At 38.6% G+C, this 60,948-nt stretch overlaps 9 protein-coding genes, 1 long non-coding RNA gene and 2 other non-coding genes across 13 annotated transcripts in view; 4 read left to right on the top strand and 8 right to left on the bottom strand.

The window, feature by feature from the left end:
* Nucleotides 1-4,447: 4,447 nt before the first annotated feature.
* Nucleotides 4,448-4,546, bottom strand: LOC148696714 (small nucleolar RNA Z195/SNORD33/SNORD32 family). Its single transcript, XR_015963234.1, has one exon. It is a non-coding gene; the product is annotated as a small nucleolar RNA Z195/SNORD33/SNORD32 family (small nucleolar RNA).
* Nucleotides 4,547-4,628: 82 nt separating this feature from the next.
* On the bottom strand, nt 4,629-4,713 carry LOC137727193 (small nucleolar RNA U31b). The gene has a single exon (XR_011067763.1). It is a non-coding gene; the product is annotated as a small nucleolar RNA U31b (small nucleolar RNA).
* A 2,680-nt stretch (nt 4,714-7,393) lies between these two features.
* On the bottom strand, nt 7,394-9,876 carry LOC137724417 (uncharacterized). The gene is made up of 4 exons (XM_068463159.2): nt 9,519-9,876; nt 9,219-9,413; nt 8,301-8,352; nt 7,394-7,791 (listed from the first exon to the last, which is right to left on the bottom strand). Exons 1-3 carry the CDS (start codon nt 9,733-9,735, stop codon nt 8,318-8,320), a joined length of 447 nt encoding a protein of 148 aa, XP_068319260.2. The 5' UTR covers nt 9,736-9,876; the 3' UTR covers nt 7,394-7,791; nt 8,301-8,317.
* Nucleotides 9,877-9,901: 25 nt separating this feature from the next.
* Nucleotides 9,902-10,507, top strand: LOC137724419 (uncharacterized). The gene is made up of 2 exons (XR_011067399.2): nt 9,902-10,052; nt 10,229-10,507. It is a non-coding gene; the product is annotated as an uncharacterized LOC137724419 (long non-coding RNA).
* Nucleotides 10,508-11,263: 756 nt separating this feature from the next.
* LOC137724415 (uncharacterized) lies at nt 11,264-15,941 on the bottom strand. The gene is made up of 2 exons (XM_068463158.2): nt 13,637-15,941; nt 11,264-13,401 (listed from the first exon to the last, which is right to left on the bottom strand). Exon 2 carries the CDS (start codon nt 13,391-13,393, stop codon nt 11,690-11,692), a length of 1,704 nt encoding a protein of 567 aa, XP_068319259.2. The 5' UTR covers nt 13,394-13,401; nt 13,637-15,941; the 3' UTR covers nt 11,264-11,689.
* LOC148696713 (pentatricopeptide repeat-containing protein DWY1, chloroplastic-like) lies at nt 14,245-14,550 on the bottom strand. The gene has a single exon (XM_088693343.1). The coding sequence runs from the start codon at nt 14,548-14,550 to the stop codon at nt 14,245-14,247; it is 306 nt and encodes a 101-aa protein (XP_088549469.1).
* On the bottom strand, nt 14,752-15,936 carry LOC137724710 (pentatricopeptide repeat-containing protein At1g11290, chloroplastic-like). The gene has a single exon (XM_088693342.1). The coding sequence runs from the start codon at nt 15,934-15,936 to the stop codon at nt 14,752-14,754; it is 1,185 nt and encodes a 394-aa protein (XP_088549468.1).
* A 6,968-nt stretch (nt 15,942-22,909) lies between the features above and the next one.
* Nucleotides 22,910-28,596, top strand: LOC137724418 (G-type lectin S-receptor-like serine/threonine-protein kinase At4g27290). The gene is made up of 7 exons (XM_088694177.1): nt 22,910-24,320; nt 24,443-24,574; nt 26,890-27,044; nt 27,123-27,333; nt 27,411-27,648; nt 27,742-27,892; nt 28,069-28,596. The coding sequence occupies exons 1-7, from the start codon at nt 22,955-22,957 to the stop codon at nt 28,363-28,365; spliced, it is 2,550 nt and encodes an 849-aa protein (XP_088550303.1). The 5' UTR covers nt 22,910-22,954; the 3' UTR covers nt 28,366-28,596.
* On the bottom strand, nt 22,965-30,606 carry LOC137724708 (pentatricopeptide repeat-containing protein At4g25270, chloroplastic-like). 2 transcript variants are annotated; one of them, XM_088694179.1, is made up of 5 exons: nt 28,193-30,606; nt 26,498-26,575; nt 25,131-25,518; nt 24,866-24,986; nt 22,965-24,339 (listed from the first exon to the last, which is right to left on the bottom strand). In XM_088694179.1, exon 1 carries the CDS (start codon nt 30,430-30,432, stop codon nt 29,608-29,610), a length of 825 nt encoding a protein of 274 aa, XP_088550305.1. In that variant the 5' UTR covers nt 30,433-30,606; the 3' UTR covers nt 22,965-24,339; nt 24,866-24,986; nt 25,131-25,518; nt 26,498-26,575; nt 28,193-29,607. The 2 variants fall into 2 exon arrangements, with proteins under 2 accessions (XP_088550305.1, XP_088550306.1); XM_088694180.1 differs by lacking the exon at nt 26,498-26,575.
* On the bottom strand, nt 28,872-29,492 carry LOC148696712 (uncharacterized). Its single transcript, XM_088693341.1, has 2 exons — nt 29,115-29,492; nt 28,872-28,901 (listed from the first exon to the last, which is right to left on the bottom strand). Exons 1-2 carry the CDS (start codon nt 29,490-29,492, stop codon nt 28,872-28,874), a joined length of 408 nt encoding a protein of 135 aa, XP_088549467.1.
* A 26,742-nt stretch (nt 30,607-57,348) lies between the features above and the next one.
* LOC137724707 (G-type lectin S-receptor-like serine/threonine-protein kinase SD1-1) lies at nt 57,349-58,982 on the top strand. Its single transcript, XM_088694181.1, has 5 exons — nt 57,349-57,487; nt 57,565-57,776; nt 57,853-58,090; nt 58,183-58,333; nt 58,511-58,982. Exons 2-5 carry the CDS (start codon nt 57,716-57,718, stop codon nt 58,805-58,807), a joined length of 747 nt encoding a protein of 248 aa, XP_088550307.1. The 5' UTR covers nt 57,349-57,487; nt 57,565-57,715; the 3' UTR covers nt 58,808-58,982.
* A 654-nt stretch (nt 58,983-59,636) lies between these two features.
* The window catches only part of LOC137726847 (G-type lectin S-receptor-like serine/threonine-protein kinase At4g27290), a 3,663-nt gene continuing 2,351 nt past the window's right edge, over nt 59,637-60,948 (top strand). Inside the window, exon 1 of the mRNA XM_088694178.1 lies at nt 59,637-60,948. This exon is cut by the window's right edge and continues 46 nt beyond it. Within this exon, the coding sequence (XP_088550304.1) occupies nt 59,686-60,948 (1,263 nt within the window). The 5' untranslated portion in view covers nt 59,637-59,685.

Below are 60,948 nucleotides of genomic sequence, written 5' to 3'. Positions count from 1 at the left end.
ACCTGGCTCAAGCCAGCCCCAGCTCTGCTTTCATAACCGTGCCTACCTGTTCCACGGCTCCCAGCAGCCATTGATTTATCACCATGGCTCATAACTTTGCCAATCTTGCACCATGGCTCCCAGCCATGCTGATCTTGCCCAGTGGCTTGCGCCAACCAAGCCTCAAAAAGGCACACAACGAAACACCTAATGATGGCGCAATAATTATGGGAGTAGCTCACTGCGCTTACACCCTTACGCGGGTTCTACAAGTAGTTCGAAGTCTCAAAAAGACTGCCAAACAAGAACTCACAGGCCGAGGATTATTTCAGTTGTCCAGCAGTCAAACTTTCCTCAGCTGCACTCACGACAACGACTTTCATGCTCTTCAGTGTTAGAAGGTAAACTAATTACTCTTCAGTGCGAGAAGGTAAACTAATTCCCTGACACCCATTTTGGTTTACTCTCTAGCGCGAGAGGATAAACTAATTGCTCTCCAGTTCAAGAGGGTAAACTAATTCCCCGACACCCATCCGGGTCTGCTTTCCAGCACAAGAGGATAAACTAATTGCTCACCAGTACTAGGGTAAACCAATTCCCCGACACCCATATGGGTCTACTTTCCAGTGCAAGAGGATAAACTAATTGCTTTCCAGTGCGAGAGAGTAAACCAATTCCCCAACACCCATATGGGTTTACTTTCTAGTGCGAGAGAATAAACTAATTGTTCTCCAGTGCGAGAGGGTAAACCAATTCCCTGACACCTATATGGGTCTGCTCTCCAATGCGATAGGTTGAACTAATTGCTCTCTAGTGCGAGAGAGTAAACTAATTGCTCTCCAATGCGAGAATCCCACACAGCTTAAAAGATCGAATACTTAAAGACAAGCTAAGCAACAAATGATCAAGGGGCAGCAACCACTTAGCACTCAATAGTTCGCTCATCCGACACTTCATCTTCAGCAGCTCCAATCTTGGCAACTCCATCTACGGCAACTGAGAAATCAAGCTCAAGCAATTTCATCATTTTTGGCAAGCAGCCCAGACGTGGCAACCCAAACCGTGGCCCATGCCACACCATTTCCTCGACCCATGCTGAGCCAGCCCTTGGTTTCAATCAAGTCGAGCAGCACAAATAGTGGCCCCTACTGCACCACCTCATTGGCCTATGCCAAGCCGACTCCTAGCCTTTGCCAGCCGACGTGCCGTACCACCCAAGAAAAAGACAAGGAGAATTAAATTTTTCTTACATCCGTGCGACGCAAAAAAGACAAAGAAATCAATGGAAGATGGTTCTTTGCACGGGCAAGCAAAGAAGAGTGCTAGGGAAGGGGGAACAAATATCCTCTAGTTTTCTCTCTTTCTTGTAAGGATAAATAATTACCCTCCGAAGTTGATTTAACCCCCTACTTAAGGTAGGTTTAAATAGGCTTTGGAGGCGATTTATTTCCCTTTCTTAAAAGAATCTAATTTCAAGTCCAAGTGGGAATCTACATCAAAGTTGGAGATCTCTACACCTGCTGCCCTTTCCTGCGAGCAACCTAGCAGGTGTGGGGGTATTGTGGAGCCAAAAATAATCAAGCAAATTATGGAGGCGACACGTGGACTTTTGGGTAAAAATGACAAAATTACCCTCGAGGCACACCAGGATTCCCACTCGCAAGCAGCGGACAATATCAGCCCTATTAAGGTCAAAGGTGATCAAAATAGGTATTTATTCAAAACCTATTTCATCAATCCTCATCAAATCATCCCCACAAGGTGACCCTCAATTATTCTTTCAAATTAGGATTGATTACCAAAATTAATTGATTAATTTTCTAATTGATTGCAAGATATTATTTTGACATAATATCTTGCAATTAGAGCCAAAAACCACCATAAGTGGCCGATCCCCATTTTCTCCATATAGGGCAGGCCACACCCCTATAAATAGCTCTCATTTCTCCAAAAAACCTAAGTTTATTCTTCTCCTAAAATTTTCTAAACACTTTCTCACTTAAATTCTAACTTCGGCATCGGAGGTTATTCAGCCAAAGCGCCCCCCCCCCCCAAAAAAAAATTCATCATGGACGCGTGAGGCTCTTAGCCTTGACCTTAGGTGTTAATTGTTTTGCAGGTGCATTTTCGTCCAAAAAGGAGAAGGCGGAAATTTGCATCCACATCGAGTACTTGTCTGAAGTGGAGAGAACCTCATCATGGGAAATCAGTTTACGGCACCTACCGAAACACCAAAGTAATCCAAGCTATCCACATTACTTTTGCAGCTTAGTATGCCTAACATCAAAGTTCTTGACCTGTCTCATACTGCTGTCAAAACCCTTCCATACTCGACCATTTTTCACTTGACAAAACTAAGCACTCCTGCGTAATTGTCGCAACTTAAAATCTCTGCCTTCTGTATCAAACTCTAAAGAAAGTTCTCGTTATGGACCTTTCGGATACCCCCATAGCTGAATTGCCTGATGGGATAAGGGAATTGGCCAACCTCAATTCTCCTAAACCCATCTAGTTTGGACAACTTCATGCCGTACTAGTGTGCTCGTTAATCCATCTAGAACAACTGTTAATGATAATTGATAAATGACTCAGGTTCTTTGTGGGGATCAATAGCAACTAGCAAGCATAAAGGAGCTTGGAGCGCTTCGGCATTTAACCATTCTCCATATCAACTTCCTAAATGCAGAAGCCTTGGACAGATATGTTAGTTCAAATCAAATTCTGTGTCGGCGAATCTTGCAAAGAAAGTTACCTGAAAACAGCATAGTGTTTGTCCCAGATGACACCTCTGGGAAGACACCTCTGAGATGCACCTAGTGAGCAATACGGATCCAACTTCGTTACAGGTTACTTGCAGTCTAAACAACTTGAAGGTCATCAATATTTCTGGCAATTTGCACGCTGTACAACCTTCCGAACCTTGAAACAATTTTAGTTGAAATACGTCAGAAGATGGAGGGGTTTATAGAGCCAGAAGAATGTGCTGATGATGCGCACGTTGCACTCCGATTGAAGCACGTAAAGATTATCCATATCTCTGACTCTCAGAATTTGGTCTGCTTATTCAAGATTGGGATGCTCTACAACTTCCCAAACCTCACAGAGATCTCCATCAAACAATGCAAGAGGATGGAAGTGGTAATAGAGTTAAAAAGAGCCCAATGTTTGTACTACTATTCATTTGCAAGTGCATTTAAAATGACTCAAAACACTTTCACACTTGAAATGTATATGTACTGGTGACATGAAGTGTAATCCTCGACTAGTCATTTGGAACTGCACTGTTGTTTTTACATGTTCAAGTTTTACAACTTCACATGCTATACAAGCCACAGTTCCAAGACAATGTGGATTAATCGAACAGGTTCATGGCGATTTTATATATCATCGACTATTAGCGTCATATTCTTGAGAATGCAGTATCTATGCCGGAGGTGGAGGCAGAACCGAGTACAGAATCTACAGATGGTATGCGTATGTGTATGTGTCTATTCTGCACTGATGCAGTGTTTATGGCCAAATGATGCGGTTTTTGGGTTTAGGGATTAGTGTTTATCTCCCTTCTGAAACAATGCAGTCTAAAACACAGCTACCGGATTACACGTAGAGTAACCATTCGTGTATTTATGTGTTAAGGATTCTAGGGACGATAATTCTCTCGTCCTCATATGTTGTTTCTGACGCTGCAGCTCGTTTTATATGTCCATGCAGGGGTGAGGAGGAACGATCCTATTTTCTTCCACCTCCAGAATGCACAAATTGCATGTTCTTAGCAGATTCTGGTATGAATTTTACGCATTTGGTTCGAGATTGTGTCATAGATTCTGCAGGTTAATCATGGGCTCCAATAGAAAACTGTTATTCGCACTCACATTTTTTAATTTTCTATGCCACATTATGTGACATGACGCGACATATTACATCTTGTTTCTTGATCTCTGACCTAAGAAAATTTTGAAGACTCAACTGAATTTGAGGTAAATTGGTCGAGGGAGCATCTTTTGACATCTGCGGATTTAACCACATTCGACATAGGTTCTGGGTTAAACATCTGAGTCGCGACAAACATACAACTGTTCTAGCCAACTTGGCTATGCGGTATTTTTGGTTTTAACAATTAAAATGTCCCGGCCATACCTTTATCAATAAATTCAATTTTTGCCAAGCAGTTTCTTGAATCCAAGACATTGCAAGGCATGCAAAACTTAAAATTAATTAAAAGAAAAGAATTGTAAGCAGGGATTAAGTAACAGAATGCTTATATTTTTAAGCAAGCAAGCTGTGTCGCAAGACCTGTTTTTGTAAAATCGGTTTTGCCCAAGTTCTTACGAAATGCCCAGCCACATTTTTTAGCCTGGACATCAGATACCAATGGGCAAAATTACATTACAATTATTTAAACAAAAACATGAGTTGATATAAAAAAAAAGAATTATTTATGGTGGAATTTGAAGGTGGAGGATTTAGGGAGAGATCAGATGGTAGTGCATGTAATTTTGATTAATAATTAGTCATCAGAATATGATTATTCAGGATGATTGAATGGATAATCATCATCACACCTCCCCCAATTTGCCTCTTCCAGACTCATTGCACCAAAAAATATTAAAAAAAATTGAAATAGATAAAAAGAAAAAGAAAAGAAGGAGGAATCAGAAAGAGAGTCAATCACCAGGAAGCATCAAATATGTTGATGCTGGTAAGACTGGGGCGACAAAGCTTCTCATCACTTTCCTCACTACTTCTTAATTAACCCTAATTTATCTGATATGCTATTGTAATTATTCTATCATTCAACCTAATCGAAAACAAAGAAAAACTCACAAAAAAACAGAGGAGAAGATGGAGAAGCATGGCGAGAGGCCGTGCTTTTATAGGCTCTCAGATTAGGGTTTTGCATTTTTGTCTAATTTTTCTTTTTTCCAGTGCGGGCTTCTTTAAGGCCCAACCGAATTTCACGTGCAGGCTTGTATCTTGGGGGAGAGCCTATTTTCAAAAGCAATTTTTTAGACTACGCAAAAAATCATTACACATTCATTTAAATCATAACGTGTATTTGTGTGAGAAAAATTAACTATGTCGCTCATCTATATATTATTATATTGCGAAAGCTTACACTTTTTGAAGGATTTCATTATGCATTTTAAGTTTTAACAAACCTTTCATCGATGGTGTTCAATTGCTGAAAAAATGTTTAGTTTAGGGTATCGAATCTGGTATGAATATTAAAGTTTGGATTGATTATTGGTCAAATTGTGGGCCTCTTCTAAAATTTTCTCTTCAACGACCTTCGCGAACTATGCTTATGTTGACTATGGTTGATTCTTGCTATGGTGGGAATTAGAAAATAGAATGTTTGATCTATGTCCTTCCTAAAGTAATTGTGGATAAAATTGTTAATATTTATGTGGATAGTATTTTGTTTTATCAAAATTTGTGTGGATAGCATTGGCGGCTGTATATGGGGACGAACTAGTGATGGTAACTTTACTAGGAAGTCTCTGTCTATGTGTTAGACTTAGGTGCTAATATGAACACTAAGTGGCGATGAAGCTTTATCTGGGAGTTGTATATTCCTCCTAAAGTGCTCTCTTTTCTTTGGCTTTTGTTGCTAGACAAATTATTGACAATAAACAACGAGTTAGACGGGGGTTGGCTACGGGTTCTTCATGCAACGTATGTGGTGGTGCGTTTAAATCAATTATTCATGTCTTTAGAGACTGTTTCTTTGTTGCTAAGGTTTGGAGAAGTTTCATGTTCCTAATCAATTTTTTATTGATACATGCACTAATAATTGGTTCCAAAATATTATTCTTGGACTATTTGAAATGGAGACTTATTTTTTTGTATAACTTGCTAGTTCATGTGTCATTGGAAAAACAATAAGTATTTTTTGAACAGGATTTTGCCTGCCCCACTAATTTAGGGGGAATTCTGGGCTAAATTTTCCCTAGAGGTTAAACTCATATTTGCCCTAAGGGTTGGAGCAAGTTAGGGTAAGTTTAAAGCCTAAAATTTGAGTTTTATTCCAAGGGTTGGAGTAGGTCTAATGATCCCAAATTAGTTATTATTGCCTACTTGAAAGATTGACTTTAGGCGAATATGATTTCCTCCATAAAGCCCCTTTGAACACATGCTTTTCTTCATTGGGAACCTCCTTTTGAAGGTTGGGTAAAGCTTAATGTTGATGGGTGTTGCAAGGGGGTGGCAATTTCATTGGTGTTGGCGGTGTCCTTAGAAACGCATCGGGGGTATGAGTCTCTAATTTTTGTGCTAATTTTAGTCGATGTGAGATTTTATGTATTGAAGTTTAGGGTGTTTTTATTAGATTGCAACTTGCATGGAATAATGAAATTAAGTAGATTATGGTGGATTCGGATTCTGCACTTGCAATACAATTGATTTTAAATGCAAAAGTAGTTAATCACACTCTAGAAAGTTTGGTATTGAATTGTCGTGCTCTTATACACCAAAGTTGGTCTTATGAAATTCGACATATTTGCAATGAAAAGAATTTTGTTGCTAATGATTTGACTCGTTTGGGTTTGTCATGCAGTTTAGGTCTAGTCTTTTTGAGCAAGCTCTTCCTTCTTGTAGCCAGTTGCTAGTTGTAGATGTAGCTGAGGTTTCGTGATTTTGTGATATGTAATCTTTCCTTTCCATTCGAGCTTTTGCCCTGTTGCTAACCCCCCCCCCCCAAAAAAAAAAAAAAAAAAAAAGGAGGAAAGAAAATCAATGATCTCCCTCTTAAGATTTTGAAGGAATTCGCTCAAAATTCAGATGGAGTAAATGACTGAAAACGCTTTGGATGAAAATACTTTTGGAACCAATCTTTAGTAAAAATGCAACTCAATCATTAAAAAAAAAAAAAAAAAATTAAAAAAAAAAAAAAATCACCAAAAAACTCTCTCAGTCATTTTAAAAACATTTTAAACATGCCACTCTTTTAAATCTTTCAGAAGTGTTAAAATTTTTGGGGTATTCATTCATTCATGTATACTTAAAAGCACATTGTGCAGGTTTCCGTTCTAATCAGTCGATTTTGGATGGGGAAGGGCCGTCCTGCATTCCCAGGACTTGGAGGGATAAAAAACTAGATCATATTGACGGATGCAAGTGCCGGCATTGTCATTGAAGCACACTTGATATCCAAAGAAGACATGGCCTTAAATGAAACCAACCAGGAGCTGCTTGCATATACGTCTCCGAATCAAATACACGATGGTTAGTTAATTGGCAATTTTCTTGTGCGTTTTCCATTAAAAAGGATGCTATATATGTTTTACCTTACGTGATTTCTTTTGGTGTTGCTTGTACTTAGTAATGTCGTTCTCTCTGTGAACGATCAACTGTATTAAAAAAATACCAGCAAGCATAATAAAAATTGTAAGTGGAAAAGTTTGCATCAAAGAACTCAAACACAACCACGAATTTTTATTCTTTTTGAAGCTAGGATTCAACAAATGAAGAAAACACATCTCATCTCTAAATCGAAATCAAAACCGAGGGGACGGAGTCAACTTAGCTAGTTTCCATTACTACGTATCCAAACTACCACCATTCAATCTATTGAAACCTAGTCACAGCCCATCATCCAAATAATCACCTTCATACCGCAGTACCGATTTCAATCTTCACTTTTGGGTACCGTGTAAGTTCTGCGAATGATAGAACATCCATGTGGCTACCGAGACTCACCTCATCCAGCTTCCTCCCAAGATAGTGAAATTATCGGTGAGTAGTCAGCGGAGGCAAAACTCTTAAGGTTGTCCCGTGCAGTCCCATTATTAAGCTTTATCTTTCTGCAGATAACTAGAAAAACCATAAAACAGTTAGTACTTCATATACTGAGTGAGATAACAATTACCATGTGTGTGCACTGCTTTCTTTATAAGTCAACAAGCCTACAAAACAACAGCAAACTAATCTTTGACTAAATTACATCAATGCTTTATTCATTTTCCATCGTGCAACTGCCTTGTGTGTTCTCGTTTTTTTAGCCGGTAAAAGATTAAGATTACTGTTGCTGATTTACGGTTTATCCCTTTGAAGTTCAAATATAACAACTACATAAAGTCATCTAAAAACTTTACAAAAACAGCAAGACTATAAGAATTGTACTCCGTTAGGTCTAATGAACTTCAAAATAACTAAAATGGTCAACTGTACGTGCCTGAATCGACGTATAAATGAATCCAGCATTACATTGTTTTAGTTTGAGCCTACTATCCCAGCAGTCAATGCAATATTGATGAATCGTGGTATGCAATCAAAGAAGTTATAGTTATCCTTTTCCAAAAAAGAGAGAAAATGTGTAGTACCTTTCGAGACACAACTATTACTGCAGTCCTGAATGTTCTGTGGCCGTCTTATCTGCACATTAAAATTCAAAATTTTCAGACACAACCATATGTAGAGCAAGGATACACAGCAAACAAATATTTATTCATTAATAGTTCAAAGTTATATATAAGGTAGTGCTATTCACTCACCCAACACCCTTGTTAAATTTTATCTATTGATCTTTTTCAATTTATTCGATCTGACCGCATATATAACATTAGATAAAAATGGGTGTGTGGATATCATCACCCATATATAACATTAGATATTCAAATTGATAGTTTCATACAAACTTATCCGTTCAAAAACCAAATATCCATAAAGGCAAACAAAAGAGTTCTGCAAACACGCATCCAAACACATAACTACTTAAACCACATTTTACAAAAAAATCAGTAATGTAAAGGTGAAAGTGTTGTTAGGCGCTTGGCAACTAGCGAGAAAACAAGAATTTAAATTTTTTGTTCTAACAAGATATGCTCCCATGTCTTGCAAATAGCTAACAGAAAATAGCACATTTATCTCAATCACCGTTAGTTGACGAACAATAAATTGAGAGAAGCATAGATTCGTACGACCTATGTTTCTTTCGTTCTTCTTGACTAGTAACTTCCATGACCTATGTCAAAATCAATTAGCTTCCATATGTTTGGAAGTTGGGGTTCCACATAAATCTTTGTATCTTCGGAGGTGTACTAATTGTAATGTGAACCTGGATTAAAAGCAATCAACTTTTTCTCATCTAACTATCCATGGAAATCTATCTTACAGTAGCTTGATCACACAAGTCACTCTTTCCACTTTCATTACCACTCGATTATCCCATCATAACAATATTGAAATGTCTCGAAAAGTGGCAAAAACAACATAAAAAGAACCTTAGCTTTAGTAAATACCATGTTGTTGCTGCTGCTGCTGCTGATGCTGATTTGGGACGCCAACAAACAGCATTCTGTCAATGTTATCAAGCCGGCGCTGTACGGACTTGAGAACCGAATTCAACGACGAAACTCTCTTCCTAACGGCGGAAATCTTCGCCGCGTGTTGCATGATGAACAGAAACGGAGCATCGTCCAACAACTTATCCAGCTCTGCCCACAAAACCAAAACAACAGTAAATATCAAAATTACAAGCAAATTTCAAAATTTCAATAGAAAAAAGAGGAATTTTTTTTTTTTTTTAACTTTTTCTTTACCGCGGGTGAGGCGATCGAGCGACTGAGAGAGGTGGTCCTGGCTGGCGAAGGTCTGCTGAGCTTTGGAATCGAAGTCTTTGATGACGGTGGTGAGCGTCGACGAAAGCGCCTTTGCCAGCGCCTCCGTCGACTGTAATCTGTTCTTCGCGTTCTCGTTCTGGTCGACAGTGACACTCTTCTCCTCTGATGACTCCAGCTCGGTTTTCTGGCTTTCCATTTTCTCAGACTCACCACCGAAAATTGACTGATTGGTTTTCTCACTCACTTTCCTATTAGTTTTCTCGGCAACCAAACAGAAAACTAAATTAAAAAATTGGGTTTATTTGGTTACCGGGCTTTTCCATTTTGGGCCTAAGATTAAACAAACTTCAAGCATTTTCTGGCCGGCCCATGTGCATATATAGAAGAAGCCGCAGAGAGATTAGGGTTCAGACTTCAGAGTCGTCAAAAACCCTGCGGTATTCTTCTGGAGACGTCGCGGCCATCGTTCTGGAGACGCAGTAGCAGCCTTTCCCATCCGACATGAGGGCCAAGGTAATTCTTCAAAACCTTCTTCTTAAATCTCTGTGCTTTAAACTTGTCAGTGGATCCTCTTTGTATTTGGGATCGAATCGAAAAACTGTTTCGAATCTGCTGCTGATGGTTGAATAAATTGTGAGCGGTGGTTGTGATTAAACCTGTGTCGCTTTTTGTGACGTCGTTGTTTGCAGTGGAAGAAGAAGCGCATGAGGAGGCTGAAGAGGAAGCGCCGAAAGATGAGGCAGAGATCCAAGTAGGCAGCTTTTGCTCCGTCGTCCTCATCGCCCCCTTCTCATGGCCTGAGCTGCCCATGTGAGGTTTTGTGGACTGGAGGTTGCTCGTGAGGGTCATAACTCTGTATTTCGGTTTTCGTAGTTTTCGGGTTATAACTATTTGGATGTTAAATTAAGTGCTTTATGACAGAGTTTATTCTGCTCCTAATCACATAATTAAGTATGGATTTGGTTAAATTACAATAGATTGTACTTGTTGTGATGTTTTCTTTAATTTGATTGTGTTGTTACGATGCAATGGGGATCTCGGATCGTGGTACATGTCAAGGTTTAGAGCTTTCGAGCATCTGGTGCACTTTGTGGCACCACATTAGGCTTTAGGTTTTTGACTAACTAGGCAAATGTGCTAGTTGAGTGTCTAGACCACATAAGCAAGATCCATAGGAAGCTTTGATTCATTGGCCAAGCCGCGGAACCAGAACACGTCCCTGTCTACCATCTGCAGATTTCTTGATCCTGGTTTCTTCACCGTGTCGGGTGTTTATGGTTTCTAGTGTCATGCTGCATAGAAAGCCTTAGCTGTTAGTATCTTTGTCTCCCAGAGGATTTCTATTGTTACGATTCACCGCTATCACCATTTCGTTGTCTGCTCCTTACTTGTCCAACTTTTCACAGCAGAAATCGATGGTTTTCTTTATCCCCTACGTTCTATTGACAAGGCCGCCAAGTATTTTTCCGAAATTGTCGATTTGTGAAAAGCTAGATCAGTGTGGTTACCTACTACAAGTTGTAGGTACCAGGCTAGGGGGGAGGGTTGGCGTTGGTCATGTATCTGATTGATCCGAGTTGATCTCAAACTTAGGTCAAGAATATCGACTGGTTGGTCGATATTGCGACCGCACTGAATTTCAACAAATGAAAACCCGATACCCAATCATCGGAAAAAACATAAACATGCTTATTTACGAAGCAAAGAAATTAAACGAGTAAAAGTTTGAAACAGATCTCTGAGTTTTGTTCTTCAAGTGGTACCAACATGGAGTTTGAAACGGATCTCAGAACAGCTGTTGGACTTAATTTACAGAACAAAACTGAAGAATGCAAGTTCTCTCCAGAGTTAAATCCTCTCATAAAATAATTAGCTTCAAGTACATAAAGTAAAGTGTCTAGATCAAAACTTCTGTCTTGAACTTGTTCAATGCTGCCCAATTCCAAAGCCTGAATATATATGTCAATGGTCATAAGGAATGCATCTCCTATCGTTTTCCTTTCTTCCCTCATCGATCGATCTACACCAAACGATTGAACAGCCTGCCGGAACTGAGTTTCCAAAACTTCTTGGCCCTAGAAACGACTTGGCCATAATCTTCTTTGCTGTTCTCTCCTGTCACAGTATTTCCGTTTTGTTTTCCCTCGTTTCTATCCCGGTAAATCCTCAAAGTCATACTGCATAACCAGTCTTTCCACTGTATTCGGACTCACTACGTGTCTCAGGTGCAACTCTTTTAAGACTCTGGCTGCCAGTTCCAGTTCTCCTTCGTGCGCAATCCCTTCCACAAGAATGGTGTAGGTCATTTCGCTAGGCATACGCCCTTTCTCGATCATCATCTCAAAAACCTGGAAGGACAAGTCTGTTCTTCGAGACTTGCAGAAACCGAGTATAAGAGCATTGAAATTGTCCGTATCAGGCCTAAGGCTGTTTTCTTCCATCACCTTGAAAATCTCCATGGCCTCATCCAGCATACCCTCCATACACAATCCTCTGATCAGAGATGAATAAGTATAAGAATCTGGAGTGAAACCGTGCTTGGTCATTTCGTACAATAACTGAAATGCTGGAAACGTGTTCCCTTTCCGACACAAGCTTGTGATTACGTTTTTGTACAACTCGTAGCTGGAGCACTTTTGTTTATTGCAGAGGCTTTGAATGATAGAGAATGCCTCTGGCACCAAACCTTCCTCACAGAGCACAGCAATGGCATTGAATGTTCCCTCATTAGGATTACACCGCCGATGAACCATTTGGTCTAGACACTTAACCGCACCATCCACTTTCCCCTCTTTGCAGAGATGAGCAATGATCGGATTGTAGCTGGCAGCGGTAGGCTTGAACCGACCTCTTTGCAATTCGTCCAAAACTTGAAGAGCATGTTCAGTTCTACCATGAAGTGCAAGTGAACCAATTAAGATGTTATACGTAACTATGGAAGGGGCTCGATCCTCTCCTTCCATCTCAGACAAAAGCACATTTGCCTCTTCCCACCTACCCTCGTGACACAAACTCCTTAGTACGATGTTATAGCTGACAACATTTGGATCGAACCCCATCGAAGGCAAACTCCTAAAGAGCCGAAATGCCTCGTCAGTCCTACCTTCCTTGCACAAACCAGTTAACAAGACATTGTAACTGACCACATTAGGCTTTCCACCTTTAGCAATTATCTCCTGCAGGAGCTTCATGGCTTCATTGACCCCTCTTTCCTTATAAGCAGCTTCAAGTAAGAAAGAGTACGTATAAACATTCGGAACCAGACCCTTCTGTATCAGTCTATCCAAAAGCTGCAAGCTCTGATTCAAGTTTCCGCGAACGCAAAGCCCTCTGACGAGCGAATTGTAGGTCACAGTATTTGTCGGATATCCATATTCCTCCATCTTCTCTACCAGCTGCATTGCATACCCAATGTTCCCTCTTTTACACAAGTAATTCACCAAGAAAGTATAAGAAGCTGCATCAGGTATAATGCCGGAAAGAACCATCATTTCGATGACTCTGACTGCCTTTCGCATCTTATTCACTTTGCAGAGGTCATACAAGAGCTGAGTTGCCTGAGCCACATCAGGCTTCTGGCCCTTCCCCACCATAGACTCAAAGTGCACAAAGGCATCAATGAGTCTGAGCTCCTTACTTCTTCTGTCATTCTTGGCATGCCTCCAGTTGGGCAAGGCGAAAACAGTGTCTTTCGGAGAAATCGTGATCTGGGAAGCCGCCAAAACTCTGGAAAATCCCTTGCTAAGGGAAAGGGGTTGAAGATTCCTGATGTGGGAGAAGAACCCACAAGTTTTTCTGGTGGTTTCTGACGATGGGTGTGCAATTGGAGACACTGAATTTACGAGAACCGCCATTGACAGAGCTAAAATATAATACAAAAGATTGAAACTTTTTGCCACAGATAACAAGGATCAAAATTCTGGGCTGGTTAAATTCTCATCAAATGAACATAAACAAATGGATGACAGAATGCTTTTTCAGGATGAACAAGGATAAGATGGACCGGATAATTTTAACACGAATCAATCAAAAAACGAGAGATGAACAAGAAATGGAGAGAGAGAGAGAGAGAGAGAGAGGAGAAATAATTAACATACATGCACTCGATGTCTTCAGCTGCTGGGTTTTTTTTCAGGAATGATTGGTTGGTCCATTTGCCATCCCACTGCTAAACAAAATGAATTTCTGTTTTTCCATTTCTAATCTGGTAACTTGTAAAATCAGACCCCAAAAATAAGAAGGTAACTGGTAGAACGAATAAAATGTCACGATAACGGTAAATCCGTTCCCGTCACTAGTATCACTGTCCGGTGTCCACTGGGACCACTACCATACTTTGTTATCCAGTACGCTGGGGGGTGGCTTACATCCACACGTATTTTGACCAGCTTGTGAAGCACGCACTGTCGTATTCATGGATGGGCTACGCTTGCATGGTCCGCAGTTTATGGGCTCCGTATTCATGGATGGGCTATCGCTATGAATGTGATAAGGCGTACTTTCACAAATTTAGACACTACTTTTTTATTCAAGATTTAGAAATATAGTCCCTCCTGACTTCCTCGAGCAGTGTTTGACGCCTCTAGAGCAATGCTCTAACCCTGCTGAGACCCCTTGATAAGTGCTCGAGGGCTTGAGTAAATACACTTCGCCACTTCATTTTCAAGCACCTTGCCACATCATTCAATAACCTGGATACCGAAAATCACCAGAAATCTCTACAAGAACAATCCCCATTTTTGAAATGGTGAAACCTCAAGGAATCTCTAACAATAATCTGCAAATCAACAATCTTGGCCTTGAACTTGATGGCATTATGGCAGTCCCCACATATCCTTAAATTCTTGAATACCCGTATTGTCGATTCGCCATTCAAATTGAGTATCCCAAAAGCAACAGCAAGTTTCTCACTGTGGTTGCAAAGGATCCCCACTTTCTCCTCTTGATCCACATCTTGCAGAACAAAATCAGTGTTGGGGACATACCCTACCAATCTCATCTTCTCACCCATGTCAATCAGAAACTTGTATATCTCCGTGCTTCACTCACCGGCAACAAACGGATAGACTATTCTTCAGCTGAACCAAAGAACAACCCGGTGTTTTTGTGATTCCTCTCTCTCATTAACTTCCTAGTTTCTGAAGCTTCTTCCCATCGCTTGGCAGTGACTAAAATGTTGGACAACAACACATAGTTGCCAGGGTTATCTGGTTCAATCTTCGAAGAGCTTGTTTGCTGCAATTTTCACAAGGCCAACATTTTTATGAACTCTGCACGCACCAAGCAATGCTCCCCAAGCACCGGGAGTAGGTTCCATTGGCATTCTTTGTACGAACTGATATCCCTCTACTAGGCGACCAACACGGCTAAGCACATCAACCAAACATGAGTAATGATCTGCATCGGGTTCTATCGAGTGATCCCTCCTCATTGAATAAAAAACCATGACGCCTTCACCAACCAGCCCGAGAATGGCTACAACCGCACAAAACACCAGTGAAAGTAACAGAATTGGGGGCTTCACCCCGGAATCTAACATTTTTCTGAATAGCAACAAGGCTTCTTCTCCATTCCCATGCATCGAGTTTGCGATGATCATAGTATTCCAAGCAACTGTATCCCTTCTTGGCATCATATCAAAGACCCTCTGAGAAAGTTCCAACTCACCACATTTCGCGTACATGAAAACCAAAGCTGTTGTGGTAGCCAAGTCCTCCATTAAACAATTCCTAAAGATGTAACTGTGCACCTCTTTGCCTGCCCTTAAGCTCTCCAAATCTTTGCAAGCTGGTAACAAACTAGTAATTGTGATCTGGTTGGGCTTAATTCCTGATTCTTTCATCTGTCCGAGCATTTTCAGCGTCTGTTCCGTCTGCCCATTATTCAAGCACCCACCAATAACAGTATTCCATGAAGCACCATCCAACTTAACAACTTCCCTTCTCATCCTATAAAATAAAGTTACACCCTTTTCGCAATCTCTGTTCGAAAAATACGCAGCTAGAAGTACATTCCAGGATACGACTTCTTGTTTAGACATCATATCAAATACCAACTGAGCTTGTTTAACGCTCAGACAACTAGCATAGATATTTACAAGGGCGCTGCTAACTGTCTCTTCCATTCCATGTCTGACCACAAACCCATGAACCAGACTTCCCAAATTCAAATCTTTCAACGCCAAGCAAGCGGGTAGGATTGAAGAAACTGTTACTACAATGGGTCTCACTCCATTCAACCCCATCTCACAAAATACCTCCAAACCTTGTCTAGGCATCTCGCAGTTAACATAACAAGAACACAAAGAGGTCCAAGACACCACATCTTTCACTGCCATGGCATCGATAACCCATCTTGCCCCATCAACATATTTACATTTTCCAAACATATCGGCCATTGCATTGCACAAAGAGACATCCGTATGAAACCCGAATCAAATTGCATCATCGTGAACTTCTTTAGCATTTCTAACATCACCAAGAGCAGCACACGCCGTAGCAACTGACAGAAGCAGAAGATTATCGGACACAATTCGCCAAGCTCTGAGCGAAGCCTAAAGATTTATGGATTCCTTGAGGAACCCATGTCGCGTGTAGCCTGATATGAGCATAGTCCACGCAAGCAGGTCTAGTTCGGGAATTTGATCGAACAGGCGGCGTGCACGTTGTAAATCACCGGAATTACAGTAGATTTCAAGAACCTAAGGCTCAGGTGAGGCGGGACGTTGGTGGGTAGCTTTGAAAGCATGTGATATTATTGTTTTAATGGCTTTTGCATCTTGTCATCTGCAGGGAGAAGCTTCGAGTTTGCAAGTGCTTTTGAAAAGCAGTTGAGAAGTACCGTTTCTTCGCGCCAGGACAGCTAATAAGCGACAATGACTCTGTCCAGGCATGAACGACCAGCTCCGTGTGTTTATTAGCTTTATTGTAGGCATGGAACGGCATTCCACCCGATTGCATTTTATTTTGTTTTGTTTGTTCTTTTTTCTTTTGTAATAGCCAAATAAAAAATAGTTTGATTTTTTTATTACGTTGTTAAAATTTCAAAGTTTAATAAATATTATAGTTTGTTTATATATTGGATAATTTTTAAATGAATAAATGATCTTAGAGTTTGTTGATTTTTAGCAAATAATAAATGCTAAGAAGACTCTCGCAAAAGTGGGACTCTCTGCTACTGCATATTTTTGTTACAATGTTTTATAATATTCGCAAAGAGTCGATGTAGAGTCCCACTTGAGAGAGTCTCCATTTTTTTAACAGATTAGACCTTTAAGTTAAATAATTTACGCTTCTAATCATTGTGCAAAATTGTAGGATAAAAAAAAAGTTAGTAATGTAGGATAAAAATTCAAATAAGAAGATTGCTAGCATTCCTTTTTAAAGATATGAACACATTTCTCTTTGAGATTTAAACACATAACCATCATATTTGATTTTCTCGCTAATACTTACCATCATATTTGAGGTAGGTTGTGGAATAATTTAATACTTAGAAGTTAAATTAGGGTTTGTGTTTCATGTTGGGGCATATGGGTGGTCGAATAAATTTCAAGTTTTGAAGTGCTAAAAAACGGGGATGGAACAATTTCTGGTTCAAGTGTCCAATTGCAGAAATTTGTGAATTTTTTTCCGTAATGTGCATGTGGAATCTAAAGCCCATTGCTCATTAATGCGAAAAAAAGCTCATTGCTCTTCCGTAATGTGCATGTATTGTACATATGATGTGCATGTAGGGTGCATATAGTGTATATGGTGGCGACGTCACAAGTGATGAAGTCTTTTTTTTTTTTTTTTTTTTTTTTAATTTTGAAAAGAGAGTTGTGAGCTTTTGGTTTTTAAGTTGGCTTAGATTTGTGAGCATATGTCATGTGCATACAGTGACCAAATCCTGAAAAATTCATCCACAAAACACCATCATTTAATGATTGGGCTTTGTTCCCACCATTAATGCAAGTCCAATGGTGGTGGTCTTAAGCCTCGATTGTTTACCGTGTTGCCAGAAAATGGCCGGAGAACTTGTGGTCTGCTTGAGTTTCTATCCCAACGATCGGGGATGAAATTCGTGACAAGGCTAGGTGTTTTGAACTCGTGAGGACAAGATGAAATTGGTGATGGCTTTTAATTTGGACGGTGTTTGTGACATCCCACATCGCCCAGGGGGGTGGATCCTGTAAGTCTTATATGTATATTCCCATCTCTACCTAGTATGAGGCCTTTTGGGAGCTCACTGGCTTCAGGTTCCGTAGGAACTCCAAAGTTAAGCGAGTAGCGCGCGAGAGCAATCACTTGATGGGTGACCCATTGGGAAGTTCTCGTATGAGTTCCCAGAAACAAAACCGTGTGGGTTGGTAGCGGGCCAAAGCGGACAATATTGTGCTACAGTGGAGACGAGCCCGGGATGTGGTGGGGGCCCGGGCGGGGATGTGACAATTTGGTATCAGAGCCAATCCCTGCCCGGAAGTGTGCCGACGAGGACGTCGGGCCCCTTAGGGGGGTGGATTGTGACATCCCACGTTGCCCAGGGGAGTGGATCCTGTAAGCCTTATATGTATATTCCCATCTCCTCCTAGCACGAGGCTTTTTGGGAGCTCACTGGCTTTAGGTTCTGTAGGAACTCCAAAGTTAAGCGAGTAGCGCGAGAGTAATCTCATGATAGGTGACCCACTAAGAAGTTCTCGTATGAGTTCTCATAAACAAAACAGTGATGGTGTGGTAGGGGCCCAAAACGGACAATATCGTACTACGGTGGAGTTGAGCCTGGGATGTGGTGGGGCCCGGGCTGGGATGTGATAGTGTTGGTCAGGATAACAGTGCACCGTGTGTGCACAATGAGAAGGGGAGAGAGAGTGCGTGATGGAGAATGTGAGAGAAGAAAGTGAGGAAGGGGGATATAGAGTAGAGAGAGAAATCAGAAAATTGGAGGAAATATATACAAGGGAAATTAAGTTATTTCAAGGTGTAGGGAAAATCCTATTTCTGTCCGATTGTTGTGCATGATGTGTGCATATTCGAAATGTTCTATTTCTATCCCAAGATTAAGAAATTGTCCTCCTTCTGGGTATTTTCCCTTTAAAATTTGACGACTAAGAATTTAACAGTCATGAGATTTTATGAGCCAATTCATTCCATAATTTTCGCTAACTGATAATAAGTAAATAGATAAATTACAAAAAACTATTTCAACTATAATTCGAAACCACAATCTCATACCTCATGTTTTAAACATTACAATCTCATACCTCAAATTATGAATTCGTTGCAATGTCAGACATCTATTCAATTTTCTGTTAATTTGACTGTTAAATAATGACATGACAGGAGTGGGGCCCCTCATTCTCTAACTAGAATAAAAAATTAATTAATTAATTAATTATTTTTAATTTTTTAATTTAACATTTAAAATTAATTAAAAAAAACTCTTCTTCCTCACTCTCTCACTCTCTCACTCTCTCTGCTCCCACCCAAGAATCCGCCGGAACCCAGCCGATGCGGAGCACAAGACGCCGTGATAGGAGCATATTCATGCGACTTAAATGGCTTGTTCTCGTTCATTTACGTTATGTTTCTTTAGTTATTTTAATCGTTTATGCTTCTTTTGTGTGTTTTCAGGATCATAAGACGTGTTTGACGAAAGGATGCATTGTGGAGTGTTTTGGGGCCTTTTGGAGCACTATTGGGCTAAGGATGGATAGCTTATGCTTGGAGCCCAAGTGTTGGATCCCAAGTGTTGGATGAAATTGAAGGCCTTGTATGCACTTGAGGACACAAAGCAATGACCCTAACCCAATTACATAACACCTTGCCGTGGGCTTAACACAAACACCATTCCTTGCCATGCAAGGGGGAGCAATTTGGGTCCATTTTATGCACTTAAACCCTAGCCCAATTACACACCATTGCAGCCAAATCCATTCTTTGCCATGCACATTCACCACCAATTCAACCACATGCACTTATTCCTCCATCATTGCACAACATTGCATTCACATGCAAACACATTCATTTCCATGCACAAAACATCCATTGTCGTGGCCTTCCTTTGAATTTCTAGCTTCCCACTTCATCATTGCACCACATTCTCTTCCATATTCCCTCTTTAATCCACATGCATTCATCATCATTCACCCTAGCTTTAATTCACATGCAAACACATTCATTTCCATGCACAAAACATCCATTGTCGTGACCTCCCTTTGCATTTCCAGCTTTTCTCCTTCTCTTTGCAGCCACACTTCCACATGCATTCCCTCTTTTCCTAGCTGTTTTTCCATCATTAATTCATCCACATGCATCTTTAATCATTCACTCACAAGCTTTAACCAACAAACAAATCAGTCAACACATGCACCCATCACCTAACACAAATTCTTTGCCGTGTACTCCCATGCAATTCCAGCATTCCACCAAGTTTTCCTAGCTGTTTTTCACATGCATCCCCTCACTCTTTAATCATTTCCAACCTAGCAACCCCTTTAATCATTCATCCTAGCTTCCATTAACATGCTCTCCCCTCCATTCTCTCTCTATAAAACCATGCAATGCATTCATACAATTGATTCCATTCACCACAGAAAATCAACCATTTCATACACATTCCAGCACCATTCAACCCCTTTGTGCCGTGTATCATCAATTCCAGCACCATTCCTTCCATTTCCACCACTCCTCATCCATTACTCCATTTCACATACACCTAAAGCCCTAAACATCTCCTTAGACCTTGTGCCACAACGAAGAGGAAGAGAAGAGTGCCTAAACGTTCATACAATTCAAGTTTGAGTTGTTGGAATGTTTAGGTGTTTCTTTGATTTCAAAGTTTAAATTCAATTCTCTTTGTTTTGTACGTATGAGGAATGGAAGAGAAGAGTGCCTAAACGTTCATACAATTCAAGTTTGAGTTGTTGGAATGTTTAGGTGTTTCTTTGATTTCAAAGTTATGAGGAACTAAACCCCCTTTAGCTAGGGGGTGATTCGAAACTATGTTTATGCTTGCAATATGAATTAATTATCTTTGGTTGGAATTTCATAAGTTGTGGATTCAATTTGTTTAACCGTTTGATTGATAACTTATTTATGTATGTTTATTGAGAGTGCACGCTTAATTTTCATGCATGAATACGACGCTAGAATATAAGTAAGTTTCACCTAATAGTTATGAACTTATATTCACAAGGAGTGGAGGTTGCTTATAAACAATCGCGTTAAATGAATTCTTGGCACTAGTTTCATGCTCATCATAGTAACGAATGCCTCGTCAACACTTATAGTTTTCATAATGCTTAATGATCTTTGATTGTATCTTTATTGTGCTTTTCACGTAAAGGACTTTTGGAGAATGTGGTGAATTGCGTTGCGCTAACCCATCCAATTCATTAACTTAAGGAGAACTTGACGGTTAATTTAAGCGGACCTAATTAACCCGGGGTGTTGAGTTCCATAACTTATCGAAAGACCAAGTGAAAATCAATCTTGTATGCAAGTGTAACATGTGTGGAGAAGAACCCCTTGGCTATTCCATCATCCATATTTTCATCACATTCATATTTACATTTTGCCCTTAATTATATTCTGTCCATTTAATTTAATATCGTCCAAACACATTTCCCCCATATTTCATTGAGTCTTAATCATTCGTATTTGTTTTATTTTTTTTGTCTTTAAGCATTTGGAGTCATAAACACTTTCAAATTCGTCAAAATCAAGTTCTAGTTTCTGTTTGAGTCAATTTGATCGTTTTAGGCAGTTTGAGGATTTCAAAGCTATTCTGAGTCATAGTAGTCTTGTTAAGAGTCTTTACATTTAGTTTTTGTGTTTTCAAGTCAATTCAAAGTAGATTAGCACCCCTAGTTAATCCCCGATTAGAACGATTCATACTTACATCATTACTACAATTGTCACAAATAGGGTTTAATTTGTGTGTGTATAAATCTCGCATCACGCCGTAGACGTTCAGAGTAAACAACATTGCCACAAAAAACAGAGAGAAATGGACGCCGTGTCCCCTGTTTTTGAAAAGCCCTATTTTCGTAAACTCGTTGACGAGCTTCCTGTAATCTTTGGAAACTTCGGAAACAAAATAGTTTTCGAGATGGAATCCGGTGAAGAACTGGTCTAGGTGCTGCCAGGCGGAGCCGGGTGGTAGGCGACGAACGCGTCCGTGACGTCTTGGCCGGCGAGGCTGAGCTACGGGAGCTACGGGAGCTCGCTGCAGGGATGGCGGTTGGCCCCATCGGAGACGTTGCAGATCTTGCCTTGTACCCAGATCCATAGATCTCCAAGTTGGTTGTGGGTGCTGAGTTTTTCCTGGGGCGTCTGTGACGTCTTGGCCAGCGAGGCTGAGCAACGGGAGCTCGCCGCCGGGATGGTGGTTGGCCCAATCGAAGACGTTGTAAATCCTGCCCTGTATCGAGACCCATAGATCTCCAGGCTTGTTTAGATGCTGAGTTTTTCTTGGGGCGTCCGTGACGTCGTGGCAGGCGAGGCTGAGCAACGAGAGTTGCAGGCTTGCAGCAGAGAGAGTGCGTGAGTGAGGAAGAAGAGAGTTTAATTAATGATTTTTTTAGAATTAATTTAATTGTTAAATAAAAAATTAATAATTATTAATTTTTTATAATTAATTTAATTGTTAAATAAAAAATAAAAAATATATTAAATTTTTATTCAAGTTGGAGATAAGTGGCCTGCTCATGACACGTCATCATTTAACAACTAAATTAACAAAAAATTTAATAAAGATCTTACATAAGTTGAGGTATTAGATTGTACTATTTAAAAGATGAGGTATAAAATTATAATTCGACCCATAATTTTTTGTAATTTACGTAAGTGAATTATTGTTTCATGACAGCTGGGAAAAAGGTATTTGTCATATGAATTTATTTGGCAATCAATTTTATAGTAAGCAGTCAACTTAGTTGAGTCTAAATTGTTAATAGTCAAAGTTGTTGGGTCAATTAAGAAAACCGAGTCTTTTAATTTACTTTGATTTTTCATTGGGCCAATGGTCCATCTTCTCTGCATAATTTTTGTATTAATATTTTTGGATAAAGTATGCAATCTCAGAACAACCATGCAAGCCTTGAGAAGCTTTTTTACGTGCTTGTTCTTCTGTTTGTCTCTTTTAAAATTTGACAACTAAAAATTTAACGATGATGCGATTTTATGAGCCGATTCATTCTATAATTTTCGCTAACCGATAATAAGTGAATTATAGTTCCATGACACTTGGGAGAGAGGCATTTGTCATATGAATTTCTTTGGCAATCCACCATTGAACAAGTGATCACTGTTATTATCAGCTGTCAACTTCGTTGGGTCTGAATTGTCAAAAGACCATAACTTTCTCTCCAAACCAAAGTTGGGTTAATTAAGAAACCCAAGTCTTTTGATTTACTTTGATTTTTCTTTGGGGCAATGGTCCATCTTCTCTGCATAATTTTTGTATTAATTACTTTGGACAAAGTGTACAATCTCAGAACAACCATGCAATCATGCAGAGCCTTGAGAAGCTTTTTTATGTGCTTGTTCTTCTTATTCTCCGTTCTAAGAATCTCAGCTGCAACTGCATCGGGTACAATCACTCCGAGTCGATATATAAGAGATGGTGAAACTCTGGTTTCAGTAGGTGGAAGCTATGAACTGGGATTCTTCAGCCCTGGTCAATCGAAAAGCCGGTACTTGGGAATATGGTACACTCTTTCTACTGATGCAGTTGTGTGGGTAGCCAACAGAGAAACACCACTTGGTGATTCTTCGGGACTTCTGAAGCTCACCGAGCAAGGAGTTCTGGTCCTCCTCAATAGCTCAAACAACATTGTGTGGTCATCGAATTCTTCAAGAATCGCGGGGAATCCAGTGTCGCAACTCTTGAATTCTGGAAATCTTGTGGTGCAAGATGAAAACGAAACTAACCCGGATAACTTCTTGTGGCAGAGTTTTGATTATCCTTGTGACACATTCCTACCGGAAATGAAGATTGGTTGGGACTTGGTTACCGGTTTAGATAGGCATCTCTCATCTTGGAAGAGCACAGAAGATCCTGCTCCAGGAGAGTTTTCGGTACGAATGGATTATCGTGGCTTACCACAACTTCTTCTTATGAAAGGAGCTAAGATACAGGCTAGAGCAGGGTCATGGAATGGCGTTTATTTGACAGGACTAGGATATGGTGTCAGAGAACCAAATCCAATATTTGCTTATGAATTTGTGTTGAACAAGGACAAGGTCTATTTTGAGTACAGCCCCCGAAGCATGTCAGTGTTCTCGAGAATTGTCTTGAACCCATTAGGGGTCGCAGAGCGGTTCACTTGGGTGTACCAAAAACAGAGTTGGGAACTTCCCGCTACATTCCTAGCAGATCGATGTGAAAGTTATGCCTTGTGTGGTCCATTTTCTAGCTGCAGTTTCAATAATAACTCTCCGATATGTGCATGCTTGAAGGGATTTGAACCAAAATATTCGGAAGATTGGTATTTGGGATATTGGTCTGATGGATGTGTTCGAAGGACTCCGTTGGCCTGCAGCGATGGAGATGGCTTCATAAAGTACAGTGGGATTAAATTGCCAGACACATCAACCTCGTGGTTTGATAAAAGCACGAGCCTTACGGAATGCAAGGGATTATGTTTGGGAAACTGCTCATGTACTGCGTGTGCAAATCTAGACATCAGGGAGGGAGGAAGTGGCTGCGTGCTTTGGTTTGATAACCTCACCGATATAAAAGAATTCACTCCCGGTGGTGGTCAAGACCTCTATATACGGGTGGCAGCTTCAGAACTAGGTACGTCTTTGACCTCTAGCTGCAGTACGCAAAGTAGGGCTTAAATAAGTCAGTGTTAAAATCACAGTTATTGCAACACTACAAGATGACATGAAAAGTTTGTTTTAATACGGATATTTCAGATCATGCAAAGAAAAAGAGCAATTTCAACAAGAGACAGCTACTAGCAATTCTCCTCAGCTCTGCAGTTTTTCTCATGGGATTGCCAGTTGGAATGATATTGTGTATACGGAAGAAGAAACTCAGAAATGAAGGTAACTATTTTCGGACACATTAAAAATGCATTAGATAAGGTAGTTAGTATTTAACTAGCGATGGTGCTCGCACGATGCTGCGGGTTTTTAAACCATATAAAACATATCAAAAGTTTCACGTATATATATGATATGCAATATTTATGCATGTGATTCATGTTTTCTTAACCATTAACAGAACAAACTAAAAAAATGAAAGTCAAAAACTACACTCAAGTATAAATAAACATGCGGTCTGCAAATTCATTTCTAAGTTCTACAACTGCCACTTATTCCAAAACAACTACTTACTCGTCCTCTCCATCCTCTTTCTCTCCCTTCATAATCCCTGTGATTGTCTTTTTGGATTTTGGCAGCTAAACATGCTCATTTTAATATTCTCTGCATCCACATCATGAGGACCTTTTTGTGCCTGAAGTTGCAGCACAATAATATGAGAAATCTTGCAATACAACACTACCAATTTTAAAGATCATAACATGCAGAGAGACAGTGACATGACAATCTTCCAAACAAACAATGGGGTTTAAGGAATGCATTTCAGAATACTACATACCCAAAATGTTGATTCCAAGTTGAGCATATAGAGAGAAGAAGCTATCCACAAAGTGTAAACCACCACGTGATATTGAAAGATGGTTTTGACGTGTTGGGTGATCCAGTAACTATTGCAAGTTCGAATCTAAGTTTAAATCCCTATCAGCACTAAAACATTATCTTTCAGCATAACTCATGACTCAAGCTAATAAATTTAACAACTACTCTCAGCTCTAAATCTTAAGAATAATCAGAAATCCAACAACCTTGAAGATATTTGACCCTCCCCAGTCCACAACATAGAATTGATGGTATCCAGACGCAGTATCAAATTTAAAATAGTATTGCACCAGTATCAAATTTCAAAAAGCCAACGGCCCAATTGTTCCCTCCAACTATCCAAATTTCTGAAATTCACAAACACAGCAAATCCATTAGCAATTTGACATGCTTAGTACAATCAAAATTCACAGGAACAAACAAAGGATTGAACAAACAAACTTTGCGAGCTAATTAAATATTCACACACACTGCACTCACACACACTGCATACACACACAAACTGATTAGACACAATGCACAACATTCACACACACAGTCACAGACACTCACACGCACACCCGCGCATACTGTGTCATATGCACACACACACATTCACACATACACTCCATGTGTATTACTTTGCACACAATATCTTTATCACACATAGACTGTCATGAAAAACCATTTTGCAGATTTGACATCCATTATAGCACAAATTAGGGTTATGTTCGTATCTCTTCAATAATAATGTATATATTTCCACTTTAGCACCATTTTGACATCCATTCTAGCGCGTTACAAAAGCTATTATCAACATTTGTGTATTAAGAGATAAGCTATATTCTTAATCTGGTATCAAAAAGGTGTTAATTTGGGCAAAAACATTTGTGTATCCTATAGTTTTTTAGCACAAATTAACTATCCATTCATTTTAGTATTTGCATTATCTACCCGAAACACAGTACCTAACCAATTTCATAATCAAATTCAGCAACGTATACATTTCCCTTGTGATTTTAGTTTACACTACTCTTAATATAACTCGATTTACCCTTCTATATTGCATTTCAAGTTATACACTATACCTGAATGAATTTTCTAGATTGCATTTTCTATATGAATTCTGTATTTAGGCAGTAAACTGTTGGATATAACCAAGGTCCTAATTCCTAATCACTTTAATTGATCAAAGTGGCCAAGCAAATCTTTTTGCAGCTTGTCTTTGAAAAAATCCTACTTGGAGTAAAAATGAACAGTAATAAGTTATAGCATAACTAGTAAATTGAATTCGACATACAAAATAACAATTTGACCACTGCACATATAACTCCATAAATTAATTACCACATCAACCTTGAGAGGTCCAACATGGCTAAAAGTCGCAAAAACTTTTCCATGTTCAGTTCTATTCACCTAAAAACACTGAAAAGCAGAGGAAAACATATAAATTCATTAAAATTAGGGTTATGTTCGTATCTCTTCAATAATAATGTATACATTTCCACTTTAGCACAATTTTGACATCCATTCTAGCACGTTACAAAAACTATTATCAAATACACTTCCAAAGCCCACACTTGTCCAAACCTACGGACAATATTACCCTCCTAACTTTTAGTAATTACCTCAGCCCAACACAGATTTGGTGGCAGCAGTATGTAGAATAGATAATTTCGATAGTGTAGCTAACAGTTCACATCATTTTATACATGCTGAAGAATCTTCCACTATTTCAGGACTCAGAAGAAAGGATTGCAGACAAGAATACGTTGGAGAAGACGGGGAAGAGATGGAGTTACCACTGTTCGACTTGACCACCATAGCTAAAGCCACTAACAACTTTTCAAGCTGCAACAAGCTGGGAGAAGGTGGCTTTGGACCCGTGTACAAGGTAACATGAATTCATGCAACGAAAATTAGCTATATTGCTATAAATTTTTTTAAGTCTTTTCGAAATGGTGGTCCACAGGGTACACTGATAGAAGGAAAAGAAATTGCAGTAAAGAGGCTTTCAAAGAATTCCGGACAAGGAATGAGAGAGTTCAGAACTGAAGTTATACTCATAGCTAGACTTCAGCATCGCAATCTTGTTAAGCTTCTTGGTTGTTGCATTCAAAAAGATGAAAAAATTCTAATATATGAATTCATGCCTAGCAAAAGCTTGGACTTTTATATTTTTGGTATGATCCTTCATTTTCAACCTTATTTACCTAGGATTCAATGTGCCATTGAAATAACAGGCTTAAAGTTTTTTCAGATCAAGAGGGACAAAAGTTGCTCGATTGGCCTAAGTGCTTCCACATTATCGGTGGAGTTGCCCGAGGGCTTCTTTATCTTCACCAAGACTCTAGATTAAGGATTATACATCGAGATTTGAAACCTAGCAATATTTTGCTAGATGATAATATGAACCCCAAGATTTCAGACTTCGGCCTGGCTAAAACATTTGGCGGTGAACAAAGTCAGGCCAACACAAATAGAGTGGTTGGAACCTAGTAAGCATGCTTAGACTTGTTTTGTGGTTTAAAATTTTCGTTGTTCTGCTTTTGAAATTCTTTCTCACTGGTCACTACATATTGATCTGGCAGTGGTTATATGTCTCCGGAATATGCAGCAGATGGAATTTTTTCGATGAAATCTGATGCGTTTAGCTTTGGAGTCATACTGCTCGAGATGTTGAGTAGGAATAAGAACAGGGGATTTTGTCATCCAGATCACGACCACAACCTTCTTGGACATGTAAGTTTAACCAACGAGGTGATGATATTTTACTTTAAAAAGAACAGCGAATTAGACGGTGCTCTTCGAAGCACGTCTTCTAATGACATGCATTTAACAGTATAGATGGTCTGCAGCAAAGCCCCTTTTACATATTAGCCCACTAACATATCATACATGTTTCAATTTGTTTTAAGGCATGGATACGATGGATTCAAGATAAACCACTAGAAGTGATCGATAAGACGTTTTGTGATTCATGCAACATATCTGAAGTGATAAGGTGTCTTCATGTGGGGCTGTTATGTGTGCAAAGAGTACCTGAGGATAGACCAAGCATGTCATCTGTGGTTCTGATGTTGAGCAGTGATGTTGCCTTGCCGACTCCAAAGCAGCCTGGTTTCTACACTGAACGAAGCGTCCCTGAATCACCATCCAGGACGCTTCTATGTTCCAAGAATACTTTCAGCATTACATTGATGGAACCTCGGTAGATCATCATTGCAGTGCTTGTTAGTCCTTCAATCTACCATCACAAAACGTGTTTGGAAGGTTGACGTGAAGCTTACAGCCTTGGCTGGGAAACAATGAGACCTGCGATTGTAACTCTGCAAGAAAAATATTTATGATTACAAGTTTATCAGTTCCTAAATCAGAATAAAGAAAGGACTTGGGGTTGTTAGGTGGTTGAAGAAAATAAGTTATTGCTAAAGTTGTGTTTACTATTTATTGATTTTATTTTATTATTTCATGATAACATAAAATTTATTGAGAAGGAAAGTAGATCCTGCACTTAGGTCTCCTTTGGGTATTTGATCAAGTCGCCGGAATTGACACTCTAAGCCTGGTTCGAGATAGGTGTTTGTCATTTAAGTTTCTTTGGAAATCCTCTATTGGTAGAAAATCTTCAGTGCAGGCATTTGGACCACGTGACCATCTTCCCGCAAACACAAACATCGCACTAAAGTGAGGCAGCCGTACTGAAGTTTCTCTCTACTGTCTATTCGAGCATTGTCAACGCCTGTTCGGTCTGCCCATTATTCAAGCACCCACCAATAAAAGCATTCCATGAAGCACCATCCAATTTAACATCTACCCTTTTCATCCTACAAATTAAAGCTACACTTTTTTTTTTTTTTTTTTTTCGGAAGCAAGAAAAAAATATAGTAAAGGAAAAACCCCCGAGGACAACCGTTCCCTACAAAATCAAACTGAAGAGCATGAAGAGCAAATGAAGGAATACGAGGTAATCCCAAAAATGACAATCAGTAATAAGAAGGCCTTGGTGAGCGAAGGCATTCACCACAAAGTTTGCCTTTCTAAAAATATGTTTCCAATCAATGCAAGCAAATTTGGTTGTCATCCACTTGATATCTTCAATAATAGGAACCAGATTCCACGGCTTTGCACCCCGGTCCAACACTGACTGAATGACCAACTTAGAGTCTCCTACCATAATCTTTGTATAGCCCTTCCTCTGAGCATAAAGAAGGCCCTCTTTGAGAGCCCTAGCCTCCACTTTAGAAATAGTGGCACCATCAATATTAAAAGCTCCACCGCCGATGAGCTGCCCAATATGATTCCTCAAGACAAATCCCGCTGCAGCCTTGTCCCCAGCCATTGAGCCGTCAAAATTTAGCTTAACATAACTCTGATCTGAAGGGTGCCATTTAATAATCGTGGAAATATCATTAGTATTTCTACTTAAACCCTTACAATTGGCTTTAAGATATTGCTCACCCATAGATATAGCCAGTAAAAGTTACACCCTTTTTGCTATCTCTGTTTGAAAAATACGCAGTTAGAGGTGCATTCAAGGACACGACATCTCGTTTAGACATCATATCATATACCAACTGAGCTTGTGTAATGCTCAGACAACTAGCATAGATATTTACAAGGGCGCTGCTAACGAAAACATTCTCTTCCATTCCATGTCTGACCACAAACCCATGAATCACTCTTCCCAAATTCAAATCTTTCAACTCCGAGCAAGCAGGTAGGATTGAAGAAACTGTTACTACATTGGGTCTCACTCTATTCAACCCCATCTCGCGAAATACCTCCAAACCTTGTCTAGGCATCCCACAGTTAACATAACAAGAACACAAAGAGGTCCAAGACACCACATCTTTCACCGCCATGGCATCGAAAACCAGTCTCGCCCCATCAACATATTTACATTTTCCAAACATAGCAACCATTGCATTGCCCAAAGAGACATCCAAATGAAACCCAAATCCAATTGCATCATCGTGAAGCTCTTTAGCATTTCTAATATCACCAAGAGCAGCACAAACCTTAGCAACTGACAAAAGCAGAAGATTATCGGGCACAACTGGCCGAGCTCTGAGCGAAGCGTAAAGATTTATGGATTCCTTGAGGAACCCATATCGCGTGTAGCCTGATATGAGCATGGTCCACGCACGCAGGTCTGGTTCGGGAATTTGATCGAACAGGCGGCGTGCACATTGCAAATCGCCGGAATTACAGTAGATTTTCAAGAGCCTAAGGCTCAGGCTCAGGTGAGGCGGGACGTTGGTGGGTAGTTTTGAAAGCATGTCATATATTGTTTAAATGGCTTTTGCATCTTGTAATATGCAGGGACAAGCTTCGAGTTTTAAGTGCTTTTGAAAAGCAGTTGAGAAGTACCGTTTCTCCGCGCCAGGACAGGTAATAAGCGACAATGACTCTAGGCATGAAACGACACGCTCCGTGTGTTTATTAGTTTTATTTCAGGCATGGAACGACATTTCACCCGATTGCATTTTATATTGATTTGTTTGTTCTTTTCCTTTTTTTGAAAGACTTTGTAATAGCCAAATAAAAAATAGTTTGCCTTTTCGTTTACGTTGTTAAAATTAAATAAATATTATTGTTCGTTTATTTATTGAATAATTGCTAAATGACTAAACAATCTTAGAGTTTGTTGAGTTTTAGCATATGAGAAATGCCAAAGATACTTATAAAAGTGGGACTCTTCATAAAATCTATACAATCTCATATTTTTTTAGATAATGTTATATAATGCTAGCATGAGAATTAAAAAGTGAGTTAAAAAATCGTTGTGCAATATTGCAAGATAAAAAGAGAGTGAATAATGCAGAATGAAAATTCAAATACAAAGATTGCCAGCATTCCTTTTTAAAGATTTGAACACGTTTCTCTTTGAGATTTAAATATGTAACCTCATCAGATAAACTGAAAACAAAATGCAATCAAATAATGATTTGCATAACCCTATGGATGGTCATTTACTTTTGACATGTGCACAAATATATTATTTATTTATTTTCTCAAATGCAGACGCATTTTTTTATTCAGATACAGACACATTTAATGAATAAACTTGGTACAAAAAGTTGGTTCCCTTCACCCAATGATTTGATTTTCTCGCTAATACTTGCCTTCGTATTTGAGGTAGGTTTTATTAGCTAATGCTTGAATTCCATATAAGATTTCACATGCTTGATGGCCATTTTGCTTCTTTTGAAGATGAAAGTTATGCTTCTGTTTATCTCTTTTAAAATTCGACGACTAAAACTTTAATAGTCATATGATTTTAGGTCGATTCATTTTATAATTTCCGCTAAGTAAGTGAATTATTGTTTCATGACAGCTGGTAGAGAGGCATTTGTCATATGAATTTCTTTGGCAATCTACCATTGGACAAGTGATCACTGTTATTATCAGCTGTCAACTTAGTTGGGTCTGAATTGTCAATAGACCATGACTTTCTCTCCAAACCAAAGTTGGGTTAATTAAGAAACCCAAGTCTTTTGATTTACTTTGATTTTTCTTTGGGTCAATGGTTCATCTTCTCTGCATAATTTTTGTATTAATTTCTTTGGACAAAGTGTACAATCTCAGAACAACCATGCAATCATGCAAAGCCTTGAGAAGCTTTTTTATGTGCTTTTTCTTCTTATTCTCCCTTCTAAGAATCTCAGCTGCAATTGTACTGGGCACAATCACTCCGAGTCGATATATAAGAGATGGCGAAACTCTGGTTTCAGTAGGTGGAAGCTATGAACTGGGATTCTTCAGCCCTAGTATGACACGCTCTGATCTCGATATTCTCCAAATACTAGGATAGACACGTGTTGGTCGACATCCGAGAATGACGAAAACCATTTATTGAGTGCAAATACTAAAAACAAGGGATAGATAAGACTTATAAATATAAAAGAATAATAAATATGCATTTAAGGAATGTGTTTAGAGCATACAACTAACTAAAACACTAAAAGAAATAATATAAAATTGAATGAAACAAAGGATGGATCCTACACCGAGAAGATCGATGCCAATACGGAAGTGCCTTGACGCTGGGATTGTATGCCTCGATTCTAAGTCCTGAAGGGGGTGCAAAACAAATATGAGTGTACCAAGTTGATATATATATATATATATATATATATATATATATATATATAATAAAACAGTTATCAACATACTAATCCCCAGGTTTTATGAAAACACATATATCATGATAAAAATAGGTTTTCTGAAACCTAGCATGCCGTGCAATGTCTCAAAACATATCGCATATATATCGTAATCACTAGTGAATGTCCAATATTCCTCCAGGCCCCATGCCAGCTCCCCGTCTCTGTGCTAATTGCCAGAGGAAAATCACCACATGCCCCATGCCAGTTCCCCATCCCTGTGCTAATAGCCAGAGTAAAACCATCTTCAGGCCCTATGCCAACACCGTAACCGTTGCTCGGGACGGAATCTATCCCTCGCCCCGTAGCGGAATAGGGTCTACTAGGTAAGTACAAAACCATTGAACATACATTTATTTGAAAAACAACTTCATAGTATAAAGTCATTCATCATCTATACTATAAAGAAGTGTTCTAAACGTGTTCTAAATATTATATTGCCATCCATTAGATATTCTATAAAGAACACGGGTTATAGGAAAAATAGTAATAATTCAAACTAGCCTCAATAAGCATGTTATCTCATAAAACGTTTCGTAAAACGTAATCATTAAATCATGCTTTTCATGTATGCATTTCTACTATTAAAACATGCATTTTTAGAAGGGGTCCACTCACAGATACTTAGCTGCCGAAGAACCACGCAAACTAGCGAACACGAAATCTTCACAAATAATTGCCCCTAAGCACATAAAGGATCCAATTAATAAAACTCTATTATAACAATTGAATTTGGGAAAACGGACGTTGAAAACGGATTCAGGACATCGAATTACCCTAAGAAGGGTCTTAGGTAAATTTCGTAATAATCAACAAGGGAATATTCTCTTCCAGATAACATTCCAGGAATATCCTTGGAAGGATCCAACCGGGTTTGGGACTTAGGGTTTGAACTTGGTTTAGGTTTAGGTTTAGGTAGGTTGGGCTTAGGATAATGGGGTAATGGGTTAAGGGTTTCTAATTTAAAATGGGTTTTAGGGCTGGGTTATACTAGGTTTGGGCTTGAAAGCCTAGCCCAAGGGTCTTTGGGCTCCAAAAAAATAAATAATTAAATGGGTTCGGGCTTTGGGGGGTCATGGGCCTAAGGCCATCTCCAACCGAATGGTCTAGAGGGCTAGAGGGCTGAAAATAGTCTGAAAACCGTCTCCAACAGAGGGTTAGGCCAAATGGCTCATGGAAGAGAAGGCCCCATGGAATTTGAAAGGGCCAAAGGGTTGGCCAGAAAAAATGGAAATCTTGTCGGTTAAAACCAACAGGAATGATTTGAATTTTTTTTTTTTACAATTTTATTATTATTTACGAAATTTTCCCTATAACTTCTATTTTTCATATTTTTTTTAATTCTGTTTTTTTCCTATTTTATTTTACAAAAAAATTTTCATATTTTTTTTAAATTCCTTTTTTTCCTATAACTTATATTTCACAAAATTTGTTTCATATTTTTTTTAATTCTATTTTTTTCCTATAACTTCCTAAGCCATTATACAACATTTAATTAAATAAAGTAACATGAAACAACATTAAATAACATTAACCAACATAAAAATTATACAACATAAAAAAAAACATTTAACAACATGAAATTTAAACAACATTTAAGTTGTAGTTTTTAAATAATAAATTATGTTTGGCCCTATGACCCTCGGTTGAAGATGGTTTTTTGTGACAGGGCTAAAACGAGCCATTTGGCCCTCGGTTGGAGACAGAGGCCAATATGGCCCTGTACTGTTCATTTAAATATTAATATCTTGGAGGGCTAGAGGGCTAAAACGAGCCTTCTGGCCAGCCCTCGGTTGGAGATGACCTAAGGCCCGAGTTCTAAATGGCCCAAAAGCCTAAATGACAAAGGGTTAGGGGTTTAGACTAGGAGAGTTGGGCCGGCACGACCCAAAAACCATTTTTTAAAGGAAAATATCCTCAAACTTAGTGAAAATACAAAAATACATTTTTTGTTCTGTAAATCCTGTGACGGGTTGTTACATGGTAAATCGAAAAGTCGGTACTTGGGAATATGGTACACTCTTTCTACTGATGCGGTTGTGTAGGTAGCCAACAGAGAAACACCACTTGGTGATTCTTCGGGACTTCTGAAGCTGACCGAGAGCAAGGAGTTCTGGTCCTCCTTCTCAATAGCTCAAACAGCATTGTGTGGTTATCGAATTCTTCAAGAATCGCGGGGAATCCAGTATCGCAGCTCTTGGATTCTGGAAATCTTGTGGTGCAAGATGGAAACAAAACTAACCCGGATAACTTCTTGTGGCAGAGTTTTGGTTATCATCTAACAAAACTGTATATTTATTGGTCATGCCAATAATAGTTCGGCATATAGATTTTTGGTTCATAAATCTGAAATTGCAGACATTCATATAAATACTATACTTGAATCTGCAGAAGTTGAGTTTTTTGAGGAAATTTTTCCTTATAAAGATGGGTCATATGTTTTGAACAAAAGAGTACATGAGGTTACTACAAGAAATGATGACGATAATCATGCTTCAACTTCGAGAGTTCAAAGCCAAGATTTGGAACCACGAAAGAGTAAAAGAGCAAAGATTGCAAAGGATTTTGGTCCTGATTTCCTCACTTTTGTAACCGAAGATGAGCCTCAAACTTATAAGGCTGCATTAGAATCGTCTGAAGCACCTTATTGGAAAGAAGCTATTCAAAGTGAAATAGAATCCATCATGCAAAATAATACATGGGAATTGGTTAATTTGCCTCCTGGAAATAAACCAATAGGACACAAATGGATTTTCAAGAGGAGATTGAGACCGGATGGTACCATAGACAAGTATAAGGCTCGTTTAGTTGCCAAAGGGTATCGTAAAAAAGAAGGACTTGACTACTTTGACACTTATTCACCAGTAGCTAGAATAACATCTATAAGGTTATTAATAGCTATAGCGTCTGTGTACAATCTTGAGATACATCAAATGGATGTCAAGACTGCATTTCTAAATGGTGAATTAGACGAAGAAATATATATGGATCAACCTGAAGGTTTCATTGTCAAAGGTCAAGAAAAGAAAGTTTGCAAGTTGATTAAGTCATTATATGGACTCAAACAAGCGCCTAAGCAATGGCATGAAAAATTCGATCATAATATTGATTACGAATGGATTTGTAATCAATGAAAGTGATAAATGCATTTATGTTAAGAAAACGAAAAATGCTTGTGTTATTGTATGTCTATATGTTGATGACATGCTTATAATGGGAACAAACAAAGATGTGATTAACTCCACAAAGAAAATGCTAAATTCTAGTTTTGACATGAAAGATATGGGATTAGCTGATGTGATTCTTGGAGTTCGAATTCTAAGGAATTCAGATGGATATGTCTTAACTCAATCACATTATGTGGAAAAAGTTCTAAAAAGGTTTGGACATTATGATTGTAAACCTGCAGTAACTCCTTTTGATCCCATTCATAAACTTACTAAAAACGAAGAAGAGAGCGTATCTCAATTGGAGTATACCCAAGTTATAGGTTGCTTGATGTACATTATGAATTGTACAAGACCTGATCTTGCTTATTCAATAAGCCGACTAAGTAGGTATTCAAGTAATCCTGGAAGAGATCATTGGAATGCTTTAATAAGGGTATTAAGATACTTAAAGCATACAATAAACTATGGTTTTCTTTACACTCAATATCCCCCAGTATTAGAAGGATATAGTGATGCAAATTGGATTTCAGGGAGCACAGACAGTAAATCCACAAGTGGATATGTATTTACACTTGGTGGAGCAGCTGTGTCATGGAAATCATCCAAGCAAACATGTATAGCACGTTCGATAGTGGAATCAGAGTTTATAGCCTTAGATACAGCTGCTGATGAAGCTGAATGGCTTAAACATTTTCTAGAAGATATTCCATTATGGCCCAAGCCTGTGACTGCAATATGTATACATTGTGACAGCATGGCTGCACAAGGTCGAGCCAAAAACGCTGAATATAATGGGAAGTCGAGACATATAAGGCGACGACATAAAACCATTAGACAACTACTCAAGAATGGAACTATTTCCATTGATTATATTAAATCTAAGGAGAATATTGCCGATCCTTTGACAAAAGGCCTATCCAAGGATCAAGTGGCATTTACATCGAGGGGAATGGGTTTAAAGCCAACTCAATGAGTTATAACTTGACGGAAACCTAACCTAGCTAATTGGAGATCCCATGGTCTAGGTTCAATAGGCAAACTAGTTGAGGGAAACTCAAAGTAAGATACACACAATCTTTACTCATTCTTATGATGGAAAACAGTGTGTTGCCTGTTAGACGAAAAGGGTGAATAACTATTCTTAATAATGCTAATATCTTATGACTAAGATGAATAGAACAGGATATTCTTTATTAGCATTACCTATATGAGATTGATGTGGGGTCGCATCTTTGAGAATTGGTATGGCTACAATTCTCTAAAGGTCTCATGAAATCAGGATATGTTCAGGACCAAAATGAACTCAACCGTATGAATTGACGTGTGTTCAGATGTGATATGTGTGATACTTATTGTTTCGATTTTACTACTAAGAATGATCAGTTCAAGATAGTAAATTCACTGCTTCATTAGGTAAAACCGATAAGTACTCACTAGAGAAGGTTCAAGTCCAAAAGACACCTATCCCGATGCGTATCATATCTAAGTTCTCTGGAAGTACATTACTAATGTAGCTAGTATCTTATTTTCAATTCAAATGTGGGGTATTGCTAGAGTTTGAATAGAAAATGTGGGGTATTGTTGGAAACCTGTGTTACCTGTGTTATGTGGGACTGCCAGTCCCACATCGCCCATACAACATTTACAACAACTCTTTATAAGTGAGTTCACTCACTTATAGTTTGAATTGAATTGGGCCAAAGCCATGGACCTTGGGCCTTAGACTTGGAGAGTTTGGGTGTATATCATTAATTTCAATTGTTTAAATATTAATTATAATAGATTTAGAATGGGAAAATATATTTTGAAGAACATGAATGTGATAGTTTGTAGTTATGGTAAGAGAAATAAAAAAAATAAAAAAATTGAAAAGAGGGGGATCGGTATGAAATTAGCGACTTATTTCATTTAAATTGCTAGTTAGCTAGCGATCGTAAGTCCATATGATCGCTAGCTTACTAGCAACTCCCTTCAAGGACAATAGGATGAAAAGTACCGATCGTAACATTTTTACCCCTCCTTTTTTTTCTTTTTCTTTTTCCATTGAATTTTTTTTGCCTAAAACTATTTTTATTGATTTTTAAATTTGAAAATATGAGAATATCTTTAAATTTAAGTTTTAAGTCATTAATTTCAATTGTTTAAATATTAATTATAATAGATTTAGCAAGGGAAAATATATTTTGAAGAACATGAATATGATAGTTTGTAGTTATGGTAAGAGAAAAAAACAAAACAAAAAAATTGAAAAGAAGGGTATCGGTATGAAGTTAGCAACTTTATATCAGTTGAATTGCTAGTTAGGCAGCGATCGTAATTCCATACGATCGCTACCGTGCTACCAACTCCCTTAAGAGACATTAGGAAGAAAAGTACCGATCGTAACATTTTTACCCCTCCTTTTTTTCGTTTTCTTTTTCCATTGAATTTCTTTTCCATTGAAATTTTTTTCCTAAAACTATTTTTTATTGATTTTTAAAGTTGAAAATATGAGAATATCTTTAAATTTAGGTTCTAACTCATTAATTTCAATTGTTTAAATATTAATTATAATAGATTTAGCATGGGAAAATATATTTTGAAGAACAAGAATATGATAGTTTGTAGTTATGGTAAGAGAAATAAAAAAAATTAAAAAATTGAACAGAGGGGGATCGGTACGAAACTAGCGACATTATTTGAGATAAATTGCTACTTAGGGAGCGATCGTTTTTCAATATGATCGCTAGCTTACTAGCAACTCCCTTCAAGGACAATAGGAAGAAAAGTACCGATCGTAACATTTTTACCCCTCCTTTTTTTCTTTTTCTTTTTCCATTGAATTTCTTTTCCATTGAATTTTTTTTCCTAAAACTATTTTTTGTTGGTTTTTACAGTTGAAAATATGAGAATATCTTTAAATTTAGGTTCTAACTCATTAATTTCAATTGTTTAAATATTAATTATAATAGATTTAGCATGGGAAAATATATTTTGAAGAACAAGACTATGATAGTTTGTAGTTATGGTAAGAGAAATAAAAAAAATAAAAAAATTGAAAAGAGGGGGATCGGTATGAAACTAGCGACTTTATTTGAGTTAAATTGCTAGTTAGCGAGCGATCGTTTTTAATATGATCGCTAGCTTACTAGCAACCTCCTTCAAGGACAATAGGAAGAAAAGTACCGATCGTAACATTTTTACCCCTCCTTTTTTTCTTTTTCTTTTTCCATTGAATTTCTTTTCCATTGAATTTTTTTTCCTAAAACTATTTTTTGTTGGTTTTTACAGTTGAAAATATGAGAATATCTTTAAATTTAGGTTCTAACTCATTAATTTCAATTGTTTAAATATTAATTATAATAGATTTAGCATGGGAAAATATATTTTGAAGAACAAGACTATGATAGTTTGTAGTTATGGTAAGAGAAATAAAAAAAATAAAAAAATTGAAAAGAGGGGGATCGGTATGAAACTAGCGACTTTATTTGAGTTAAATTGCTAGTTAGGGAGCGATCGTTTTTAATATGATCGCTAGCTTACTAGCAACTCCCTTCAGGGACAATAGGAAGAAAAGTACCGATCGTAACATTTTTACCCCTCCTTTTTTTCTTTTTCTTTTTCCATTGAATTTCTTTTCCTAAAACTATTTTTATTGATTTTTTAAGTTGAAAATATGAGAATATCTTTAAATTTAGGTTTTAAGTCATTAATTTCAATTGTTTAAATATTAATTATAATAGATTTAGCAAGGGAAAATATATTTTGAAGAACATGAATATGATAGTTTGTAGTTATGGTAAGAGAAAAAAACAAAATAAAAAAATTGAAAAGAAGGGTATCGGTATGAAGTTAGCGACTTTATATCAGTTGAATTGCTAGTTAGGCAGCGATCGTAATTCCATACGATCGCTACCGTGCTACCAACTCCCTTCAGAGACATTAGGAAGAAAAGTACCGATCGTAACATTTTTACCCCTCATTTTTTTCGTTTTCTTTTTCCATTGAATTTCTTTTCCATTGAAATTTTTTTCCTAAAACTATTTTTTATTGATTTTTAAAGTTGAAAATATGAGAATATCTTTAAATTTAAGTTTTAAATCATTAATTTCAATTGTTTAAATATTAATTATAATAGATTTAGAATGGGAAAATATATTTTGACGAACATGAATGTGATAGTTTGTAGTTATGGTAAGAGAAATAAAAAAAATTAAAAAATTGAAAAGAGGGGGATCGGTACGAAACTAGCGACTTTGTTTGTGACATCCCACATCGCCCAGGGAAGTGATCCTTAAATATTTATTCCCATCCCTACATAGCACGAGGCCTTTTGGGAGCTCACTGGCTTCGAGTTCCGTAGGAACTCCGAAGTTAAGCGAGAAGGAGGCTAGAGCAATCCCATGATGGGTGACCCACTGGGAAGTTGCTCGTGAGTTCCCAAAAACAAAACCGTGAGGGAATGGTAAGCCCAAAGCGGACAATATCGTGCTAGGTGGTGGAGCGGGCCCGGGAAGTGGTCCGCCCCGGGCGGGGATGTGACAAATTGGTATCAGAGCCTAACCCTGGTCGTGGTGTGCCGACGAGGACGTCGGGCCCCTAAGGGGGGTGGATTGTGACATCCCACATCGCCCAGAGAAGTGATCCTTAAATATTTATTCCCATCCCTACCTAGCACGAGGCCTTTTGGGAGCTCACTGGCTTCGGGTTCCGTAGGAACTCCGAAGTTAAGCGAGAAGGGGGCTAGAGCAATCCCATGATGGGTGACCCACTGGGAAGTTGCTCGTGAGTTCCCAAAAACAAAACCGTGAGGGAATGGTAAGCCCAAAGCGGACAATATCGTGCTAGGTGGTGGAGCGGGCTCGGGAAGTGGTCCGCCCCGGGCCGGGATGTGACATTGTTTTAGTTCAATTGCGAGTTGGCTAGCGATCGTACTTCCGTATGATCGCTAGCTTACTAGCAACTCCCTTCAAGGACAATAGGAAGAAAAGTACCGATCGTAACATTTTTACCCCTCCTTTTTTTCTTTTTCTTTTTCCATTGAATTTTTTTTCCTAAAACTATTTTTTATTGATTTTTACAGTTGAAAATATGAGAATATCTTTAAATTTAGGTTCTAACTCATTAATTTCAATTGTTTAAATATTAATTATAATAGATTTAGCATGGGAAAATATATTTTGAAGAACAAGACTATGATAGTTTGCAGTTATGGTAAGAGAAATAAAAAAAATAAAAAAATTGAAAAGAGCGGGATCGGTATGAAACTAGCGACTTTGTTTGAGATAAATTGCTACTTAGGGAGCGATCGTTTTTAATATGATCGCTAGCATACTAGCAACTCCCTTCAGGGACAATAGGAAGAAAAGTACCGATCGTAACATTTTTACCCCTCCTTTTTTTCTTTTTCTTTTTCCACTGAATTTCTTTTCCTAAAACTATTTTTTATTGATTTTTAAAGCTGAAAATATGAGAATATCTTTAAATTTAGGTTTTAAGTCATTAATTTCAATTGTTTAAATATTAATTATAATAGGTTTAGCAAGGGAAAATATATTTTGAAGAACATGAATATGATAATTTGTAGTTATGGTAAGAGAAAAAAACAAAATAAAAAAATTGAAAAGAAGGGTATCGGTATGAAGTTAGCGACTTCATATCTGTTGAATTGCTAGTTAGGCAGCGATCGTAATTCCATACGATCGCTACTGTAACATCCCGTCCCGAAACTAACGAAACGTACATTTGAAATTACAATTTTACCCCCTAGTTCGTTTTTATCACATTAGTGTTGGGTTGGGTGGTGTTGTGGGACCACACACACTCATACCCTTTCTTTTTCTCCCGGGATTCCCTCCCTCTTTCCCTCACTTTCTGTCACTCTGTCTTTCTCTCTCTCTCTCTCTCTCTCTCTCTCTCTCCCCGAGTTCTTCTTCTTCTCTTCAACACACGGACAACACACACATATACCCAATACTTCACCAATTAAGAAACTAAGACCACCATCGTGTTCGTGGGGCTGAGAGGAGTCCAGTGGTACCATTTTCAGGTAAGGATATAGTTGTTTTCACGTCGATATCGCCATGTCCGTTTTAGTTACTGTTCATGCAAGATTAATCTAGATTGTTTTTGGAATTTCTGAGCTTGTAGATGTGTTGGTGAGGTTCCCAGGAGCTTGGGAGTAGCTCGTTGGGTGAATTTGGACGTCAGGATCGTTGGTTGTGGAGTTGGCCGAGTTTTGGAGATTTGGACAGGTATAATCTCGTCATTTTAGGCCTTAAAACTTGTTGGGTCATGTTCTACTAGCTCTAGGGTTCATTTTGGTGCAAGAAACGTGGAAAAAGGTGGACAAACGAGAGAGAAATAGTGAGTTGCAGGTTTTCCGGCGACGGTGACGGCGACGGCGACGGTGCCGGCGACAGACTGGAGAAGGAGACGGAATATTCCGTCAAAGTTGACGGAATATTCCTGACGCCGTTAACGACATCAGTTAAGTTTAACGGAATATTCCGTCAGTTTAACGGAATATTCCTGACGGCGTCAGTTGACGCCGTCAGTGTGCATGGCACGTGGCCGTGCGTGGGGGCGCGTAGGTCCGTGCCTAGGACGGCGCGTGGGGGCGCGTGCGTGGTCCAAAAATTATTTTAAAAATATGGGTGTGATCCTGAGGTTGTGTAGAGCACGTTGGTATATTCAATTGTCCAAATTGAGCAATGTATGAGAAGTTATTACGAGAAGTTGGTTATGTGCTTTTAAATTAACGTTTTCGTAGCTTTTTTGCGTATAGGTGATTCGTTTTCCGAGGACGAGCGTACACACTCGAGGCAGGGGGGCTACGACCCTTCTAATTATCAGTGAGTGGGCTTTTGTTTTCCGTATATACCTATATACATATTAATTCCCAGAAATTAAATAGAAAAGGTTATTTGTTTTATGCCATGCATCATATGAATGTTGTTTACGCATCATTGCATGTATTAGTAGTGGCATACATATATATATATATGTGTATTTGGTGCTGTGGACGCACAGGTAAGTGCTAGGTAAGCGGTATTCATGTTGTTATGCAATAGTAGTTTGAAATGCTTAGAGAGCTCATAATCTGCACCCTGGTGTTAGTGCTCCCGCCCAGGGCCAGGGCATAGTCCTTCACGTGATGTTCACCCGCACCACACGCTCGCCTTGGATCCAAGTAGGTGCATAGCCTTGTCGTGCAGACCACATTAGGTGGTTCCGACTCGTAGGTGACCCACGATTATTCGCATAGTCTTCATGTGATCGTAGCACTAGAGCGTATATATTACACCCAGTCCTGTCGTACAGACCACGTTAGGTGGTTCCGACTCGTGTGCAGATTCAGTTATTGAGTTGAGAGTGGAGCTCTAGATGCAGTCGTACAGGTCACATTAGGTGACTCCCGGCTGCCAGATTATATGTTATTGATGTGATTTACGCTTGAGCATTTACATGTGATTATGAGTTTCCGTTGTGGCATATTCTCGAGCATGAATGGCATATCATGGAGCATGATTGACATATCTATACATACGTATATATGTTCATTTTCTGGGAAGTATACAGGTTTTACGGCGAGGGGTTAGAATGTATTTTGCTAAAGAGTTTTCAAAGAACTTTGTTTTTGCCCACTCACGCTTTTGTTTTGCGCCCCTCCAGGTTCTAGTGGTCTAGCAAGTTCGGTGGTTTATCCCAGAGGGCGTCCCGGCATTTCTGACAGACATTCACCATTGTAGGGTCACCTTCGGGTGTATATATGTCGCAACTTTCCTTTTTGACTGCTGTAGACTTGCTCTGAAATTGTGTCTCACATACACTAGTACTTTGTATGCTAGTAGGTTTTTAATTATTCGTACTTTTATATTACTATCTTAATCGCTTCCGCACGCGCACATGGCTACGTCACCTTCATGTGACGGCCAGCACGCCCTGATCTCGGTCGGGGTGTGTCGGTTTGGTATCAGAGCCTAGGTTTGGCAGTCCTGTGTCTTTGTGAGTATTCTAATAGTTGGTGTCTTCTGTCAGAATCATGCCGCCTCGTCGGGAACCACGTCGCTCTGATGAGTCTAGTTTCCCCGATCTTACTCAGTTGGGGGAAGTTATTGCTACAGCCCTTCAGACAGTAATGCGCCCTCCCCAGAGGACTCCTCTGGAGACTATGTATAATCTGAAGTTGGAAAAGTTTAAAGGTAACGAGGGTCATGAAGGCGCAGAACGTTGGTTGGAACACATAGAGAAGACTTTCCGTGAGTTGCATAACCAGGGGAACCTTCCTATGGAGAGGTGGGTCGAGACAACCTCATGGTTTCTGGAGATGGAGTCTGCAGCCTGGTGGGAACAGAAGCTTCGTAGGTTGACTCCAACTCAGAGGACCGATTGGAATGTTTTCAAGGACGTGTTTCAGAGGAGATTTGTACCCCCTGAGTATATTGATCGTAAGAAACAGGAATTCACCGAGTTGAAACAGCGAAAGATGACGGCTAACGAGTATTATCATAAGTTCACTGATTTGTCTCGTTACTATCCTGATGTCGCTGGTAATCCGGCGGAGATGCTTCGTCGTTTTCGCTTGGGCACTAGGAAGAGATGGCGTTCTATGGCGACTACTACTCACTGTGAGTCATATCAGGAGTTCTATGAGATATTGTTGAGGATAGAGGACTCAGAGAATATGTCGAGTGACAGTGATGAAAAGAAAGATGACAAAGGGAAAGGTCAAGTGTCGCTTGGGCCTCGTCAGACTCAAAACTTCAAGAGGGGTGGTATTAGTTCAAGTTCGTCTAGTGGTGGTTTCAGTGCCTCTGTACAGGGACGTGGAGGTAGGTTTTATGGAGGTGCTCGATGCCAGAGACAAGGTGATGGTGGCCGAAACCGAGTTCCATTTTGCCGTAGATGTAATAACCGACATTTCGGCGAGTGTAGGCGTGGCAACGGTGTTTGTTTCACGTGTGGACAGATGGGACATATAGCTGTGAATTGTCCCCAGGGTCAGCAGCAGAAGCCGCAGCAGACCTTTATGTTGCCACCTGCACCGATTCGGCAAATCCAGGGTCCGAGTAATTATGGTCAAGCAGGTAGAGGTGGTGCTTACCACTATCAGGGTTATGTTGTTCCCTATGCCCCGGGACCGTATCAGTACCCCCAGGACCCGTATTCACATGGTGGTTATCCCCCGTATCCCAGCAACTACATGCCGTATCCTCCAGGTCCAATGGGTGGTTCTCAGTGGTACCAAGGAGGACAGTATCAACAGGGTGAGATTGCCACTAGTAGTGCAGGGTTTTCGAGACAGTTGGGTCAGCCCAGTCAGGGGCGTGGAGCTTAAGGTCGCGGTGTTCAAGCGAGCAGAGGTCGTGGCGGACGACAGCAGGGCCAGGGGCGTATTCACAATATTTCCCTGCAGGATGCTCAGAACAACCCGGACTTGATTATGGGTACGTTAAACATTCTTGGTTATTTTGCTAGAGTCTTAATTGATTGTGGAGCTACACATTCCGTTATTTCTCATACATTTGCTCAAGTAACGCAACCTCGCCCCACACCTCTAGGGTACGATTTAGAATTCGCTATGCCTAGAGGAGAGAGATGTGTTGTAGATTGTATGTACCCAGGATGTCCAGTGATAGTAGAGGGTGTTGTTATGCCCGCTGATCTTATCCCATTAGATATTGTCGATTTTGATGTGATATTGGGCACAGATTGGTTGCACTTCTATCGTGCCAACATTGATTGTTACGGGAAAGTAGTTATGTTTCACCGTCCTGGATTACCTGAGGTTACTTTTGTGGGTGAGCAGAGTGGGGTAAGACACGGCGTTATTTCGGCTTTGCGAGCAAAGAAGTTGTTGTCTAAAGGTTGTCAGGGGTATCTAGCTCATGTGGTGCTAGAGGAGACCGTTCCTAACAGAATTGAGGATGTGAGAGTGGTCAGACACTTCCCTGATGTTTTTCCTGAGGATTTACCTGGTTTACCCCCAGATCGAGATGTGGAGTTCACTATTGAGTTACTTCCAGGTACTAATCCTATTTCATTAACTCCTTATCGTATGGCTCCCGCTGAGTTAAGGGAATTGAAAGTGCAGTTACAGGAATTAGTGGATAAGGGATTTATTCAGCCTAGTACTTCACCTTGGGGCGCTCCAGTGTTGTTTGTGAAAAAGAAAGATGGGACATTGAGGCTATGTATCGACTACAGACAATTGAATCGGGTGACGATTAAAAACCGTTATCCATTGCCTCGTATCGACGATTTGTTTGATCAGCTAAGAGGTGCTTGTGTATTTTCTAAGATAGACTTGAGGTTTGGGTACTATAAGCTGAAGATTAGTAGGGATGATGTTCCTAAGACGGCGTTCAGGACTCGTTACGGTCATTACGAGTTTCTCGTTATGCCGTTTGGGTTGACGAATGCACCAGCAGCTTTTATGGATTTAATGAACCGGGTATTCCAGCCTTACTTAGATAGATTTGTTATTGTCTTCATTGACGATATTCTGGTGTATTCTAAGTCCAAAGCGGAGCATGTTAGACATCTTACTTTGGTGTTGAAGAGGTTGAGGGAACACCAATTGTATGCTAAGTTTAACAAGTGCCAGTTCTGGTTGGATCAAGTTGCATTTTTGGGGCACATCATTTCTGCTCAAGGTATTCTGGTTGATCCTCAGAAGGTTGCAGCTGTGGAGAGTTGGGAGCAACCACGAACTGTCACTGAGGTGAGAAGTTTCATTGGGTTGGCAGGATATTATCGGAGATTCGTTAAAGATTTTTCGGTAATTGCCTTGCCACTGACGAGGTTAACAAGGAAAGACGTTAAGTTTGAGTGGAATGATAAATGTGAGCAGAGTTTCCAGCAGTTGAAGCATTGTCTTACTAATGCACCTGTTTTGGCACTCCCGGACGATAGTGGTGATTTCGAGGTTTATAGCGATGCTTCCTTGAATGGTCTGGGATGTGTATTGATGCAGCATGGTAGGGTGATTGCTTATGCTTCGCGGCAATTGAAACCCCATGAGATGAATTACCCTACACATGATTTGGAGTTGGCTGCTATCATCTTTGCGTTGAAGTTGTGGAGACATTATCTTTACGGAGAAAAGTGTAGGATCTTCACAGATCACAAGAGTCTTCAGTATCTCTTCGCCCAGAAGGAACTTAATCTTCGTCAACGGAGGTGGTTGGAGTTGCTCAGCGATTACGATTGCACGATTAATTATCACCCTGGTCGTGCGAACGTAGTGGCCGATGCACTTAGCAGGAAGTCACAGGGCCGTATCAATGCGTTGTACGCTAGTCGTATTCCTCTTTTGGTGGACTTTCGTGCTACGGGAGTAAGGTTAGAAGCAGAAGATCGAGAAGTGGCGTTACTTGCTAATTTTCAAGTTAGGCCAATCTTAGTTGATCGGGTGCTTGAAGCTCAAGTAGCTGATGAACAGACTCAAGAACTAATTCGAGCTCGAGATCAAGGAATGAGGCGAGATCTCAGAGTTCGTGATTCTGATGGCATGTTGATGTTAGAGGGTAGAATGTTTGTGCCTAGTAATGCGGATTTGAAGAAGGAAATTCTCGATGAAGCACATATCTCGGCTTATGCCATACACCCAGGGGCAACTAAAATGTATCATACCATTCGACCATTTTATTATTGGCCGGGTATAAAAAGGGAGATAGCTGAGTATGTGAGCAGTTGTGCTGTTTGTCAGCAGGTTAAAGCAGAAAGAAAGAAGCCGTTTGGATTGTTGCAGCCGCTTCCCGTTCCAGAGTGGAAATGGGAAAATATCACTATGGATTTTGTGTACAAGTTGCCGCGTACACATAATGGCTTTGATGGCATTTGGGTGATCGTTGATCGGCTCACTAAGTCGGCACATTTCATTCCAGTAAGAGAGAAGTACTCTTTGAGCCGGTTAGCAGAATTGTTTATCTCAAAGGTTGTGAAGTACCATGGTGTCCCTGTAAGTATCGTCTCGGATCGTGATCCACGATTCACATCGAAGTTTTGGGTAGCTTTTCAGGAAGCTTTGGGTACGAGACTACTTTACAGTACGACATATCATCCACAGACGGACGGACAGTCCGAGAGAACTATTCAGACCTTGGAAGATATACTGCAAGCATCGGTGTTACAGTTCAGTGATGTTTGGCACCAGCGGTTAGATTTGATGGAATTTGCTTACAACAACAGTTTCCATTCGAGCATTGGCATGGCGCCATTTGAAGCCTTGTATGGTAGATCTTGTCGCACTCCGTTATGTTGGTCAGAGGTTGGCGAAAGAGTCTTAGTAGGTCCGGAGATTGTCGAGGAGACTACTCAAAATGTTCAGGTAATTAGGTCTAACCTGAAAGCAGCTCAGGACAGGTAGAAAAGTTTAGCAGATCGAGATGCTACGGACAGAACGTATGAGGTCGGAGATTGGGTATTTTTGAAGCTTTCACCGTGGAGAGGTGTTGTGCGGTTTGGAAAGAAAGGGAAGTTGAGTCCCAGGTACATCGGACCGTACATAGTCACAGAAAGAGTTGGTGAGGTAGCTTACAGGTTGGAGTTGCCTCCGGAGTTGGCTAAAGTGCATAACGTTTTTCACGTGTCTATGCTCCGACATTATGTTGCGGATTCGTCGCATGTGATACCTCCTCAACCGTTAGAGATAAATCCAGATTTGACGTACGACGAGGAACCGTTAACGATCTTAGATTGGAAAGAGAAGGTTCTAAGGAACAAAACGGTGAATTTGGTGAAAGTTTTATGGAGGAATCACTCGGTTGAAGAAGCGACATGGGAGACAGAAAATAGGATGAGGGATTTGTATCCTAGATTGTTCTTTAACCATTAGGGGTGTATTTAGTTATTTTGAATTTCGGGACAAAATTCTATTAAGGAGGGTAGGTTGTAACATCCCGTCCCGAAACTAACGAAACGTACATTTGAAATTACAATTTTACCCCCTAGTTCGTTTTTATCACATTAGTGTTGGGTTGGGTGGTGTTGTGGGACCACACACACTCATACCCTTTCTTTTTCTCCCGGGATTCCCTCCCTCTTTCCCTCACTTTCTGTCACTCTGTCTCTCTCTTTCTCTCTCTCTCTCTCCCCGAGTTCTTCTTCTTCTTCTCTTCAACACACGGACAACACACACATATACCCAATACTTCACCAATCAAGAAACTAAGACCAACATCGTGTTCGTGGGGCTGAGAGGAGTCCAGTGGTACCATTTTCAGGTAAGAATATAGTTGTTTTCACGTCGATATCGCCATGTCCGTTTTAGTTACTGTTCATGCAAGATTAATCTAGATTGTTTTTGGAATTTCTGAGCTTGTAGATGTGTTGGTGAGGTTCCCAGGAGCTTGGGAGTAGCTCGTTGGGTGAATTTGGACGTCAGGATCGTTGGTTGTGGAGTTGGCCGAGTTTTGGAGATTTGGACAGGTATAATCTCGTCATTTTAGGCCTTAAAACTTGTTGGGTCATGTTCTACTAGCTCTAGGGTTCATTTTGGTGCAAGAAACGTGGAAAAAGGTGGAAAAACGAGAGAGAAATAGTGAGTTGCAGGTTTTCCGGCGACGGTGCCGGCGACGGCGACGGCGCCGGCGTCGGGGACAGACTGGAGAAGGAGACGGAATATTCCGTCAAAGTTGACGGAATATTCCTGACGCCGTTAACGGCATCAGTTAAGTTTAACGGAATATTCCGTCAGTTTAACGGAATATTCCTGACGACGTCAGTTGACGCCGTCAGTGTGCATGGCACGTGGCCGCGCGTGGGGGCGCGTAGGTCCGTGCCTAGGACGGCGCGTGGGGGCGCGTGCGTTGTCCAAAAATTATTTTAAAAATATGGGTGTGATCCTGAGGTTGTGTAGAGCACGTTGGTATATTCAATTGTCCAAATTGAGCAATGTATGAGAAGTTATTACGAGAAGTTGGTTATGTGCTTTTAAATTAACGTTTTCGTAGCTTTTTCGCGTATAGGTGATTCGTTTTCCAAGGACGAGCGTACACACTCGAGGCAGGGGGGCTACGACCCTTCTAATTATCAGTGAGTAGGCTTTTGTTTTCCGTATATACCTATATACATATTAATTCCCATAAATTAAATAGAAAAGGTTATTTGTTTTATGCCATGCATCATATGAATGTTGTTTACGCATCATTGCATGTATTAGTAGTGGCATACATATATATATATGTGTATTTGGTGCTGTGGACGCACAGGTAAGTGCCAGGTAAGCGGTATTCATGTTGTTATGCAATAGTAGTTTGAAATGCTTAGAGAGCTCATAATCTGCACCCCGGTGTTAGTGCTCCCGCCCAGGGCCAGGGCATAGTCCTTCACGTGATGTTCACCCGCACCACACGCTCGCCTTGGATCCAAGTAGGTGCATAGCCTTGTCGTGCAGACCACATTAGGTGGTTCCGACTCGTAGGTGACCCGCGATTATTCGCATAGTCTTCACGTGATCTTAGCACTAGAGCGTATATATTACACCCAGTCCTGTCGTACAGACCACGTTAGGTGGTTCCGACTCGTGTGCAGATTCAGTTATTGAGTTGAGAGTGGAGCTCTAGATGCAGCCGTACAGGTCACGTTAGGTGACTCCCGGCTGCCAGATTATATGTTATTGATGTGATTTACGCTTGAGCATTTACATGTGATTATGAGTTTCCGTTGTGGCATATTCTCGAGCATGAATGGCATATCATGGAGCATGATTGACATATCTATACATACGTATATATGTTCATTTTCTGGGAAGTATACAGGTTTTACGGCGAGGGGTTAGAATGTATTTTGCTAAAGAGTTTTCAAAGAACTTTGTTTTTGCCCACTCACGCTTTTGTTTTGCGCCCCTCCAGGTTCTAGTGGTCTAGCAAGTTCGGTGGTTTATCCCAGAGGGCGTCCCGGCATTTCTGACAGACATTCACCATTGTAGGGTCACCTTCGGGTGTATATATGTCGCAACTTTCCTTTTTGACTGCTGTAGACTTGCTCTGAAATTGTGTCTCACATACACTAGTACTTTGTATGCTAGTAGGTTTTTAATTATTCGTACTTTTATATTACTATCTTAATCGCTTCCGCACGCGCACATGGCTACGTCACCTTCGTGTGACGGCCAGCACGCCCTGATCTCGGTCGGGGTGTGTCAGCTACCGTGCTACCAACTCCCTTCAGAGACATTAGGAAGAAAAGTACCGATCGTAACATTTTTACCCCTCCTTTTTTTCGTTTTCTTTTTCCATTGAATTTCTTTTCCATTGAAATTTTTTTCCTAAAACTATTTTTTATTGATTTTTAAAGTTGAAAATATGAGAATATCTTTAAATTTAAGTTTTAAATCATTAATTTCAATTGTTTAAATATTAATTATAATAGATTTAGAATGGGAAAATATATTTTGAAGAACATGAATGTGATAGTTTGTAGTTATGGTAAGAGAAATAAAAAAAATTAAAAATTTGAAAAGAGGGGGATCGGTACGAAACTTGCGACTTTGTTTTAGTTCAATTGCGAGTTGGTTAGCGATTGTACATGCATTTGATCGCTACCTTACTAGCAACTCCCCTCAGGGACAATAGGAAGAAAAGTACCGATCGTAACATTTTTACCCCTCCTTTTTTTCTTTCTCTTTTTCCATTGAATTTCTTTTCCTAAAACTATTTTTTATTGATTTTTAAAGTTGAAAATATGAGAATATCTTTAAATTTAGGTTTTAAGTCATTAATTTCAATTGTTTAAATATTAATTAGAATAGATTTAGCAAGGGAAAATATATTTTGAAGAACATGAATATGATAGTTTTTAGTTATGGTAAGAGAAAAAAAACAAAATAAAAAAATTGAAAAGAAGGGTATCGGTATGAAGTTAGCGACTTTATATCGGTTGAATTGCTAGTTAGGCAGCGATCGTAATTCCATACGATCGCTACCGTGCTACCAACTCCCTTCAGAGACATTAGGAAGAAAAGTACCGATCGTAACATTTTTACCCCTCCTTTTTTTCGTTTTCTTTTTCCATTGAATTTCTTTTCCATTGAAATTTTTTTCCTAAAACTATTTTTTATTGATTTTTAAAGTTGAAAATATGAGAATATCTTTAAATTTAAGTTTTAAATCATTAATTTCAATTGTTTAAATATTAATTATAAAAGATTTAGAATGGGAAAATATATTTTGAAGAACATGAATATGATAGTTTGTAGTTATGGTAAGAGAAATAAAAAAAATTAAAAAATTGAAAAGAGGGGGATCGGTACGAAACTAGCGACTTTATTTGAGTTAAATTGCTAGTTAGGGAGCGATCGTTTTTAATATGATCGCTAGCTTACTAGCAACTCCCTTCAGGGACAATAGGAAGAAAAGTACCGATCGTAACATTTTTGCCCCTCCTTTTTTTCTTTTTCTTTTTCTATTGAATTTCTTTTCCTAAAACTATTTTTTATTGATTTTTTAAGTTGAAAATATGAGAATATCTTGAAATTTAGGTTTTAAGTCATTAATTTCAATTGGTTAAATATTAATTATAATAGATTTAGCAAGGGAAAATATATTTTGAAGAACATGAATATGATAGTTTGTAGTTATGGTAAGAGAAAAAAACAAAATAAAAAAATTGAAAAGAAGGGTATCGGTATGAAGTTAGCGACTTTATATCAGTTGAATTGCTAGTTAGGCAGCGATCGTAATTCCATACGATCGCTACCGTGCTACCAACTCCCTTCAGAGACATTAGGAAGAAAAGTACCGATCGTAACATTTTTACCCCTCCTTTTTTTCGTTTTCTTTTTCCATTGAATTTCTTTTCCATTGAAATTTTTTTCCTAAAACTATTTTTTATTGATTTTTAAAGTTGAAAATATGAGAATATCTTTAAATTTAAGTTTTAAATCATTAATTTCAATTGTTTAAATATTAATTATAATAGATTTAGAATGGGAAAATATATTTTGAAGAACATGAATATGATAGTTTGTAGTTATGGTAAGAGAAATAAAAAAAATTAAAAAATTGAACAGAGGGGGATCGGTATGAAACTAGCGACTTTGTTATACTTAAATTGCTAGTTAGACAGCGATCGTAATTTCATACGATCGCTAGCCTACTAGCAACTCCCTTCAAGGACAATAGGAAGAAAAGTACCGATCGTAACATTTTTACCTCTCCTTTTTTTCTTTTTCTTTTTCCATTGAATTTCTTTTCCATTGAAATTTTTTTCCTAAAACTATTTTTTATTGATTTTTAAAGTTGAAAATATGAGAATATCTTTAAATTTAAGTTTTAAATCATTAATTTCAATTGTTTAAATATTAATTATAATAGATTTAGAATGGGAAAATATATTTTGAAGAACATGAATATGATAGTTTGTAGTTATGGTAAGAGAAATAAAAAAAATAAAAAAATTGAAAACAGGGGGATCGGTATGAAACTAGAGACTTTGTTTTAGTTGAATTGCGAGTTAGCTAGCGATCGTAATTCCATATGATCGCTATCTTACTAGCAACTCCCTTCAGGGACAATAGGAAGAAAAGTACCGATCGTAACATTTTTACCCCTCCTTTTTTTCTTTTTCTTTTTCCATTGAATTTCTTTTCCATTGAATTTTTTTTCCTAAAACCATTTTTTATTGATTTTTAAAGTTGAAAATATGAGAATATCTTTAAATTTAGGTTTTAAATCATTAATTTCAATTGTTTAAATATTAATTATAATAGATTTAGCATGAGAAAATATATTTTGAAGAACATGAATATGATAGTTTGTAGTTATGGTAAGAGAAATAAAAATAAATAAAAAAATTGAAAAGAGGGGGATCGGTATGAAATTAGCGACTTATTTCAGTTAAAGTGCTAGTTAGCTAACGATCGTAATTCCATACGATCGCTAGCTTACTAGAAACTCCCTTCAAGGACAATAGGAAGAAAAGTACCGATCGTAACATTTTTACGCCTCCTTTTTTTCTTTTTCTTTTTCCGTTGAATTTCTTTTCCATTGAATTTTTTTTCCTAAAACCATTTTTTATTGATTTTTAAAGTTGAAAATATGAGAATATCTTTAAATTTAGGTTCTAACTCATTAATTTCAATTGTTTACATATTAATTATAATAGATTTAGCATGGGAAAATATATTTTGAAGTTGAAAAGTACCGATCGTATTTTCATATGATCGGTATGAAACTAGCGACTTTATTTGAGTTAAATTGCTAGTTAGAGAGCGATCGTATTTAAATATGATCGCTAGCATACTAGCAACTCCCTTCGGGGACAATAGGAAGAAAAGTACCGATCGTAACATTTTTACCCCTCCTTTTTTTCTTTTTCTTTTTCCATTGAATTTCTTTTCCTAAAACTATTTTTTATTGATTTTTAAAGTTGAAAATATGAGAATATCTTTAAATTTAAGTTTTAAATCATTAATTTCAATTGTTTAAATATTAATTATAATAGATTTAGAATGGGAAAATATATTTTGAAGAACATGAATATGATAGTTTGTAGTTATGGTAAGAGAAATAAAAAAAATAAAAAAATTGAAAAGAGGGGGATCGGTATGAAACTAGCGACTTTGTTTCAGTTAAATTGCGAGTTATCTAACGATCGTGATTCCAAATGATCGCTAGGTTACTAGCAACTCCCTTCAAGGACAATAGGAAGAAAAGTACCGATCGTAACATTTTTACCCCTCCTTTTTTTCTTTTTCTTTTTCCATTGAATTTCTTTTCCGTTGAATTCTTTTTCCTAAAACTATTTTTTATTGATTTTTAAAGTTGAAAATATGAGAATATCTTTAAATTTAAGTTTTAAATCATTAATTTCAATTGTTTAAATATTAATTATAATAGATTTAGAATGGGAAAATATATTTTGAAGAACATGAATGTGATAGTTTGTAGTTATGGTAAGAGAAATAAAAAAAATTAAAAATTTGAAAAGAGGGGGATCGGTACGAAACTAGCGACTTTGTTATATTTAAATTGCGAGTTAGCTAGCGATCGTAATTCCGTATGATCGCTAGCTTACTAGCAACTCACTTCAAGGACAATAGGAAGAAAAGTACCGATCGTAACATTTTTACCCCTCCTTTTTTTCTTTTTCTTTTTCCATTGAATTTTTTTTCCTAAAACTATTTTTTATTGATTTTTAAAGTTGAAAATATGAGAATATCTTTAAATTTAGGTTCTAACTCATTAATTTCAATTGTTTAAATATTAATTATAATAGATTTAGCATGGGAAAATATATTTTGAAGAACAAGAATATGATAGTTTGTAGTTATGGTAAGAGAAATAAAAAAAATAAAAAAATTGAAAAGAGGGGGATCGGTATAAAACTAGCGACTTTATTTGAGTTAAATTGCTAGTTAGGGAGCGATCGTTTTTAATATGATCGCTAGCTTACTAGCAACTCCCTTCAGGGACAATAGGAAGAAAAGTACCGATCGTAACATTTTTACCCCTCCTTTTTTTCTTTTTCTTTTTCCATTGAATTTCTTTTCCTAAAACTATTTTTTATTGATTTTTTAAGTTGAAAATATGAGAATATCTTTAAATTTAGGTTTTAAGTCATTAATTTCAATTGTTTAAATATTAACTATAATAGATTTAGCAAGGGAAAATATATTTTGAAGAACATGAATATGATAGTTTGTAGTTATGGTAAGAGAAAAAAACAAAATAAAAAAATTGAAAAGAAGGGTATCGGTATGAAGTTAGCGACTTTATATCAGTTGAATTGCTAGTTAGGCAGCGATCGTAATTCCATACGATCGCTACCGTGCTACCCACTCCCTTCAGAGACATTAGGAAGAAAAGTACCGATCATAACATTTTTACCCCTCCTTTTTTTTGTTTTCTTTTTCCATTGAATTTCTTTTCCATTGAAATTTTTTTCCTAAAACTATTTTTATTGATTTTTAAAGTTGAAAATATGAGAATATCTTTAAATTTAAGTTTTAAATCATTAATTTCAATTGTTTAAATATTAATTATAATAGATTTAGAATGGGAAAATATATTTTGAAGAACATGAATGTGATAGTTTGTAGTTATGGTAAGAGAAATAAAAAAAATTAAAAAATTGAACAGAGGGGGATCGGTACGAAACTAGCGACTTTGTTATATTTAAATTGCTATTTAGGCAGCGATCGTAATTCCATACGATCGCTAGCCTACTAGCAACTCCCTTCAAGGAAAATAGGAAGAAAAGTACCGATCGTAACATTTTTACCCCTCCTTTTTTTCTTTTTCTTTTTCCATTTAATTTCTTTTCCATTGAATTTTTTTTCCTAAAACTATTTTTTATTGATTTTTGAAGTTGAAAATATGAGAATATCTTTAAATTTAGGTTTTAACTCATTAATTTCAATTGTTTAAATATTAATTACAATAGATTTAGCATGGGAAAATATATTTTGAAGAACAAGAATATGATAGTTTGTAGTTATGGTAAGAGAAATAAAAAAAATAAAAAAATTGAAAAGAGGGGGATCGGTACGAAACTAACGACTTTATTTGAGACAAATTGCTAGTTAGGTAGCGCTCGTATTTTTATATGATCGCTAGCATACTAGCAACTCCCTTCAAGGACAATAGGAAGAAAAGTACCGATCGTAACATTTTTACCCCTCCTTTTGATTTTTTGGATTCAGTTTTTTCCGAAAGGATAAAACTGATTGAACAGTTTCATTCAGTTTTTAAATTGATTGAACGGTTGCATTCGGTTTTCTTTTTAACAAAAACTGATAAGCATGAACGGTTGGGGAAGTTCAAATTATGCCATTATATATATGGCAATAAAATCAGAAACTGAAATCAATTTATATAATCATTCCTCCATATTTCGCTGAGAAACCACACAACCAATTCGTCAAGAATCCAAGTTCGAGTGCAAGAACTTGGATTAGATAGTTGTATCCCGCAAGATAGACGTCCATCGAACTGCTGCACTGGTGTAGGAACGAATTTCTGTCTTAGGAGATTGCTTCTGCAAGCCTCTATCTTCAAGAAACAAGTCAGTGATTTGTGATTTTATATATAATCTCATTAAGTGTTTATGTTCTAATATATTGTGTTTGTCGTTGAATTTTCCATTCGAAATAAAACTGTGCAAATTGTTATATAATATATACTTAACATTTGATTGGTTCTAACAATTTGTCCCACAATCTTCGAAAGATTCGAATTCGGGATATTGGTCTGATGGATGTGTTCGAAGGATTCCGTTGGCCTGCAGCGATAGAGATGGCTTCATAACGTACAGTGGGATTAAATTGCCAGACACATCAACCTCGTGGTTTGATAAAAGCATGAGTCTTAAGGAATGCAAGGGATTATGTTTGGGAAACTGCTCATGTACTGCGTGTGCAAATCTAGACATCAGGGATGAAGGAAGTGGCTGCGTGTTTTGGTTTGATAACCTCACCGACAAAAGAGAATTCACTCCCGGCAGTGGTCAAGACCTCTATATACGGGTGGCAGCTTCAGAACTAGGTACGTCTTCGACCTTTGTCTGCAGTATGCAAAGTAGGGTTTAAATAAGTTAGTGTTAAAATCACAGTTACTGCAACACTACAAGATCACATGAAAAGTTTGTTTTAATACGGAGATTTCAGATCATGCTAAGAAAAAGAGCAATTCCAACAAGAGACAGCTACTAGCAATTGTCCTCAGCTCTGCAGTTTTTCTCATGGGATTGCTAGTTGGAATGATATTGTACATACGGAAGAAGAAACTCAGAAAAGAAGGTAACTATTTTTGGACACATTAAAAATGTATTAGACAAGGGAGTTTGTATTTAATTTCGATAGTGTAGCTAACTGTTCACATCATTTTATATATGCTGAAGAAACTTCTACTATTTCAGGACTTAGAAGAAAGAATTGCAGAGAAGAGTACCTTGGAGAAGACAGGGAAGAGATGGAGTTACCACTGTTTGACTTGACCACCATAGCTAAAGCCACTAACGACTTTTCAAGCTGCAACAAGCTAGGAGAAGGTGGCTTTGGACCTGTGTACAAGGTAACATAAATTCATGCAATGAAAATTAGCTATATTGCTATACCAAATTTAAGTCTTTTCAAAATGATGGTCCATAGGGTACACTGATAGGAGGAAAAGAAATTGCAGTAAAGAGGCTTTCAAAGAATTCCGGACAAGGAATGAGAGAGCTCAAAACTGAAGTTATGCTCATAGCTAGACTTTAGCATCGCAATCTTGTTAAGCTTCTCGGTTGTTGCATTCAAAAAGATGAAAAAAATTCTAATATATGAATTCATGCCCAGCAAAAGCTTGGACTTTTATATTTTTGGTATGATCCTTCATTTTCAACCTTATTTACCCAGGATTCAATGTGCCATTGAAATAACAGACTTAAATTTTTTTAGATCAGGAGGGACAAAAACTGCTCGACTGGCCTAAGTGCTTCCACTTTATCGTTGGAGTTGCCCGAGGACTTCTTTATCTTCACCAAGACTCTAGATTAAGGATTATACATCGAGATCTGAAACCTAGCAATATTTTGCTAGATGATAATATGAACCCGAAGATTTCAGACTTCGGCCTAGCTAAAACATTGAGCGGTGATCAAAGTCAGGCCAACACAAATAGAGTGGTTGGAACCTAGTAAGCATGCTTGGACTTGTTTTGTGGTTTATAATTTCATTGTTCTGCTTTTGAAATTCTTTCTGATTGGTCACTGCATATTGATCTGGCAGTGGTTATATGTCTCCGGAATATGCAGCAGATGGATTTTTCTCGATGAAATCTGATGTTTTTAGCTTTGGAGTCACACTGCTTGAGATGTTGAGTAGGAAGAAGAACACGGGATTTCATCATCCAGATCACGACCACAACCTTCTTGGACATGTAAGTTTAACCAACGAGGTGATGATATTTTACATTAAAAAGAATAGTGAATTAGACGGTGCTCTTCGAAGCACGTCTTGTAATGACATGCCATTTAACAGTGTTGAAGGTCTGCAGCAAAGCCCCTTTTACATATTAGGCCACTAACATAACATACATGTTTCAATTTGTTTTAAGGCATGGATACTATGGGTTCAAGATAAACCACTAGAACTGATCGATAAGATGTTTTGTGATTCGTGGAACATATCTGAAGTGTTAAGGTATCTTCATGTGGGGATGTTATGTGTGCAAAGAGTACCTGAGGATAGACCAAGCATGTCATCTGTGGTTTTGATGTTGAGCAGTGATGTTGCCTTGCCGCCTCCAAAGCAGCCTGGTTTTTACACTGAAAGAAGCATCCCTGATGCACCATCAAGGATGCTTCTATGTTCAGAGAATACTTTCAGCAGTAAGGTTATAGAACCTCGGTAGATCATCATTGCAGTGCTTGTTAGTCCTTCAATCTACCATCACAACACGTGTTCGGAAGGTTGACATGAAGCTTATACTCTTAGCTGGGAAACAACGAGACATGCGATTATAACTTTTGAAAGAAATGTATTTACGATTTAGTATTTCCTAAAGCACAACAAAGAAAGGATTTGGAGTTGTTACGTTGCATGAAGAAAATTTAAGTTATAGTTAAAGTTGTGTTTATTATTTATTAATTGTACTTTATTATTTCTTATTAAGATAATTTCATTGAGAAGGAAAGTAGATCATGCATATGTACATAGGAAGTTGGAGAAGCAAAACGAGCCTTGCTCCAACAACACTGTAAACTCTTCTGAAGGAATGCCATATTTGGCTAAGATCACCAAAATGTAAAGCTTTATGGATTCCTTGAGGACCTGACGTCTCATGCGGGCTGATACTAGCACGATCCATGCACTTAGTTCTGGTTCGGGTATTTGATCGAACCAGGCGGGCGATTTGTAAATCGCCGGAATAAACACTCAAGTCTGGTTCGGGACGTTTGGTGGTTAGATTTGACCAAAAGATGTAACTTGTGAAACAGAAGTGAATGATTGCTTCATGATACCACTATTGGTAGAAAAACTTCAGTAGACCACGTGTTCCCGCACACACAAATTCCACACTAGAGTGAGGCAGAAGTTTTCTATCCATCGTTGAAGTGGTCAGATTTATCAGCTGCCGGTCAATTTAGTTTATCCTTTCACTGAGACCAACTTTTCAAACCAAGGTGTCCAAGGTGACTCCAAAGTCTTAACAAAAAGAAAAAAAAATGGTAAAGGAAAAAGACACTGGAAAGAGAGTTAATTTTTTCTTCTTCCAACTCCTCTGCAGAAATGTACAGTTTCAGAAATATGCCAATGCAGTCCTTGAGGAGCATATTTGTGTGTCTGTTCTTATTATCCTTCCTAAGGATCTCATCTGCAGCTACACTAGGCACAATCACTCCGAGACGATCTATTAGAGATGGCGAAACTCTGGTTTCAGCAGGTGGAGGCTTTGAACTGGGATTTTTCAGCCCTGGTAACTCGAAAGGCCGGTACTTGGGGATATGGTACACAGTTTCTGCTGATACAGTTGTGTGGGTAGCCAACAGAGAAACACCACTTGGTGATTCGTCCGGATTTTTGAAGCTGACCGAGCAAGGAGTACTAGTCCTCCTTAATAGCTCAGACAACGTTGTATGGTCATCGAATTCATCAAGAACCGTGGGGAATCCAGTATCACAACTCTTGGATACTGGAAATCTTATTGTGAAAGACGGAAATGAAACGAACTCGGATTACTTCTCGTGGCAGAGTTTTGATTACCCTTGTGACACATTCCTACCGGAAATGAAGCTTGGTTGGGACTTAGCTAGCGGTTTAGAGAGGTATGTCTCGTCTTGGAAGAGCACAGAAAATCCTGCTCCAGGAGATTTTTCACTACGGATAAGTCGTTGGGGCTTACCACAACTTGTTACTATGAAAGGAGCTAAGATACAGGCTCGAGGAGGGTCATGGAATGGTGTTCATTTTACAGGATATGGATCTAGTGGAATAAGAAACCCCAATCCATTACCTGGGGCTGAATTTCGGTTGAACAAGAATGAGGTCTACTATGAGTACAGGCTCCTGAACAGGTCGGAGTTCTCGAGATATGTATTGAACCCGTTAGGCATCACACAACGGTTCACATGGGTGCACCAAACACAGAGTTGGGAACTTTCCTTTACATTCCAAGCAGATCAGTGTGAAAATTATGCCTTGTGTGGTGCATATGCTACTTGCAATATCAACAACGCTCCAATATGTGCATGCTTGAAGGGATTTGCACCAAAATCTCCAAAAGATTGGAACTCAGGATACTGGTCCGGTGGGTGCGTTCGAAGGACTCCGTTGGCCTGCAGCCCTGGAGATGGCTTCCTAAAGTATAATGGGATTAAATTGCCCGACACATCTACCTCATGGTTTAATAAAAGCATGAGCCTCAAGGAATGCAAGTGGTTATGTTTGGAAAACTGCTCATGTACGGCGTATGCAAATCTTGATATCAGGGAGGGAGGAAGTGGCTGCTTGATTTGGTTTGACAACCTTATTGACATAAGAGAATTCGCTATA

This window comes from Pyrus communis, chromosome 5 (genome assembly GCF_041283825.1).
Source record: "Pyrus communis isolate YQ-2024b chromosome 5, ASM4128382v1, whole genome shotgun sequence".
In the NCBI taxonomy this organism is placed as follows: Eukaryota; Viridiplantae; Streptophyta; class Magnoliopsida; order Rosales; family Rosaceae; genus Pyrus; species Pyrus communis.
Note: the sequence above shows the minus strand (reverse complement) of the source record. Positions and strands in the feature narration are given on the sequence as shown.

Excerpts from the sequence above, each read along its gene's own strand:
- LOC137724417 (XM_068463159.2), bottom strand. The coding sequence starts at position 9,735 with ATGGAAAGCCAGAAAACCGAGCTGGAGTCATCAGAGGAGAAGAGTGTC. Across the intron at positions 9,414-9,518 it reads GCTCGATCGCCTCACCCGCG|AGCTGGATAAGTTGTTGGAC; the intron begins GTAAAGAAAAAG and ends TTTTGTGGGCAG. Across the intron at positions 8,353-9,218 it reads GCAGCAGCAGCAACAACATG|ATAAGACGGCCACAGAACAT; the intron begins GTATTTACTAAA and ends TTTAATGTGCAG.
- LOC137724415 (XM_068463158.2), bottom strand. The coding sequence starts at position 13,393 with ATGGCGGTTCTCGTAAATTCAGTGTCTCCAATTGCACACCCATCGTCA.
- LOC148696713 (XM_088693343.1), bottom strand. The coding sequence starts at position 14,550 with ATGGGTGAGAAGATGAGATTGGTAGGGTATGTCCCCAACACTGATTTT.
- LOC137724710 (XM_088693342.1), bottom strand. The coding sequence starts at position 15,936 with ATGGCCGATATGTTTGGAAAATGTAAATATGTTGATGGGGCAAGATGG.
- LOC137724418 (XM_088694177.1), top strand. The coding sequence starts at position 22,955 with ATGGTCCATCTTCTCTGCATAATTTTTGTATTAATTACTTTGGACAAA. Across the intron at positions 27,045-27,122 it reads GCTTTGGACCCGTGTACAAG|GGTACACTGATAGAAGGAAA; the intron begins GTAACATGAATT and ends GGTGGTCCACAG. Across the intron at positions 27,649-27,741 it reads AATAGAGTGGTTGGAACCTA|TGGTTATATGTCTCCGGAAT; the intron begins GTAAGCATGCTT and ends TTGATCTGGCAG.
- LOC148696712 (XM_088693341.1), bottom strand. The coding sequence starts at position 29,492 with ATGGCTGGGGACAAGGCTGCAGCGGGATTTGTCTTGAGGAATCATATT. Across the intron at positions 28,902-29,114 it reads GTCATTTTTGGGATTACCTC|ACCGAACAGGCGTTGACAAT; the intron begins GTATTCCTTCAT and ends AATAATGGGCAG.
- LOC137724708 (XM_088694179.1), bottom strand. The coding sequence starts at position 30,432 with ATGCTTTCAAAACTACCCACCAACGTCCCGCCTCACCTGAGCCTGAGC.
- LOC137724707 (XM_088694181.1), top strand. The coding sequence starts at position 57,716 with ATGAAAAAAATTCTAATATATGAATTCATGCCCAGCAAAAGCTTGGAC. Across the intron at positions 57,777-57,852 it reads CTTGGACTTTTATATTTTTG|ATCAGGAGGGACAAAAACTG; the intron begins GTATGATCCTTC and ends AAATTTTTTTAG. Across the intron at positions 58,091-58,182 it reads AATAGAGTGGTTGGAACCTA|TGGTTATATGTCTCCGGAAT; the intron begins GTAAGCATGCTT and ends TTGATCTGGCAG.